Here is a 61,767-nt window from a genome sequence, read left to right as displayed (position 1 = left end):
TGAATGAAGCTCCATGAAGTTGTTTATTTTATTCTATGTTAAATTACATATCTCTACTTATTTTTTGTTTTCACTTCACTGTAACTTGGATCACTTGGAAAAACTGTGTGTACAGATGGTCAAAGGAACGAGTGAGGTGACACATTCCNTTCTCCTTCTTCTCCTTCTTCTTCTTCTTCTTCTTCTTCTCTGAGTTAACTAGCAGATCGCAAACAACTTTAAGGTGCATACCGCCACCTACTTTACAAGAATGTGCAACATCATGTCGTTTTACTCAAGCTCTTTAATTCTACCCACTGACCTAATATTATTGAAAAAAAAGTAAAGTGGAACCCCTCTTCTCTCGAGAGGAGTCCTTTCACCTTGTTGAACGCCGCTCTGTGTCTGGTTAGCTCAGCTCTGTAATCTGGGAAGATGAGGATCTGCTTTCCTTAAACTGCCTTCTGCCTGGCCAGAAGTTGGATCTGCTCCTTCTCCTGGATGTAATTAACTCGAAGGTCATTCTCCCTTTGCCGCAGCTCGATGAGCCCTATCCAGGATTGGGTGCTCCTCCAGACCATTAGAATCTCCAACTAAGTCGTACAGAGTGCGGCAATGAATTTTGTGGGATCGTGTGCCATTGTTCTCCTCTTGAATAACTTCGTTGACTGTAGCATGCTCTTGTCGACAGCATTCTTGCTAGTAGCCTCCGAGTTGCTAGCTTGTACGGCTTTATGACTCAAAATTTCAAAATAAAAAGGTCACTTAATCAGATTGTCTTAACAAATCATAACCTATTTTGGTATAAAAGTTTGGACCTCGTGGTTTACACCTCTACTCCATGACGTTCCCCCTGGTGGCCTCTGTGAAAACTCCTCTCACTTTTACTTTAAGTATCTTCAAGTACATGCACCTTGTGACTGTCATTAATCCGATTATTTCAGTAAATGTACTTCGTTACTTTCCATCACTATTACTACAGAAAATAATTAAGTCAGCTTTTTTGTAGTTTGCTTGAATATTTCAATTGCTATGTTATACACCAGTGTAAAAACGGTAACTGGTTTTATTCACTTATTCACTTCTCTCAGAAACTGAAACTGAGCACGAGTTTTCTGCCACGATGTTCCATCTTATATTTCATATCTAAGCAGAAACATATGGAAAGCCATCTAAATCAATATTAAATTAATTAATTAATTAATTAATTAAATGCAGCTATGAAATAAATCCTGAAATAAATAAATCAGGTAATACATCTAGAAATATATAAATAAAAGTGAATACAAATATATAAATTAGTAAAAAAAAATAAATTGCTATACAAATAAATGAGTGAATGCCACATTAATCTCCCAGCTGAATCTGTGAGATAACCACGCCCCCTAATTTGAATATGGACAGATGGAAATAAAAAATAAAAGCCCCCTGAAATAAATAAAAATGTCATTTTTAAAATAAAACTGTTTATTTTCTTTACCTATTCATTTATTCATTAATTCATGTATTTATTCATTTATATAGCTATTTATTTATTTATTGACTCATATATTTATATTTACGTTTATTTATATATTACTACATTTATTACCCAATTTATTTATTTCATAGCTGTATTTATTTATTTATTTAATATTGATTAATATGGCATAGAGACACATGGTGGGTGAGGTGGATCAAATACCTTGCAGCCAGAACTGTGTTGACTCAGGTTGCGGTCCTGCTGTGATCTTGTGCTACATCCCCCCTGCCACTCCTCCAGCAATGGAAGGATGCTGAGGGCGTTGTCCTGAGTGATGGGCATCCTGGCATCCTGGGCCTTTAGGTGGGTCTCTCACCAACAGCCACACCAATGCTCCCAGGCACAGGAACCAGTACCAGTGTGGGCCGACAGCCCCAAGTCCATCTCTGAGAAATTGTGTGACTCTACTCGGAGATCTCCAGATGAGCCAGGGTGGAAGGTATCAGACTGATGGCAGGTTATCTCTGCTGTGGTGTCTGCAGCACCAGCTCATCACCTGCAGACAACACAAGAACATCACAATGGAGCAGCAGATCACATGATGCATAAAAAGACCAATGAAAATATGTTTGTTCTTTTTGTTACTTTGCCTCTTTTTTATTTCTAATTGACAGCATCAAATGATATAATATCATAATCAAAGCCTTTTTTTTTTTTAGTCCTTTGAGAGCTTTACTTTCCACTTACTTTTCATTTTGACAATTGAGCTCTTGGCTTACACAAAAAAATGTTTTATTTCTCTGATTTACTGCTTCACTCCCTCTCTTCATTCACTCTCTACCTCACTCAACCACTGCTGCTCGTCCACTAATTAGAGGGTCGGTGGTTTGATCCCCGGCTCCTCCAGGCCGCATGTCGAAGTATTCTTGGGCACGATACTGAACCCCACATTGCCCCGATGGCTGTTCCATCAGTGTATGAGTGTGATGTATGAATGTGTGAGTGAATGGGTGAATATGGACACTATTGTAAAGTGCTTTGAGTGATCAGTAAGACTAGAAAAGCGCTATGTAAGTGCAAGTCCATTTACTCTCTATCATCTCTCTCGCGCTTGTTGAGCTAGGGAGGAGGGGCCAACTCTGAATGCTGTGTTTAACCATGTATTTATTATTGTAACCATGACCACAGAGATCATCTAATCACAATGACAATCACAAAAAAACTTGAATGGTCCTTACAGGGAAACTGCTTTGTTACAATTTCCCAGCACACAGTTAGAAAAGTACTTACTTTACTTACTTTACTACACATTTATACTGATAATACATTTATGGTAAGAGTATAGAAAAATGTACAAATGCAAAAGTAAAAAGTGATGTGTGAGGTGGGAACATGCGGATGAACTGTAAATTAACAGTAAGTTAACTGTAATATGTAAAAGTCACTGATTGAAAAGTGTAATGTGGGTCAACAGTAGGTGACAGGAGTTTAACAGCAGAGGACTGATGGAGACGTCCTGCAGAGCCGAATGGTTACAGGGAGGAAGGAGCTTCTGTGGTTGAACCTGACAACATCCTCCTCTCTGTGACTCCATGCAGAGGGTCCAGCTCCTCAGACTTCTGCCCCAGCAGACTACAGTGTAGAAAACGGCTCTGGCCTCCACAGACTCCTAAAACATCTGGACTGGAGCCTCCGCAGGAAAAAGAGCCGACTCTGGTCCTTCCTGTAGAGAGCTGCAGAGCTCTCTGCAGAGCTACAAAGCTGTCCACCACCCTCTCATACTCTGACGTCCTCCTCCCTGATGCTTCCAACAACTGCAGAGTCATCAGAACCTCTGTAGGAGGCAGATGTCTGTGTCGTACCTGAAGTCAGGTGTCCAGGGTGACGAAAGGGGGACAGGACAGTCTGCTGTGGAGCTCCACTACTGATCACCACTGTGTCTGACATACAGTTCCTAAAGAGCACATACTGAGGATGCCCAGTAAGGTAGGCTCTTTCTCTCCTTCACTTATTAAGTAGATGTAGTACTTAGTACTTACACCAAGGTCTCCTACTGCAATGAAGCTTTTGAGAATTCCCTCACCTGGAAGTCGCTTTGGATAAAAGCGTCTGACAGAAGAGTAAATGTAAATGTATTGATGATTTTACACCTGTAGTTCTGTTCATTTGATGCAGACGAGTTTGCATTAATCATGATAGCCTCATAGTCAACACATTGTTCAAACTACAAATAACTTAAAATAAAAGAATAAAGTCATCAAACCTAGTTTGGGCTGTTCAGAATAACCAAGAGCAACACTTTGTAGAGTAAATCAAACACCAGGTAATGTAAGACAATGACTCACAATTATGAATGTCAGCCAGAATGCCCCAGTATGTGTGTGTGTCCACAATATATCTTACAATTTACATCTTGCAGAGCATACACAGTGGATCGAACGCCATGACGAAAACTAGAAATATACTCAATATCACCTGCTGTTTACTTTTATTAGTTTATGTGAAAACACTTATGATTATTCCAGATTGCCATGACACCACTTTTTAACTGACTGTTGTGTATTTTATGCTAAATCTAAATACTTCTAGCAACAGAGTGTCTCTCTGCATGATACAAATCCATCTACAAACACCTGCTTCATTTCTATAACTGATAAAGGTCTGCTTTGTAAATGGCCGACAGTGACGTTAAGTTTGTTGTTAATGGTGAAACCAGCAGAGTCCCTCAAGGGCCCCATTCATAGTAAAGAGAGGAATCCGGGTTGACCCTCCATCTCCATGCCTAACTACAGAAAGAGAGCAGAGCTCGGCCACATCTGTGGCAGATATAGACAAAAACACAGGCTACACGAAACCACACTTAAATGAGTATGCAGAGCTCGGGCTGCAAATGAACTGTTTGGCTCTGTGGTACCATCTGTCTCTACTATTCCTGTACACTACAGGGCCGGCCCCGCTCTGGCCCGAGCACAACCATGGGCTTGGATGGGAGGTGTAGGTTTACAAGGAAGTAGTGGATGTGAGGTGATAGTAGAACCTCAGGAGGATGACACTTGATGAAGATGAAGAAAAGGGAGGAAGTCAAAAAGATGGGCGAGAGCTGGTCTGGGTGTATTCCTAAACTGGTCCTGGTTATCCATCCACAACCTGTGTGGCCCTGGAGGAGTAAGTCTGAGAAAATAACTCTGATCATCTCTTCTGGCTGGGGTGCTAATGAGATGCATTATGGGACATGTAGGATTCAGTGTTTTTTGAGCTTGACCCATAGAGAATAAAAGTCAGATTTAATTTTGACCATTTTTTAAAAATAATTTGAGGGGGGGGGGGGGTTATTGATGATTATTGATGAAGAAACAAAGGTCCCCGACTGGGGAAGTTGTGGCTCACGGTCAGCAAGAGTCCTGTAATATAATTCAGCTGTGTGTTGTCTCACTGTCTCACTGAGGAAATCTTGTAGTAAGAAGGACCTGAACAGATAAACTGCTACTAACCAGCTGGTTGAGTAAGCTCAGTGTGTTTCCACTCCAACAATAATAAACCGCCTGTTTGTGCTGTTTGTTCCCGCTGCACTGGGGGGTGGAGATCCTGATGTGGGTGTGTACAGAAAATTCAGCTGAGTGTTTAACTCTGTGCATCACCACAGAAGGCTGGCAGACTCCTCTCCTCCCTTTATTTAGACAACCCCTGGGAAAGGACACAGACTGAGCTGGAAACACACTCTGCAGTAAAAGCCAGGAGGACACATTAATATACAATCACACAATGCCTGTAAAATCACTGTAAACAAACATGTTAGGGGGATGTCCTCAAACCATCGTCTTCAGAGTTGCTGTTTCCACCACAGTCAGTTTTGTGTTTTGGTCATTTTGAGACTGGGTTTGTAAAGCTGCTGCTAGGCTGTTCCTTTCCAGGAGCGTCGCAGGTTGAACTGCACACTGTAGGCCGCAGCAGGACGGACTCCCATCATTCTCTCCGCAGAGTATGTGGTGATAAGACTGTGCTAAATATTTCACAGATTTCACAGGTAGAGCGGGTCATCCAGGGATCATCCTCCGGTCCTCGAGCCAGACACTGAATTCTGACCTAACATTGGTGTGCGAGTGTCTGAATGTGTGTGTGAATGGGTGAATGTGGGTAGCATTGTAAAGCATTTTGAGAGGTTGATAAGATTATATAAGTTTATATTCTAGGTAATAACAGACTACATCAGTATCTCTGTCAAATGAGCATCATTCATTCTCCATTCTCCATTTACCTCTCTTATGTCATTGTCTCACAACTTTACTAATGGAAACTTTACTTTGCATTATAAGGATGCTGATTTTGGAGAGGAATATTTTTCTCTTACCTCGACAAGTGACATCAGGAACAAGGACACATTTAAAGTGGTTCACATTGTTGAACCTCCCATAGTTACTCTGAACTTTACTGATGGGACTTTACTGATAGTTCCATTGAAAGTGCATCAGAGACCTCCATCCATAGCTCAGCAGCCTCAATCTATACTTCAGTGACCTCCATCCATCCTTCCTACAGCAGTTGCTCTTCTGGGTCGCAGGATACACTGATTCTTTCATCACCTGAACATGTTACCAAGCGTTCACAGCGTTGGCCTACTTCGCTTACGTCACAGAACTAGTGCTTGCTTCAGGAAATGAAGCTTTCGAGAAGGATCAAATTCAGCTCAACTTTACCACAAGCCTTCCTGACATTCTTGAGAAACTGGCTAAAAGCATCTTTCAGTATGTTGCCAACCCAACAAGCGCACAGTTGTCTGATGTTGCTGAGGCACTGATTCAGAAGCATCCTTGCCTTAAAGGTGTAATGTGTAAGATCGTGCTACTTGCTCCACCTCCATAGGGGGCGGCATTTCACCTCTTCGCCCCTGTCCAGTTAATCATGTTGTTGTTTTCCCCATGTTCTTTATAATTTATTATTTATGTGCATTTATTGTTGATAGTTAAAATTGTTGAGAGCACTGAAACAAATTATGAATACTTGTAGTACAAACAGTATGTTTTTATTTAGCTATAAAAATATGAAGACAAGGGGATACTGCATGACACATGGTTTTTACTTACAAGATATTTGGCTTGGTGTTTGGTGCAGTATACAATAAATATATTAACAGGAAATAGCAATAAAAGGGTAAAATACTGCAACATTCAAAAAGATAAATATTCATAGATACACACATTAAAAAAATAAAACTATGAAAACACTATGTACAAAAGTGTTGACAAAACTCCTGCTGAGCAGAATGTGCAATAGATCACAGTATAGACAATATGTGTTCTGTGCAGGGATAATACTCTGAGGTGTTACTGTAATGTGGTTGTTGATGGTTGATGAGGCCAGACCCAGAAGAAAAGGCAGGTGCTGGTCCATCACTGGGGAGGACTGGACTGGAATTCTGGAGCTCGGCATCAAGCCGTGTCTCTTTACCCGGAGCTGTCTCCAGTGGAGGAAAAACACACCAGCATTCACCCGTGTCTTGCTTCTTTGCACTTGAACATGGCTTCTTGTCAGAGTGGTCTTTGGGATGGAGATAAAGATCTCTTTCTAGGCGCCTCAGACATCTCTGCATTTCTGTGATGCTCATCGGCAGCTTTTTCTTTTTTTTAGTCGGGAGCTGTAGCGTAACTTCAAGTTCAAGAGGAAGCTCTTCTTCTTCATGACTTCTGACTCACACAGCATCTAGTGTCATAAAGTGGTATAACAACACGGTCCTGGACGTGGCTAGTTGGTTAGCATGCTAATTTCATATATCTCTGAAATACAATAGATGGAGGTCTTGGTCATGACATCATCACTGTTGCTCCTTCACATACTATTGATGGTGTTCGTTCATTTTTTGAACATTTTAAACTAAATTCTGGCCAAATTTGGCCAGATCTTACACATTACACCTTTAAAGAACCTTGATCATATAATGGATACTATGGATGGCAACAAAGACTAAAATATAAAATGGGCAACTTTAGATCTAAATTGAGAGGGCTTGGATGCCCTGAGGTTGATGTGAACTCTCTCAAAAAGAAGCGATCACATGAGCAAACACCTGCAAAGAACATCAAAAAGCCAAGAAAGGCAGAGATTAACGATTTACCCCCTCACCCACGAGGAGAAACAGAAGGAAGTTTGGAACAAGAAAGACTGGAGCTCCTTAATGAAATAAAGAAGAGGAAAAATAGTCACATCATCAATGAAAAAACAGCGAAAAGACATTCTCCATTCGCAGACAGGAAGTCGTCAATCAAGCACCACCAGTCAATGACCTAAAAGACCGATGGCCTACTCTTTTTGATTCAGCTCAGGTAATTATTTTTTCATAAAACAGTTCGCAGTATTTGCTATGTTAGTCAGTTGTTTACATTAACAAATTGTGCCTTTCTTATCTTTGTCTTATTTTAATACAGATAAATGAAGAATTCAGAAGAATCACCACTTTTAACCTGGAGACAACGACAGGAAAGCTATTTTCTTAATTTCTCTATTACCAAAAGCAGAACCTATAACGTCCAAGCTTATTGATACTCCAGTCTATTTAAAAATTTAGCCCAGGGGCCCGATCAATACCAGGTTTCGGTACCCATCCATTTTCTCTTCACCTCTCTAAATCACTTTGGATTTCAGCCATACTTCACCAACTGGATTAAAATACTTTATAATCCACCCACTGCTTCCGTTATAACCAATGGAGTCATATCAAAACCATTTCTATTACAGAGAAGCACTCGACAAGGCTGCCTGTTATCACCATGACTGTTTACACTTTTCATTGAAGCTTCAATTACACAATGCGACCACATCAGAGGAGTCAAATCAAAATCACTTCACCACAAAATCAGTTTATATGCCGATAACATTCTGTTATACTTCACAAACAACTCATCATCACTTCCTTCAGACCATAATCTGATCAGCAATTGCAGTTGGGAGTCTGGCAACTCCATCAACTGGTCAAAAACCGAGATTCTGCCTATAAGCAAATAGGATGCTGAGGCCGGGGACCCTATTTTCAAACAAACAAACAAAATATTTTGGAATTCATATTTCTTCAAACCTAAATGTATTATTCAAACTTAACTATACTGTCATATACCCTGTCTTAACTCAAGAACTAAGCATCAAATTATAACACTTCAGCCTGGTGGAAAGCAAATGAAATTCTCCATCACAACCTCTCACCATCCTTCCATACACCCTTATGGATCAATCCTATGTTTTTAATCAATAAGAAACCCATTCCTTTTTCAGCCTGGATTGGGAGAGGAGTAACAAGCCTGGAACAGCTACTCAATGATGGCCTGCTCTTGATATTTGACAACATCCAAAAAGAATATAACATAGCAATATAAGGTCACTGTCATTTTGAGTATATTCAGTTAAGAGAATTCATAAAGAAAACCATCAAACTCGAAGATTTTAAGAGTCACAGTCCACCCTTCTACTCAAAGTTACAATCGCTCAAACCAAAAAAATGCTTTCAAACTCATAGTATCCAACGACAGAACACTATCAATCCCCATAGACAAATGGACGACAGACATAAATAACCTTCCATCAGATTTCAATTGGACAAACATATGCAATAACATCTTCTCTATGACATGTAACCCAAAACCCAACTAATTCAGTATAAATTCCTTCACTACCCACAAACCCTACCGCATGGTCTTTAGCCAAAACAATACATGTTCACACTGCTCAACCGCAACAGACAGTTACTTCCATGCCCTCTGGCTCCGCCCCCTCATCCAAACTTCTGGTCGGAGGTCATGAGCAGGCTATCTGAGATGCTAAGCCTCAGCATCCCCATTTGCCCATCATTGCATTAATTGGTGACTTCTCCACATTACATATAACTTTCCAGCACAAACCATTTGCATTAATATCATTAACCATCGCAGAAAAAACCACACTATTAAACTGTAAAGACAGAACTAGAATATCCACAACCCACTGGCTCAATTTACTAACAAATCATTAAACCTCACAGCTTCTCTGAAAAATAACACCAAATCATATGAAAACACCTGGTCATCCTTTTTACAGTAACTCTAACGCTGATTCCTCTTGTGTCACACAACCACTCACCTATCTCATATCTCTGCCGCTTTGTTATATCTAACTGATGACAACATACAAAATGTAGATGAGTATATACAAATGATTTTGTGACCTGTGTGCATGTATATATACACACTTATATTATTATATCGTTATGCATATTATATATTTTGCATCACTTTGAACTGGGTGGGGGAGAGTTGAAAAAAATTGATTGTCCAGTTAAAAGTGATCTTCAATCTCTAATCCAATACCGATTCATAAAACCCGAGATCGATTTTTTAATATGCTTCTTTTACACTCTCCTGTGGATGTGTGAAGCTGTCCCAACAAGATCTGGTCAGGTGAGCGTAGGTCTAGAGCTGCTGGAGCTGCTGGAGCCACCTGAATGATGCTCCGCCACTTTTTTTCTCAAAGATGACATAAAATATCCAAAGCTCACAGAATCCAGTTGAAATGTATATATATTTTTAAGCGCTTGAAGATCTGATCATCACATATGTCATCTAGAAAGCTAATGAAAACAAATCAAACGGTCAAATTTTCATATTGACATTTAAGGTGTATTGATTGTTTTCCAAACGTCAATTATGCATTGAGTAACACTTCAGAAAACAACCTTAAAACTGTCTAGTAGCTGCCAGTAGCCTCTGAGCTGCTCAGTGAATTAATGCTAATTAGATGAAAAGACAACAAACATCACTCATCTGACAGTTTCTTTATCTGTGATGCTTTTACTCAGAAACATGAAAAAGTTAGTCTGTTACACTTAGACAGCTTGTGCTGCTAGCTTAGCTATGTTTTCATAGCCTAGCCTATTAGCTTCACCTGACCCTCTGCCTGCACTGCAGCTTCTCCTCTGAATGGATGTTTCCAATGCAGCTTCATTTGCTCAACACAAGTGAGTAAATGTAAGTAAACGTGCCACCGTAGAACTGTGGTTACATGACCTTTGAAATAAGCCACAACTAAACCGTGCGCGTGCCTGTCTCTCTGGAACTCTGGTGCGGACTTTCCCTCCTTCCTACATGATAAAGATTCTACCACCCTGATTATCATTATTATTATCATATTATTATTATTACTCTTATTATGCTGTCTGTGTATATAGTATACATGTACATTAATGCTAATACCACATTTTTACTATTATTATATATCATTGTATTATTATTATTGTATTGTCATTATTACATTATATCATTATAATTATTATCAATATCATTGCTATCATTACTATCTATTAAGCAGCTACAGGAGCAGCAAACATCTCATCTCACTGCGCTGCAGAACAGAGAGGTTCAGGAGATCCTTTGTTCCCAGTGCCATCAGGCTATATAACACCTCAGCCAAAGAAAGTTCACTAATCTAATTATTACTGTTTATTTATTATCAACTGTTTTTATTATTATTATTATTATTACATTTTTTATTATTATATTTATCATCATCAACAATGAGCTAATGGACACATGACTTTCCCCTAGGGGATAAATAAAGTATCTAGCTATCTATCTATTATTATTACTATTATTATTATTGTATACAATCAACTATTAGAACATCCTATAATACGCATGCGCGCGTGCCGCACACACACACGAACCCACACACACACACACACACACACACACACACACACACACACACACACACACACACACACACACACACACACACACACACACACAAGAAAAGAAACAAATAAAAGAGATTGAGACTGTTTTTGGGTCTTAAAATCACAAATATATCTTTTTATGGATCAACACTTTAAATAAAACACAAGAGAAGAAAAAAATATGGAACATTTAAAAAGCAAAAGCAAATCTTTTTAATTATGTATTAAACTTGCTAACTTGCAGATAAACTTTGTGGCTGGTGGGGAGCAACATGTTAGTCCCTTACTTTCCTTCCTCCACTGGTCGACTCGACTGAGACAGGGAGAGTATTTATTAAAAAGTGTGCAGGAACCTGATGACAGTCTCCTGTGCCTGAAACCCTGTAATGAGGGTGTGTGAATGAGGCCTTTTCATAAAGGCTTTAAAGTGTAATCTTCAGACAGACAGAGAGATGGAAACTGAATCAGTTCATCAGCTGCTGACACACATCAGTAAAATAACAACAGTATTAACATGACATTTCCAGTAATGACCTAAATCCCTCTGAATGGAGCCCCTCCCCCTCTCTACATAATCTCTGGCTCAACACTCGTAACAGAATTAAAGGCCTTAAGTCTGTGTTGATGCGGATTCATGGCAGCCCACCTTCATTCACAAACCACAGAGCTCGTTTACAAGGTGTCCATACAGGTGTAAAATAGGGGTAAATGGAGGTTGTGCCCATGGTGACAACAGCTGTTTGACAGAAGAACACGCACCCACTGCTTCAGCTTACATTACCAGCAGGGTCCAAAAGTCTGATAGACTTTCAGACTACGTCCACACTAATACAATCTCCGTCCCCGTGAGCGTTTCAGCTCCGTATCAGACATAATCTCGTTCCATACTAACACACCTGAAAATACATGCCATCACATGACCACTGATGTTCACTTGGCATTTGCGAGCCAGTGTAAACAGGAAGTTGGTTAATTGTAGAAAAGTACTACAAACAAGGCACAACAAAGACAGTTGTTGCATTAAAATACAGAATTCTTCTGAACAGCTGCTAGCAAAGACAACGAGGTCAGTAATACTTGCAATTCATTATCATGTTGTATTCACCACTGGTAGTCCAGGCTGATAACAACCAATCAGGGAGCGACCGTGGGTGTCTATGTCATCATTTCCAAAGGTCTCAGTTTCTGTCGGGTTTTCAAAATAAAACAGGTCCAGCAGTCCAGGAGTTTCTGAAAGTCTCTCTTTTAGGGCTTTGAAAACTCGTTGTGTGGACACCAGGAGCTAACGTAGCAAAAGAGATGAGTTTTAAAACTAAAATGCAGTGTGGACATTGCCTAAAAACCTATGTGAATATATAAGGTTTTATCAGATTGTCGAGATGAAAAACAGACTGACTGAACACAGCTCGGACGATCACCTGACACCAAACTATCAAGATAACAGGAGCAAAACTCTCATGATTTTATTCAGACATCAGGAATTTGTCTGCGAAGTTGCTTGAAAAGTCGTTTGGTGTGAGGTCAACATGACATCACCAGTGGGGTCCAAGTGTCTGAGACCACGTGACCATTCACTGGTGTTTACGGTTAACTCATCAGGCTCGAGTCAGGTTTGATATGACAAAAATTAGAAATGTTAATTATATGAACAAATATCAGAAAGAAAGTGAACTGATTTTTCTTACAATAAACATGTGACATGCTTGTTTAGTCTGAGTGACGACAATAACACAAATGAGGATGTGAATTAAGGAGGAGTGGACAGTAACAAAGTACATTTAATTGAGTGCTGTACTTAATGGGCTTGTTAAATACACAAAAAGAAACGGAAATTGTGAAATGAACATCAAAATGAAAATTGTTGATTCTATGTTGATTTTATGTCCATTTCTATCAGCTTTGCAACATGTTCTATAAGCTTTTTATCCTCAGTTCTACAGTCAGTCAGTCAGTCAGTCAGTCAGCAGGCTGTTGCAGTCATTAGGTTCTGTAAATGTGGAACAATACAACAATGTGTTGATATAAAGTACTTTTGAATACTTCATTATTTTTAAAAGCAAGTTGACCAAGTTTGACCAGGAGTATCAAAACTGTGACTCAGGTAATGGAGCTTTGAACATTGCCCACCTCTGGAATTACGGCTACAAGGCAAAGCAATGGAGCCATTGTGGCTCTTTCAGAATGAACCTTATCATCAGGTTGATCTGAATATGGCCAAACAGAAACCTACGTTAACCTCACCGAACCACAGTTAAACTGTCAATCACAATGGAAAACTCTGAGTGTTGTCAATGTGGCGACCTGCATGCCATCTCCTCCGTGGGTGAACACACTGTTCACAGTTCCTGTTCACGTACTACGTACCAGCATCACTCTGGTCAGTGACACTTACGGGATGCAGAAGTGCAGTTACATGTATGTAAAAGTAGGTCTCTGCTTCCTTCTCCTTCAGATATACACAACATCTTCTCAAAACGTTTGAGTTCTACACACTCAGATGGTGCTGAACAAACACGTCCACCTTCCAGTTTGACAACAAGGATTAGTTTCCCACTCTTTGTTCCGTGTTTCAGGCTGACCTACATGTCTCATTCCACCCCTCCCCCTCCACCCTGCTTCTCTAGTGGCGCCATATGGCCAAAGATTAGAAAAAGCCCCATTTCAGTTCATCCCAAATGTCACACAGTTACAGAATAAAGGAACAACGCTGTTTTGGTCCGCTGTGGTCTGGACAAGTCAATCAGTGGCTTTAAAAATCCAATTTTAAAATCCATCATAACACAACTGTCTCCTTTCTACACAGAATATCACGTTCTTCCTGTAATTATTGACAATCACGACTTAATTAGCAGCTCGTTTTTCCAATGCTGTTTGAAATGGTTTAATAAGAGTCCATTCCAGTGGTTTGTGCCCAGTTTAACATCCAGAATGTGGTGTAAAACCTGTCCAGTCTGTGAAAAGACTTTCTGCAGCTGCAGTAGTGATGGAAACCCTGTATCAACATTCTGGTTTTGGGCCAAATTTGGTCCAAAAGTTCAAGTAATTAGGCTTTTATTGTGTTATTTGAAAAAAAAAAGTGGTAAATCTTAAATATTGCCAAGCAGAGGAACTACCATGATTTCTTAACACTGTACCTTCATTAGTTTGAGCTCACAAGCTGTTTTTATTGATTGATTTTCTACATGATGTGAGCAGCTACCCTGGAAATGTGATGTTCCTGAGGTGGCAGAAGTTTGGCCTATGCTGAGGACTGAGGTAGATCTGCCCTGTTCATTTTATTTTTTAAATGCAACTACCAGTTTAGGTTTTGTTCATCTGTTGGCTGTTTTTGATCATTAAATAGATGAGAGCGGAGGAGGAGGAAGAGGAAGAAGAAGAGGAGGAGGAGGAGGTTTTCCTTACAGCGCTCTTGCTGCTGGAGGATTCAGTGTGTGTTTTCATTTTGTTAAACTGTTTATACATTAGAAAGTCTGGCTGCGATTTGCTATTTATTTTAAGTTATAAAATATTTTCCTACTTGAGAGATCTAGGCGATTGTGCCGGTTCTGCACATGTAAAAATAAGCCCCTTCTTTATATTGGTATTCCATTCTAAATACATTTTGATCTTGTCGGTTAACAGTTACTGGTCGGTTAACGAGCGTCAGCTATCGGTCAGAAAAAAGATTCAAAATGAGCATCCCTAGTTACTATAATAACGATCATGATCATGGCTTGCTTAGGTTTAAGAAAGATCGTGGTTTGGGTTAATATGAGTACTTCCTCAATATTATTATTGTTGTCATGGTTACAATAACAGCATGGTTAACTTTGTCAACTGTTATGAATAATAGAAACAACATAAACTGCTGCTTTCATATGGGAATGGAACACCGCTCTCCTGTGTCACATTCATCTATCCACCACAACCTCCTCCTGACGAGGACTTTGTCTCTCTTTACACTACGTCACCACACTTCTCCCTTTGCTCCTGTCATAATTACTACAGCCACTAGATGTCGTCTAGCAACACATCTAACTACTATAAGCTGCTGCACGGACGACCTATGGGCTCGTTTTTTTTTACAGGAGGACAGTCTCAGCAAACCACTTAAAGAATCCTGAACAGAAAAGTCTGTAACACCAAAGATGTGACACGTCTCACCCTCCCCCTAACAAGCCAATCGTGTTGTTGCACTGACACAAATGAAACTTCATGGAAGTAAGACCTTTGGAAAAAAGGTTTAAATCTTATTTTGGTGCAAAGCCATCAAACCTGCTTTTTATCAGATCTGACTGGTGAGTTACAGCTCTGCTCTTGTAAGCCCGGGGTCACCGCCAAGACGGCTTCTGAGTGGCAGGACCACCCTCTAAGGACTGTGCTACAGACCCAACTATGAAATTATTGGAGTCAATATTGATCAGATGATGTAAGACAAAGTTTAGGTAGTCCCTTAGTCAGCCTCTAGAGTCCTGCCATGATGTCACATCGAGGCCGACAGTCTGATGGTGGTTGAATAGCTCTGCAATACATTAAGAAATGAACATTTCTGAATCCCAGTTCCTTCAAGCTTTTTTTTTTTTTTTTTTTTTTATAAAATATCAAAGTAAACAAAATAAAAATATTTTTCTTATCACAGTTCCACAGCGATGGGCTGGTCATCCAAAGCCATGAATTCAATTGTCTGCTGTGTTTTTTTTTTGGCCTTAGCAAAACAAAAACACAGACAAAACAAATCTGGAAAACATCATCAATTTGACAAGAAATGAGCTGCAAATACTAGCAACACAATGGAAGCGTTTTTCAGGGGACACTAAAATGTGATGAACTAAACTTGTTCAATGCTTCTAACTTCAAAATTCACAACTGAGCATTGAGAGAGCGAGAGGGGACGACATGCAGCAAAGGGCCACGGGTAAGACTTGAACCCGGGCCGCTGCAGTCAGGACTACTCCTTCATCCCCTCACTCGCTTGTGTCCGCTGGAAACACTTCCATTGTGTTTTGAGTATTTGCAGCACATCTTGTCAAATTGATCATCTTTTCATAATTTGCAGCACATTTGTGTATTTGCCTGTGTTTTCTTAAGTAGCAGCACTTTGAGCTTTCAGGGCCACTTTACTCGCTCTCCAATTTAAAATATTTCCACACTACAGACTTTTTGCGTCCTGCCACTATCTGCGCTCTCAGTTTACGACACCTGTGTGACAGCTGATGTAAAACAAAGGATCGGGCCTAGGTTCATGCTAGAGAAAGTCGGTCAGTTAAATGCCTTGATCGGCCCTGATACCAATCTTTGACTTGAGATTGGTCCAAAAATGAGCCAAGTACAATCAGAAAACACAGCAGACAGAACAGAAACAGCGGCAGCAGCATGATGCTCCACCAGGTAACCTCACAGTACATGTCCTTCTTCCTGCTCTTCACGGCCTCTACTGAAATACTACCACCACCATTTAAGTTACTGCTCCTCAAATAAATGTAACATCACAAACTGACCACAAGTGACGGCGACTGATGGATCACATCTTATATTCACTTCACAGACCTACTCAGAGCAGTACATCACAGTGTCAGGGTATAATAATAAAATCAAGCAACAGCTCAAATCAACTGAAATCAAGAGGCAGTAAGAAACCTCACCTCATCAGCAGAGGAGAGAGTCTCTGTCGAGATGAAGTCAGGTTGAAGTTAGTTATTAATTCGAGTTTTTATCTTTGTTATACAGCATGTAAAAGAGGACATGGTTTGTTTGGAGGTGAGACTGATTCAGGGCTCTCACGCTAAACGGGGGCTGGAACATGCCGGGGATTAGAGATATTTATTGTTTCAGGCCATGGTGAGCTGTGGTCAGCAGTTTGTGAGCGGCGTGCAGACAGAGCAGAGCAGCCGGACTCTGTCCAGAGCTGGAGTCTAACAGTTTCACACACACGTGACCTCATCATAGTCTCACTTACTGCATGTGTGCATGTATATATGTGGAGTGAGTGAGTGAGTGTGTGTTTCAGGGCAGACAATACTATTTCAAAACCAGCATCTCCAGGTGCTTCCCTTCTTCTTCCGGCTCTGTTCATCAGGTCGATTCACAGTCTCTCAGACTACGGGCTTAAACTAGTTGAATCAAGTTCATATTTGAATAGAGATGAAATGGTTACCAGTTTCACAATAAGTCACAGAAGAAATGCCAGACAGTATTGGGGTTAAAATTTTAATTATCACTATAACCGTGGTAGATTACCGATTACTGTGGTTAATTAAACTCACATTAGGTTCTGTACAGCATCAACATTCTCCTAGGCATGTGCGGCAACCTACATGGGTTTGCTTTGTGTCAGTCAAAACACGGCGTAAGGCAGTGACAGCACTCCTCTGGAGATTTTACAGCCTTGTAATACCTTTTAACACCAAAGTTAACCGTTTTTTCCAAACGTGAGTAAGCCTGCTAAAAAAGGCGAAACACTCCTTTTACACTGCCAGATGAGTTTGCCTTTCTGTTCAGAGCAATGTCATCACATGCACACAGAGCACACACACAGGCACAGTCGAGAAACAGTGAGCTGCTAGCTGCCGTGCAACCTGGATAAAACCAGGTTGGTGCTCCTGTCAGTCTGGAAGCCTCCATATGAGACACTCTGATCAGTGATTGTGTGTTTTTAAAACTTATGTCAGGGCTGTAGCTCACTCTTTCCTCTCTGAGCGCAGTGTAGCCACTGCGTTTCTGCTTTAACAGCACCGTGGTGGGTAGGTGACAGGTTTGTTTACAGTGTTTGTACATTGAAAAATGTCACAGCTCGGAAAATAAATTATAATAATAGTAAATAATAATAATAACATATTTGCTATTCCCTTGTTTATAGACTTGGCATGCAGCAGGCAAACTCAGTACTGCTACTGGTCTCTTCTCATCTGAGAAACAGATGTGTTGGGCATGTTATTATTTTAATGTTTAAATTCAAACATTCACTTAGTGAATAGTGAACAGATCTATAATCATGGGAAATATTCAACAGTGTGTGGATCATTGTTCTAATTAAAGACATCAGCTCTATTTTAAAACCAGAGTGGACACATGCTGGCCTGGAACAGCAAAACGATTCCACTGATAAATATCTACTACTCCTTATTGTTTATGACTTAATTGTAAACTCTTCTGTTCCCGTCAGGATCCTGTACAAATGATGACTCAGTTTTCCCAGGTATCTGATTAGTTAGTAGTTTGGCTGTTGACATGTTTGGATCTGATCCTCTAAGTTAACCTGCATCAGGTTAGGAGTTCAATGTAAGTTACCATGGTGATAACACAGTAACAGGTGATCCACCATCATAAGACTGAAAATCCAGAGTTAAACCTGAAGTTACCTTGATAACCTCTAATCATGCTTCGTAGTACAGACCTCAGCTTGTAGAAACATGTGGGGTGGTGTGGGTGCAGCTGCCTTCAGAAATGCTTTGTGGGGGTTTTGAAAATAAATAACAGATGTATGAAGACCCAGGCTGCATGAACAGCACTTTGCATGGAGGTAAACAGAGATGTTGTGGCCACAGTCGGAACTGCAGGTCTAAAACACGGCAGAATGTTGCAAACTCAATGACTACTCTTGAATGCATGAAAGATCATTTCAGGAATATGCTTGTATCTGTTTACAAGACAAGTGTGTCATATAATAATCTGTTCAGTTCTTTGTTTACAGCACCATGTACATGTAAAAACTTGCATTCTGACAATAAGTTGGAATCAGCTGGTGTCCCACCCTCTATAAGCTCCCGGTCCTATCTGAACAAACACATTTAAAAGGAGAGCTTCAACTTTCTGTCTTAAAACAACAACCACGTGCCAACATGTCCATTGAAACAACTTTTATTAGCTGTGATCATTTCTCCGGCCTCCTAACATGATTTCAGTTTAAGTGATGGGAAACAATATCCACAGCCTGTGTTAATCTTGAAGTCAGTGTGATGACTCAGTGGTCTGAGTCAATCTAATCAAGTGGGTATTTTCCAAAGTTATAATCTTTTTACTCTGAAATTCAATCCTCGTTTCCTTGCTGAGCTGCAGCGGAGGGACGGCAACATAAAAGAGACATTTCATACTTCTAAGACTGTAACTGTGAAAGACACTTGTCTGAAGCCTCATATAATCTTCATTAGGGTGAGGACTGAGGACTTTATCTCATCCATTGGAAACATTTTAAAGAGGGGATATCTGAGGGATGGGTGAAAGGAATATACTCAACATATTGCAGCTTGCTCCACGTGAGATGTAGCAAATAACTGTGTCAGTAGACTCACCGTATTCTGGACTACCAATAAACTCACATGGTATTACAGCAAACTTGGAACTAAAGACTTGAGTGAATTTTCTTCAACGGATTCTCCTTTCTCATATGACTGTCTCTGTCTCACAAACAACACATTCCCCCCGCCCAGAAAACTCTCCTGGGTGTGTGTGTGAGTCGTAGGTGATGTGTGTGTTTTTGTATGTGTGGAGGGAACTGGTGAGCGTGCCAGAAGTGAAGCGTCAAGCAAGTTTATACGTGTTCAGAGACAGTAACTGAAGATGGAGGCGACAATCTGGTTTAGGATTAAATGTCTTTAGCACGATTCTGCTCTCTTTTGTTGCTTTGAGCTCTTGTGTTTGTACAGGGTCAAATTCAACTTGTTGTGATTTGCCCCTTTTTCCAAGGGGCAAATACTGTTCCCATAGAAACCACAAATGAATAAACAGTAAACAAGAATGTTTGAATTTAGACAAATTTTGCAGGGACTAGAATCATCAGCCTATGATTTTATGCATCAAAAATAGGTTGAAAAAAGATTAATTCTCTGATTAACATCCATCTTCATTTGAATAATCCAAAATCCCGAGATCAACCTTGATCTCTTCTTGAGATTTGTGTCTAAACTGTTGGTCATGTTAAACAGAAAGAGCATTAATGTAACTGCTTCGGGTCCATCTGTAATGTAAACATTAATGTTTTTAATAGTGCACCAGGTTAGAGGGGACATTTTCAGCTTTGGTTCTCTGAGAATCTCATTCAAGTCCAAGAAAAACTGGTATTGAAACTGAAATATCTCTGATTAAAATCAGAGATCAAAAAATTGAATCGATTCAGGAAAAATTGGAATTGAATCAATTCAGGAAGTCAGTGGCGATACCCAGCCCTAATCAAAAAGTTAAATAGCACATTTATGAAGAGCCTTAGAGGAGATTTCAGGGTGGGCGATCCGATGATCTCATATTGTGAATGATCTTACTTTGGCATATGATCTATGTAGCGCTGCTACCCTATAAAAAAGGGCAGATGATGGTGTTTGGGCGCTGGAAACTTTAAAAGGGATATTCCAAAGAAAGCAGGTCAACAGGTCGGACTAACAAAAATATTACCAAACAGAAGAAAAATGAACCTCGGGAGATTCAACAGAAAAATAACTCTGCCCATAACGTCAAAGAAATAAAATCCGCAGCCTCGCTGCAAGCTGCCACCTGCTCTGTCACTTTCTATTGACTCCTCACTGCCATCTTCTCTTCTGCTTCTCACCTGACTGGAGCCTACCACCAGCTCAGGTAAGTATGGGGGTTAGCTTATGCTACACATGTCTGTCCAAGCATACCAAACCCCACACTACCACCACATACTAACTTCTGTTACTGCTGACAATTCCCACTCTTCAATAAGCACCAGATATTATTCATAAGTGCACAAGTTCACCCCACTGTAATTTACTGCAGAACAGTTCTACCCCTCTTCCCACATACTCCTGCCCAGTCCCTCACTAACAGGACCTAATCACACAGACCTGTTTCCCCTTTCCCTGACTGAGCTGCTGATCAACCCCACTCACCTAGACAAACAACTAAAAATACACAAAGTGGGCCCACCCTTCCAACATATCAAACCTGCAAACAAAGATCAACCACATCTCACAACTAATGTATTGAATAACTGAACCTGAAAAATTAATAGAACATCCAACTACAATACTGATGAAATAACAATAATGACAAAATAATGATAATGTGGGGGATCAGAGCCTGGTGAAAAGGGAATGGAGCAGCCTTTTTCACAATCTACTTGAGGATGAATAATCTGAGGCCTGTAATACGAAACAGGATTAGAGGTTATCGCGGTAACTTCAGGATTAACTCTGGATATTCAGTCCTACGACGGTGGCTCACATGTTACTGGGGTAAATCACCCCGGTAACTCACGCTGAACTCCTAACCTGATGCAGGTTAACTTAAGAGGTTCAGATCAAAACCTGCCAACAGCTAAACTACCGACCAATCAGATACCTGAAAAATCCTGACAGGAACAAAAGAGTTTACAATAAAGTGATAAATAATAAGGAGTAGTAGATATATATCAGTGGAATCGTTTTGTTCAATCTGCATCTCATGTTCATAACAGTTTGTTCATCATCAGACTGAGAGCAAAAATACTGAGTACGAAACTTAATGATAATTCATCCATTTATTTACAACATATCTTAATCTGACTTTATTTTTTTATTCTAGTTATGTGATCATATTAGCTGGTCAGCAGAGAAACTCAAGTTTCAAATCAAAACAATTCAGCACCTGATAAATAAAGAACATAACAGCCTTGTCCAAACGAATACTCCGTATGAACTAAGCAAAAAGTGTGATTGGTTGTGACACAGTTTGTAAACAGAGGACAGCATTCTGGATGAAGAACAGTGGCGAACAGACAAACATCTGACAGAAGCAACAAAGCCGCATGAAGATACAAATCACAACATCCAGTGAGGACTTTCTCAATAAAATCAGAGCAGCGGTAGGATGCAGATCGTGATTGCGATTCTACTCAAAAAGATTGTCATGTGATCTTTTCGCCCACGCCCCAATAACCAGATATATATCTTCCACCATGATATATACTGAAAATATCATGGAATGGTTTTAAAAAGCTGTTTAAGGGTCCTGACTATTGTTTTAAGACAGACATGGTGACAGTTACAAGTTTTCAGCAGAACCCAACTTGAAGCTGATGTTTTAATATAACAGCCCTCCTCCATTTCTTTCTCAGACACACACACACACACACAAAAACCCTGAGGATAGACCAGCCTAAACCTGAAAACACATTCAGTGCACTAACAGACTTGTGCTGTTCTTGTATTCACTATTTCATGACCAAGAAATGATGCAAGAAGTTTGTCGACACCAACATCAAAAACTTAAATATTTTCACACTTAATATTTATTATTATTGTGTATTTTCTGAAACTGTCTCAGCCCTGTGCTTTAAATCCCTCCTGACCTCTCGCTATATTCATACTGACTGAAAAGACAGTGACTGAGAGATGTAACTCGCGGTGACAGATCTGCATCCATCACACTCGCATGTGATTAGATAAAGGGGAAACATATCTGGTCTGTGACACTTTGTGTGGGGATTCCTCTCAAGAAAGAAAAGAAGGTGGAAAGTGGAAATGACTGGAGCAGAAATACAAACACTGTCTACTCTGGTGGATAAGACTCAGTCCAGGTAAAGTACAACACATAGTACATCCTCAAAAGTGTAAACTATAAATCACTTGTCTGGTTCCTGAAGGTGGTAGACTGGGAATGATCAGTGCAGTCTGGATGGCAGCCTGTAGATGTAAAAGCTATCACATTATTTCATAGTGAGGTCATTTTTGAAAGCTTGAGACAAAGTGAGCAGAGTCACAGAGGAGCGAGGTTTCCTCAGCAGGAAGGCAGAAGGTAAACCAATCTACCAGCAGCTCGTTTTCATCATGACAGAGACGGAGGAGAAATCACACACTCTCGACAGGCGGATGTGCTGAAGTGGACCCGTTTACAGACATCAGAGAGGAGGGACTGGTTCATCTAATGAGATTTCTACTGTTAGAAGTCCTTTGCAGAGGTTACACAGCACACAAACACTGTTTAGTATGTGTGGGTTTAACACTGTTGCTTTTTACTTGTATTAATTATAAGCTCATTTGGTAATACAAATACTAGTCACACTGGTGGGTTTGTGTTTGGTTGGAAAATGCAGCATGTTGCGGTCAAAGGGAAAATGTCTCTGCAGACTGCCATGACAAAAATAACACAGGCTGCTGTAGTTCAAATAACTGCTCATAGTTATGATGGTGAACTCAGTCTCTCCTACATCCAGCACATTAAGGATGAATTGGATTAATTAAACTGATTAAATGTCTGGTTAGGAAAAGTGTCTACAGACAGACAGCCAGCAGCCAGCCAACAACCAGCCAGAAGCCAACCAGGCTCCATGCTCTGGGTCTAGTTGATTCGTGACTATAATTATATTGTCTCCCACCGTTAAACAACACTTTAAACACATTCTGACAGAACAATAGTGACTGTAACTGTTCTCCCTGTACTTCAACATGTCAGACTATATCAGCCTGAAGCAGCATTAAAGCAGAGAGCAGAGGAGTCCGTACCTTTATTCTACATGGTCATGAACTTCGAAGGCTCCTAGTCCCATTGAAAACATCAGGGTAGTCCATGCTGAAGGGTTTTTGGAAAATCAACTTGGTACTGAGATTAACTAGTTCTCCAAAAACTACACGCACAACTTTTAACAGCGTCTTCACGGTTCAATCCGCTCAGCTTGAAAAAAAAGTGCTTTAAATCTCCATTCAACAGAAACTCTCCGCGGGAAGACCCGTCCGAGATGCGGACGTTTAGTGGAGCTGCTCCGCTTTTCTTTATCCGTAGGTATCGGGACTTGCTGAGCTATCATGCGGCCGCCCTGTCCTCGGCTCCAAGCGGAGGGCGGAGCCACAAGGTCCAGATTTTGTTGAGACGGCTGTTTTGCCCTAAACTCCGCCTCCCAGGCTCCACTTCCTCCCACACTATGTGATGCTGGACAGTCATGGAGCCAAATCAGGGTATATAGTTTTGTAAATGAAAAACTAAAATTTCAGGGCGTCTCGGTGGCTCACCTGGTAATACGCGCACCACATGGGTTCAGTACTAACCACAGCGGCCCGGTGAATATGGTGTATATGAAGTGTTGGGTCATACTTCTCACAGTACCTACGTTTACTGAAGGCAACGTCATCGAGGAAGGTCCTCCTCAGCCTTCTTTGTTATGTTTGTTATGCTGTCACTCATGATTCCATGCCCCTCTCGGTTGATGCCACGCCCCCACCCCCACATCAGGGCCAAATGTCTGAAAGTGGAAAAAAAGATCTGAAACTGAAAAAAAATATATCTAAAAGTGAAAAAATAAGATTTGCAACTGAAAAAAATTAGATCTCAAATATCAAAATATATATGAAAGTGAAAAATGAAAACTAATAATTTATTCAAAAGAAATTCCAGAATTCAATAAAAATTTTATTTAAACTGAAAAAACTTTTCGTACATTTATTTTTAATTTGAATTCATTGTTGTTTTTTTCAAAGTTCAAGATTAAAACTTGAACTTTCAGTTTCAAATTTTATTTTTTCAATCAATTTATTCTTCTTTTTTTTAAGTTATTTTTTGGCCATTTTTGCCTTTATAGGACAGTGAAAGGAAGATAGAGGTGGGATGACATGCAACAAAGGGCCGTGGATTGGACTCGACCCCGTGTCCGCTGCGGTTAGGACTGAACTCACGTGGTGAGCACACTACCAGGTGAGCCACCAAGGCTCTGAGGCACTGAGATTTTCAATTACAAAACTTCTGGCCCTGATTTGGCTCCATAGACAGAGAGCAGTGATGTGAATTCCCACTTCTGTCCACTACGCATCAAATGTATGGAATGCCATCTTGCCAATATTAAATAGATACATACATACATACCTAAATATATACAGTTGTGAAATGAATTCTGAAATAAATAAATGAGGTAATAAATGTATGGAGTGCCATAAAAAAGAAAAAATCTGTAAAAGATTTAAGAAGAAAATAAATGTGGAAATATAAAGAAAATAGATAAAACAATAAAAATGCTTCTACCTACTGCTTTTGCTTTTTTTTTGTATTGCTTTTGCTTTTTCTATTTAAAGGAGAGGGGTCTGCTGGGAGGCTGCAATACTTTGCAGTTATCCACTTCATGTTAAACCATACAGCTGTGCCTCCCAGTCCACTGTGAAAGGGGTTTAAGCATGGCAGCCATGTTAACTAGCTGTAGCTGCGGTGTTGGACCGCTGAATAAGTTTTAAAAACATACATTTACCAACGGGAGCATCTCACTCCGAGGCTCTGGCACTAACAGGTGCACCAACCCGCTAGGCCAGCCTGCTGAATACGTTTCGAAAAACCCACATTTACCAACTAGAGCATCTCACCCCGAGGCTTCAGCACTAACAGGAGCAACACAAACTTCAATGTAGTGTGCTCAAGGAGTCGGGCTGGTGACACCAACAGACTGGATAAATTGATCAGTAAGTCTGACTCTGTAATTAGCTGCAAACCTTTGTAGTGGGGGTGGAGAGGAGGACACTGAACAAACTGCTATCAATTCAGGCTAATCCTGAACACCCTCTCTACCACCTTCTGGATAGGCACTGCTTTTTCTAACAGAGTGGGTTCAGCCCCGCTGGACCGACACGGGAAATCTCTCCTACCCACAGCAATAAACTTTGTACAACTCTTCACAACTCCCCACCTCTGTCAGTTTTACAGTTTCTGGTTCAACCAAACTCTCTGTTTGTTCTGTTTACACAACTTTGAACATTATCTACTGTATACAGAGACATTTTATTTTGTTATTTTATTCGGTATGTCAGTATGGAAGTCCATTGCATTCACCAAAGAAAAAGAAATACACCCTTTCTCATAATGGCGTCTGTATGCCATAATTATGTTTCATATATAATAATCACATTGAAATGATAAGATACTTATAATAAGACTATCAGAATACGCACACATGGTTGGTAGGAAGGAGCATGACACCGCCGGCGATCAGCCAACCTGTTGTATCTGGTAGATGTACTGAGGAGCACCAGTCCAACGACACCGGCGAATGAGAGCCTGGACAGACGGAACACTGACCTCTCTCTCCAACTCAGGAAACAAGGGTGGCTGGTAACCATAAGCATAGTGAAAGGGGGAGAGACCAGTAGCAGACAAAAAGGAATGTATTGTGAGCATACTCAGTCCAGGTGTTTGCTCCAGAGGTGAGGCTAACTGTGGCACTGAGGAGAGAGCAGAAAGCTTTCCAAAACTGGGAGGTGAACTGGGGTCCTTGGACAACATTCCAAGGAAATCCATGGATGCGGAAAACATGGGACAATGTAGTCTCTGCTGTCTCTTGGGCAATGGAATAAAGTGGACGATTTAGAAGAATCGGTCTACCATGGTGAGAATGGTGGCATTACCTGCTGATAGCAGAAGGCCTATGACCAACTGGAACTGGGAGCAGCAATCCAGGAGGGGGGCTTCAAGACGTCTTGCTCCGAGCACAAACAGAACAGGCAGACACATACTCTCCAACCTCTTTATCCACAGAAGGCCACCAGAAGCGTTGCCTTATGACGAACAGAGTCCAGTGTGTTCCTGGGTGGCAGGAAAAGAGGAAAGTGTGCGCCCAATGGATGACCTGGGAATGGTGAGACAGGAGAACAAGCAACCAGTTCGGAGGGTATCCGTCCAGAACTTGTGAGTTAGTATTAGCCTGTCTAACCCTTTCCTCAATGCCCCATTGGTGGTAGGTCTAGGGGCTGAGTTAGAGTCAAAGAGGTGGGACAGAGCATCAGGTTTGGCATTTTTATAACCAGGACAGTGGGGTAGGATCCAATGGTGAGGTGACTACAACAGGTGAGCTGGAAGCAGGAGCAGGCGTAGTTGTTGAAATGGAGGCTCCAAGGGTGTCTAGACGGCCATCAGTTGTTGCATTTGTTCACTAAGGAAACACACCTGGGTGCTGACCAGGTTGACTGGTTGACTGCCTCTCAATCATCCCTGATTCCGATGCAGACTGAGGTAAGTTGTTCCTCATGCTGTTGGATGTGTCGGCCTGGAGCCCTAATGGCAGTTTGCAGAGAATAAGAGTCGGCTGAGTCCATGGTGTGGCCAGTTCGTAATGTAACACTGGGGGACCACAAGTGATTGGACTCAACAGCACGACTCAGACACAGGCAGTTTTAAAGAGCAAACAGTTTAGAAGTTCAGTTCAGATCAGAAGAATAAATCGAAAAGGGTAAGGCAAAATCTTAGTCAAGGAGGCAAGGAAGAAGCCGACAACTACTAATACTGGGAAACTAAGGCTGGAACATGTACAGTAAGCCTGGGGAGATAAAGAACTGGCACAGAGGGAGAAGAACACAGACACTAAATACATTCTGAAGGGGAAGACAATGAGACACAGGTGAAACCACTAAGGGCAGGGCAGACAATCACAACAGCAGGAAAGGGGCAGGAAGTAAGGGATCTGAAACGAGAAGACGTGAGAAACACCAAAATAAAACACGAAATAATGAAATGTGACACAAGGAAAACATAACCTTAAGAGAGGGAGTGGGGCATGACAGTACAACTTCTCTAAACACATGCTGCCCAGAGGAAAAGAAAATCAGAAAAAAAATCTCAAAAGTGTTTTATTTATCCCTCCAAGACAACTATGAGATCTGAGAGAAATCGAAAATGATATTATAGCTTATTTCTCCTTTCTCTAAATTTTTTCTCCAGGAGAAAATGACTCACAAAATAAATAAATAAATAAATAGTTTCCATTGGGCACAATGCTTTTACTGTATGTAAGAAGAGTCTGGGTTAGTTCAAAAAGACATACACAAATATTGGATTGTTGAACCTGGTGAACATTTGCACATTTTGTCCAGTTTAATTGTGGTTTAATTTTCATTGTGATATGTTTGGAAGAGATTGACTACTAAAGTTTTGAGAAGATATACACTTTATCTGTCAAGAATAAATCACATTGTCACAATCATTTCATGGAAAGAGGTAAATATATTTTATTCCAACTTTATGAGCAACAGTATACATATATATTTATATATTATCACTACTATGACTGACAGTAACATACTTGGCTCACACACAGACACACACACACACCAATTATGTTCAAAAGTCATTTAGGTGTTGAATAAAAAGCTTCAATATCAGGTTTTTGTCATAGTCCTTATGTGAATTCTAATATTTCACTCCTTGTGTCTGAGACTAAACCATACATTTTTTTGTTTGTTGCAGAGATAACACCTACACCATTTAGCAACAGACATGTGTTACTAGTTTTTTATTAAATTTTGAATGCACCAGCTTGAAAGATACAGATATAAATGTCAAAAATGTTACGACCATCCCCAGTCTCCCCTATATCTAGATTCCACCGCTGTCTTTAACCCTGTCTGTAACCCTGATTTTTTGGTTTGTAGCATTCTCCAGGCTCTTTGGGCTGTGGGCAACATGCGGGCTATGATTTTCTTTTAGCTGTCTTCTATAATCACCACCAACAGCTGACACAACTTCACTCTGCAAACCTGTCCCTGTAAACAGGTGGGAACTAAAGGGGTTTGTAAATAAGCACCTTAAATGTTACACCCTACAAAATACATGTACTGTATAAAAAATATAAAATAATAAAGTGCTGCAACTGATAGTGGGAACAATTATATAATAGACTTAATTAAGTAATATGAATTAATAATACAATAATAGTAATAAAATAAAATAATAATATAATTCAAATAATATGAACACTTAAAGGTCACATACAGTATAAAGGTGTCTTTTTTGAATATAAAGCAGGTCTAGGTTCTATATTAATACTGTGAAAGTATCAAAGCGCTCAGTCCACAGAAAAATACACACAGCCTGTATTCAGAAATTGACCCTTAAAACGAGCCCTCAGGACTTCTGTAACTTTGTGATGTCACAACAAAGCAGTCACTGCTTGGCTCACCGAGCTGTTGTTATTAGAGCTCCAGAGTGAAGTGTGAGAGAGGAGATGTAAAACTGCATCAGGATGGTTTTTGTTCTTAAAACCACATATATATCTTCTTATTGATCAACACTTCAAATATAAAATGGGATAAGAGTAAAATATGGGACCTCTAATACACAACAGCCATTCATATGGTAAATTTATAATTAAATTAACACTAACCAAGATTATCTGAACATGTTGTGTGAACATGCTGAGTCTGAATATCAGGCCCTAATGCTGTCATGTACAATTATCATAAAATTGAGTTTTGTTTTTGCAGTAATTTGATGACTTCTGTTCCAGAGGAATGAAATAGATTCATACAAAACATGAGATAACATGGTAACATAATACAGATTAGAAGTTCTCTAGTCTACTACTGTAACTATAGTTGTGTAAAATAGCTGACGTAGCATTCAGTGTAACTTTAAGTTATTACGGTTGTCTCGGCCTCTACCTGCTGGATAACTTCGGTACCACATTTACACACGGCGCCATATTAGATAGACATTATATAGCTGCGGACGAAGTCAAGGAAGGGGAGCAGTTTCACAGATGACACGGGTGCTCGGGCTGCAGTAGTCTGTTTACACGACACTCAGGGTAACTGATATATGGTTGACAACAAGTAAGTGAAGCAAACATCTCGGGCAGCGTCGTCCGAGGCGTTCTGTTTTCGTCGTCGTTTAGCTAACTCGCCGGTAGACATGACTTCCTTGACTCAGCGGAGTTCGGGCCTCGTGCAGAGGCGGACCGAAGCCTCGCGCAACGCCGCTGACAAAGACCGTCCGTCCTGCGAGGAGGACCACGAGCCCCGGCGGGGAGACGAGCAGGAAGACGACGACACCGGAGACTCCAAAGAAACACGTCTGACCCTGATGGAAGAGGTGCTGTTGTTAGGACTGAAAGACAGAGAGGTAATGTTAGGTAATCCCGTATAATATATATATATATATATATATATTAAGGTATATCTTAACGTTAGACGATGGGACGTTACCAAAGCTAATGTTAGCTTTATTTTCCTAACCGACATAGCTTCAGTTAACGTTAGCATCCCTGTTTGCTATGATGCTAGCTGTAACTAACAACAACAATGGGCCTCATTGGACTGTTAAACATCTTCAGGAAGAAATTCGTTAATGTTGAGAAGCGAATCTTAACATTAACAGCCATGGTCGGTTAATACGGTGTTGTGCTGTGACAGACGGTGTTTAAACTGTGTTTACACTGTTGAGTCGGATATAGAGAAAACGATTTATATAGAAGAGTGTAATGCAAACACATGATTAATAATCTGTAAGTATCCAGGAGTGTTGAATAATTGGGAACCTATTAATTTGCTGCCTTGGGGTCATTCTCTAATGAGACCTGATCACTGATTAAACCACTGACAGAGAGGTACACTGCCTGTTAAACAGTACTGGCACCCTCTGTAACTTTACACTGTTTACTGTGTTGTTGTTTTTTAATCTCTATGGAGGTAATTAGCCTGTAGTTATGATTTGTTGACATCCATCCAAAAGATAAATCTGTTTCAAGCCCAAGTGAAAACCAATATTGACATATTAATCTAAATAAAGTCAAATATAAAACACATTTACATCAGACAGGTGCACCTAGTTATTTATACAAGTTTTATTATCATTTGAAAGGAGAAACCAAGGTGTGACAATTGATTTTAAATGATGTGCTTGTGTGTCTGTTTCAACAGTTGTCAAAAAAACATACACCAAGACCAAGACAAATGAACATACATAGATCGATTGTTATAACTTTTGAAATGTCAAAAATAATCCTTAAATTCTATATTTAACTACTCTAGAGATAAGACCTGGGGTTGACTGTTGCCATGTACAACCTGTTAGTTTGCCAGTATCAAGGATGAGGCTCCACATGTTAAGTTTTACAGCTTTTTAAGCCGTTTATGAATGACCATGACTTTTATATTCACTCAATCATCAGACATTGAAAGGAACACACATATAAAGGTGATGCTGTCATAATATACTGCCACCTTTAGAGATTTGATGCCACATTTTTCATGCCAAAACATGTTGCTATAAATTCTTCTGAGGGTGCTGTAAACAGGTGTTGTTTAATATTGTTTAATATTGCATGTTTACTCTGGCCAGGTTGGCTATTAGGAACTATTCTGTTGTAATTCCATAGTAACTTTTTGGTAAACCCTTTCCATGATGCAGGGCTACACCTCGTTCTGGAATGACTGCATTTCATCAGGGTTGCGAGGGTGCATGCTGATTGAACTGGCCCTGAGAGGACGCCTTCAGCTGGAGGCTTGTGGCATGAGGAGGAAAGGTCTGCTGGCCAGGAAGGTGGGACATGTGTTTCTGCTTTTACTACATAAATTGTTCAGATAAGTTATTTTATTTTCATCACCCTGCTGGTGCTCTTTTCTGTCACCACCTTAATTGGGTGGGTCACTAGCATGGGGCTTCAACCCTTTATAGTTACTATCAAAAAGACCTCTACACACCTTAACCTGTAACTCCTCCATATTCCTTCATCACTAAAGTGAAGTGGAGGGTGAAGGGAGCGAGGGAATTTGCTTTGGGGCAAAGTCATTTTCCATTTTTTTTCAGAACACATAAACAGACGATTGATCAACATGTCTTGTACTTTAATCAAGCCAAAAAAATTGCCCTGCGGCTTCTCCACTGTGACGATTTCTACTGAATATCTTTAGGTTTTGTACTGTTGGTTGAACAAAACATGTAAAGATGTCAGCCTGGGCTTCTGGGAAACTGATGTTTTCTCATTTCTTGTTTTATAGACCAAACAATTTATCTCTTCTGTTCTATAAAATGATAATTGACTTCATGGTCTGTAGTGTAGGGATTGGTATCGTTAAGATTTTAATGGTACTACTACTTTTACCGATACTGCAAATCGATTTCTGTATTTAAACTGTACTGTTATCGCTACTTTTTGGTATTTTGTAAGAGAAAAAAAAATGAACATTGCTTTATTTTACCAATTAACATTCTTAAGGAATAAACTTAAGCATTGTTTTGGGCAAATCACTATGGTAGACTGACTTTTGACTGTGCAATAGTTCACCAGCGGCCCCCACATCACTACACACACACACACACACACACACACACACACACACACACACACACACACACATACACATACACACAGAGCAAACAGCATGGCAGAGGCTGTGCCAGATACAGAACCAGGTGACGTAACGATAACTCAAGATCACTGGAGTTAAGGACAACTAGTGCAATAATCAGTAAAAGGCCAATAAGAACTTTATCAAAACACCTGTTCAACAAGCAACAAATAGAAAAGAGATAGAGAGATCATCTATTTCCTCCGCCAACTCTCTGTGTCTTTTATACAACAACATCTTGCTGGTTAATTAATTGCGAACTGTTAGGAAATGCTACAACGAAAGCTGTCTGTATGTGAGTCTAACTGATTATCTTAGTGTACCACAAATCTTAAAACGTGGTAGATTGTTGCAAACTGAGCAACTGGCTGAGACAAACCAGAACAGTCAATTCAAATCCTGTTCTGAATTTATTCTTTTTAAAAAGAAACAGTAATAGTCTCAACTGGATCAATATAAGTATGAATAAGATAAAGGTAAGATCAGCTGGTTAATGTCTGACTTTGGGAGGATGAGCACATCACAGTTCAAATCTCTTCACTCTAAGTCTTGTTTAACCAGTGTTATTTTGTGATTATAATTTTTTGTGGTGCACAGTGAGCTCAGTCACAAACGTGAAGGATTACTTCAAGTGTTGTCTGTTCATTAGTTGACAAAGCTTTTTGATATCTTTTGTCCTTGTAGCTGATAAATACTCTCATAATGTCATCTGCTGCTGCCTGAGAATTTACACTGAATAAGTGTTTGAGAAAATGTGTAGGCCTGAATCTGGGATTATTGATGCCAGAGTGTCATTTACATTTTCTGGAGGAAAATTAAATGTTTAAAATAGTCGACAGATTAATCGTTAGAAAAATAGTCGTTAGTGGCGGCCCTACACACCAAAAATACCTAGAGCAATGACAGATGAACTTGTGTTTACGCCCTAACATGCTAAAGACTTCACCACTTTGAACATTTAGTTCTCTCCATTGTCACCAAAGCCCCTTTTCCAATGGTCAAAACCCGCTAAGACCTGCTAACATTGGGCTTTTGTCTGCAATGGAAAAGGGTTCAATCGGTTTTCACACCCGGGTCAAATGACTTCAGTAGAAGTATCGGCTCCAGCTCCGATACGCTCCGATCGGCATTCATGTAAACACAACACCTGGGTGAACCCACTGCTTTTCACCCCTTTTCTGCTGTAACATCTTTCAGAACACAGACACTGTTAACACACCTGTCATCTTCCCAGCACGGTGCTGTTAAACCGGGGGTGACAGAGTAAACGCAGCCCCAAAAAAGTTTTTAAAACATACATTAACTGATGGGAAGCTCCAACATGTTTACAGGAGCACCAACCCGGAGATGAGATGTGACAGATCCGTTTTATCATTTTGCATGGTGGCCAGCAGCTCACTCCCCCCCCCCCCCCCCCGTGTCTGTGTGTGCGCTCTGCTCCCTGCATTTGTGTGTTTCCTCTGTAAGAACAGAAAGGCAAACTCAAATGTAAGTGGAATAGGGGTCATTTGGCTCTTAATAGCGGGTTTACCTGCGTTTGAAAAACCTGCTTATACTTGCTAATTTTGGTGGAAAAAGGGTATGAGAGCAGAGTCTGTGTGTGTGCTGCACAGTGCTCCAGTATGAGACACAGTGCTGCCCCCGCCCCTCAGAGAGGTCAGAGCGAGAGATGCATATGAACTTCTGCGTTGGAAAAGCGAAAATGCATCAATGCATCACGAAGTCTAAATCAGAAACGTGTAGGATAAAATGTGCGTGAAAACCTTTATGTTGCAATAACAAACAGGAAATGTCTTAATTTCTCTTCTTTTAATTTCCCCAGAACTGAGAGCAGAACCGATAACGTCGGAGCTCATCGATACTACGGTCTTTACAAATTTAGCCCCGGGGCCCATTTAATACAGGGTTTCGGTACCCATCCCTTCTGATGTGATGCTGTATCTCAGTCAGTGATGTGAGCAGGGCCTTGATACATTATTTTCAGCAGCTGTTGTCTGATAACCACACATTGTAACTACCCATCGTCATTCTGATGAACTCCGCAGGTCATTTGTAAGTCAGATGCTCCAACAGGTGACGTGCTGCTAGACGAAGCCCTGAAACACATCAAAGACACCCAGCCGCCAGAGACGGTGCAGAGCTGGATCGAACTGCTCAGTGGTGAGTTCATCTGCTTTATCGGCTCATAGCCTCGATCTGGTGGTAACCCTGTGAGGAGATTTATAACAGAACAGATCCACACTGCTTCCTTATGCTTGTACCCAGCTTAACTTTGAGCTTTACATCAAATGTGAATGTGTGAAAATGCAGACTGATTGTGTATGTCTGCAGTCATAGCATGGATAGACTGTGAGTTGTATTTGTGAGAATTGTGCGATTAAAAGTATGAAGGTTTGTTTTGAATCTCATACACAAACCGTTAAACAGCAGCTGATGTGTCAATGATTTTTGATTATGCTGACACATCCTGCTTTAGAATGGTAATCTGTGTCAGTATGCCATTGGACTTTAAGACCAAATGATACAGGAACTAAAAAACCCTTCTGTTCGCATTTCCACTGAATCAGAAGAAACATAAAGATTAGTCACATTAGCCAGATAAAGGGTTAAAAACATCAGCTTTGTTTGAGATGCAGTAAATAAACAGGATTCATGCAGTCAGCTTGGACAGGAGACTGAAGGAAAAGCTGAAGATACTGTTTTCTGTAGGTTTCTACTTGTTTAACAGGTGTTTTGATAAATTTCTCTAACTGTTTTTTTTATTCACAAAGGTTATATTGTATGTACAGTAACAACCAGATCTGGAGTAATATGTTTCACCAGGGGTGGGTGATCTGATTTATATCTTGGATGATCTTAGATATTGAACTTTAAAAGTTCAGTCTCTGCTAATCAGCCTGTTATTAACTGTTAAACAGCTAACCTGCTAATTGCAGATGGAGACAGCAGTCCTTGTTCTGCTCTGCAGCCTCGTGGCTTTGGTGTAGCTCCACATGAACCAGTTCTCCATCTGTGCAGAACAAGAACCACTGTCACCAGCTGCAGTCCAAGACGGTGGAGTTACAGTCTGTCTATGGGACCAGAGACCTGCTGCAGGCAGGGAGACAAGAAGAGGGACGAGCCGGAGCAGAGACTGAATTTTCTAATGAAAACACATATATCACCTCATAAATTAATAAATAACAGCGTTGTCAAAATTAATACTCCATACGAACTAAGCAGAAAGTGCGATTGGTTGTGACACAGTTTGTAAACCGAAGACAAGATTATGGGTGAAGATAAGCAGCAGGCAGACAAACATCTGAAAGAAGAGTGAAAGTGGCGGAAACATACAAATCATAACTTTCTGTCAGGACTTTCAGAATAAATCAGTGCGCTAACAGGATGCAGGTCATGATTCATGATTCGTGGATTGTGATTCTACCCAAAGAGATTGTCATATGATATTTTTGCCAGATCATCCATCCCTACATTTCACTTCACCCATTGTCATGTCCTCCTCCGTGACCTCTGCCCTGCTGTCTGCTCTGTGTGGAGGAGCTATGTCCCACCTCAGTCAAACACCAACACAGAGCAGAGACAGACAGCGAGGAGAAGCTGCTGCACCGTGAACAATCTTACTGATCTCTCCAAGTACAGATAAAATGCTCCCTGCCCTTATGGATTTTGAACCAGCTTCTCTAGTAACTATAGGAAATAATATTTCACATTTACACACTCATATGTGAGTGAAAAGCTCTCACAGTAGAACCCTACTGGTACTACCCTGTTCTTTCTATTTCTATCTATATTAATGCAGATGAGCATGTCACCTGTTTGTGATGCACTAACTGTCTTATGTTCTATCGGTTTGTCTTTTAGGAGAGACATGGAACCCCCTGAAACTTCATTATCAGCTGAGGAACGTCCGTGAACGGCTGGCCAAAAACCTGGTGGAAAAAGGCGTCCTCACCACTGAGAAGCAGAACTTCCTGCTCTTTGACATGACTACACATCCTCTGACCAACAACAACATCAAGCAGCGTCTCATCAAGAAGGTCCAGGAGGCTGTACTGGACAAGTGGGTGAATGACCCTCATCGAATGGACAAGCGGCTGCTCGCGCTCATCTTCTTAGCCCATTCCTCCGACGTCCTGGAAAATGCCTTTGCCCCGCTGCTAGATGACCAATACGACCTGGCCATGAAGAGAGTGCGGCAGCTGCTGGAACTGGAGCCCGAGGGAGAGAGCATGAAAGCCAACGCTAATGAGCTGTTATGGGCTGTGGTGGCCGCCTTCACCAAATGAGGCTACCACAAAGAGGACACCAAGCAGTTATGGCATTCAAGTGGCATTGTACGTTGGGGTGGGAATCACAGTATTGACCCCCCAATCTGGTGACTTGACTGACTTACAGTTAACCCCTGCCTGGACTTTGGAATGGGCTGCCTCTTTCATTGCCCCACCCCCCCACCCCACCCCCACCCCCACCTCATCCTCCTTCCCTCCCAGATAACGGTCCTTGTTGATCCTCCATGCCCCCCCCCCTTCTGTCATTTGTGTGTTCACTTTTGCTAAAAAAAAAAAATTATAATAATATGGAACTTAGAATGAAGTGGTTGGTGATGATGTGGGTGGAGCTGAAATCAAGATATTGATTCATATCCTCTTTTTTTCTATTTGTTAAATCTTTTTATCTTTAACAGTTAGAGGTACAGCATGTATGGCACAGGTTACTCGAGGTACCATCCTGACACACCTCAGAATACAATAACCAATGTGATGTAGATGTGTACAGATGTGCAGACGTGTACATGTACAGGACAGTGATGCTGACAAGTCTTTACATGGTTATTCTACCAAATTTGAAGTGTAAGGATGTGATCTATTCGTTGACTAGAGGACAGATCCAAGTATGAGTCTAGACCTAGAACTACTCTGTTGATGCCTCTGAATCCATCCCATCCATCCATCACCTATACCTGCTCATCCAGGGACAACCCCCCCACCCACCCCCCCACCCACACACAGTTCATGTGTAAAACGGGACAAAAAGTCTAAACATGAATGGAAGCTATAATCAGGTCCAGGAAGATGGAGTTCTGACTTGTATTACTTTTATTATTGGTTACTTAGACTCATCTCCATTTGTTGTTTAAAATGAGTAGAACTGGTGAACATCATGAGACACACAAACATATACACTTGATAGTTATGATGGTGGAAAGAAAAATGAATGATACTAAATATACAATTACAGTATGAAACCCCTAGGAATCTAGCACTAGCATGAGACTCAAGGGCAAACTACTCTGCTCCTCCCCTCCCTCCCTCCCTCACGCTCCCTGCTCCGTTAGGCCCCGCCCAGTCCTCCACCTACATTCTGGTCACGTTTGCTGTTTCAGCTGATGCAGGAATCAGGACCTAGCCAGCCTGTGAGTCAGACACAGTGACATCTTCCAATGCTAGCTTTGGCATTCTCTGATTGGTTAGAAAGAAGAGGCTTGCTCAGAACACTTTAGGAGGGAATATCTCGGCGCTGCTGCCAGGCTGTTCAATGAGTCTGCAGCACCTCAACAAACTAACATAGTTTTTGGAGCAAATTTCAACTAAAAATATAATTTTTGAAGTTACATGCTATAGCTTTAATGAAACTTTCTGACATAATGAATTGAAAACAGGTCATACTGTCTCAAAAATCCTCTGACTTTTTATTCATAGTGAAACATTTTGCTGTAGGACCCAAGCTGGGATTGTATCACTTCTAGATACACTGTCTAAATGTGCTCATATAAACCAGGTTAGCCTGTAATATCTGTCTGATTTGCAGTAACATCAGCTGACACATTGTTAACTGACTCTGACAAGGGGAAAATGCATCTTTGTGTGCTTGGCTGTTGAGGATTAACCTGAAATATTTTAGCAGCGGGAACAAACTCAGGAAAGCAGAGCCAATCGATGCCAGCTACCTTTGTTAGCAAAATTCAAATAGACAAAGTTTTCACCTTCTCAAAATAAACCCACTATATCTACGGAACTTTGAAAGAATCCAAAAGTGTGATCAGAAGAATCAGAAGACGGGCTCACATTCCAGATGTTGATGTATATACTTGTGTATTTGTATCAGGCACAAATTCACACTGTCACTTTTCCAGAACCGTGGCTCAGCTGCACTGTCTTTCACTTGTTGGACATTGTGCTCAAACATTCAACAAAGCCTTGTCACAATGAACGTTGCTCTTAATTTCATATTGCCTCAATTTTTTGAATTTTATTTTCACATTTGTTCAACTGTTCTTTGCTTTAACACAGATTTTTGCTAACGAAGCTCATGGATCTTGTGAAAGACTTTGCTGAGTGGAGATCGCCTCCTTCGGGGTGCTGTATGTAGCAGAGAGCTGAGAGTAATTAGACAGAGACTGTGGGGGAAGAGGAGAGGTGGGCAACAGGTTTATGCGTCTGAGAATCACCTCGTATTGTGGATTGAATATGAGAGATTATATGTTATCTAAATAAAGGGACCTCTAATCTGTGTACTTTCTTTGACCCTAGAAAATAAACCAAGAGCTTGGAAGTGCCTCATCATACAACTGATTTTAATATTTATTTGAAACTCATGGCAACGCAACATTTTTGTCCCATGTGAAGCCTCGGGTTAGTTTATTGATGTATGAGGGCATAAATCACAGTCTGTGTGTTTCCTGTAGTTCACCAGTTGCAAATCAACCACTGCTCACCCTGGCACATGAGGTGATGAGTTTCCCGCAACTCCAGACTTTGTTTCAGTTTAGCTCTTTTATAACACGTCAAATCTCTATGGACATAAATTGATTTTTTTTTTTTTTTCAAACTGACCATTAATTTAATGATGGCTCTAAAACACAAGATAAGTGACTGCGTGTTCACCAGCTTCACTCTGACACAACCATTTAAATGGAGTTCATGTAATTGAGTGGTTCTCAACCTTTTGAGCCACATAATGTTACTTTGCGTTAGCCCACCTTCACAGATCTGATATCGGTCTCATCTTGAGCTGGCAGACTTTCCACTACATATTCAGACACTGTACAGTAGGTGGTTAACATTTAGCACCTGCCACTGTGCTGTGCCACGTTCAGTCTGCTGCTCCGGCTGGAGGAGACGACTTCTCCCGCCCAGATTCTCACACACTCATTTCACTCACTTGCTCAAATCTGTTGCATAAGGACATTATAACATTGGTGTGGGAGATTTAATAGAAAAGTCATATTCAAAAGTATTTATTATTTATTTATTTTGAAAAAAACATCCCGCTACCCCCAAAATAATCTCACGACCACCGGGTTGAGAACCACTGAATTAAGGGTGAGAGGAGTGAGTTTCAGTTTATGCTGTGTGTCTGGAGGGTCAAGCACCTGTTTTGGTCAGCTTCACTATGGACTCAATAACTAGCTCTGATCAACAAAATCTGCTCAGATTTGTTTGTGAATTTAATTACAAAATACAAAATTAAACCTAAATAACTTCACATGGAAGAATACACAGGTGAAGCCCATGAGATCTCAGTCACTCTCAGGGTCCTGGCTCTTATTATCTAATTACTGAGGATACAACAAATACAGGAATATATGATTACAAGTGATTTCCCTATTTTTTTTGTGAACAAATTTTATGGCATGTTGACAGAATGAATATCAGCAGGAGAAAATTTTTAAAGAAAAGAGCATGTATGCATATACATATATGCTTCTGAATTAAATAAACTTAGAACTTATTCATGGTATATTGTAGCCATCTATAAAATTAACAACTGTACAAATAAAGATAATATACAAGCATACTTGACATATACCTTAACTTGTAGCATAAATACAGGTTAATATATACCTCCATTGTCTTAATTCATATCCTTATGTTCGTATGTGCTAATCCTGTTCATATACACCCACGTGCACATGCCTGCACATACATATAAACATATACACAACTAAATGTCAACAATTAAGAATAATCACCCCTCATTTCCCTCCCTAGTGAGTGATCAACAAATCTGCAGTGTTTTCATGACAATGTGTGTGGTGGTGGTTTCCACCGTACAACCAGGATTTTCTTTGTAGCAGTTAGGCCATATCCTTTTTTTCATAGACAGACATGGGGACCTGGGAACGGTCACTTAGCAGACATAATAAGGGGCAACATGGACTTTCCTGAGAATTTTGAGAATTGAGAATTTTTGATAATGATTTAGTGACTTCTAACCAAAAGGACTGCACCTCAGGGTACTCCCTGAACCTTGTGGACAGAATTAACATAGAGGAGATGGAGCAGATTTAAACCGATGTCTGATTATAGGTGTTAAGTAGGTTATGTGCACAAATCTTAGAGGAATAGTTTGGTGGTTAGGATTTTTTGATGTGTATCTGATGTTCTTTCAGATAGTTTCCCAAGCTACTTCAGTAGAACTGTAGTCATTTTACCAGGTTGCTTGTAATGGGAATACATTGTAGATACAGTCCCACTGGTCCTGCTGATGTTATACAGTTGCCCTGTGAGCTCATGCTTAGAGTTCAGAAGCCTCAGAACCCCTAATGCTGTTAAGGTAGACCGAAGCTGCAAGTGTATATATATATATATAAAGAAATAACAGGTAAGTTATACTGTTGCTGTAATTCTTACCCCCCCCCCCAGTGGGTCTGTGTTTTTCTCTGCTCACGCATCCTTCTCACCTTTTTCACCTCTGACCAGTGTGTATGCCTGTATTAAAAACTGTAGTGTAGTTATTAATGACAGTAATTTCTAGAGATGGAAAGATATCCACCCCAAGGTATTTAAATTGAATTTAGTCAAGAATATAATCAGTTCTTGAGAATGATTTATGTCTGTCAGAAAAAAAGTTATATTCTTTGGCTGCTGGATTATAAAATCTCCATATATCCAACAGGCTGAGGTCTGACATACACTGCTGCAAAGCCTTAGAACAGGACAGCTGAAATGGGCTAGCCATTTGGTTCAATTTATCTAATATTGGATTTATTATTGTATTCATATCTGCACCAATAATATAATAATGAATGAATCATTGCCAGAATCGATAATGTTTATATCTAGTGAACGTTCGATTACAATTAAAACACCTCGTTTTTATCATCTTCTGAGGATGAGGAATCATCAACCTCATATTTAGTTACTGAAGCTGTTCAGACTCCTTAGTAAGGTGCGACTCTTTAATTAATCCAATATCAATATTTTTGCTATCTATAAACTCCAAACATGCAGTTCTCTTGGTTACCCTGTTCAAACCCTGCACATTCCCTGTCAAAACAGAAAGACTTGTCATTAGTGTCAAAGGGAAATATAAGACATTTAACAATAGTCAAAAAATTCGAAGTTCTGTCTGCAAAGTTCAGATCTCTCCCTGTAGTGTTTCAGTGAAAGACGCCGATGTCTCACTGACAATGGTCTGAATAATCTCAGCAATGTCTTCAGGTTTCATCCCAGCACTGCCTGAGCGCGACATTGTGCTCAGCAAACAATTAACACGCGGACGGAGTGTTTGCTGAGAGGGGAATCAATCTCAGGATCGGTTGTTAATCATGAAAAAGCAGCAGCCTCTAGTCCCAGCAACTTAAAGTCTATATCCCATCTTCTCGTTTCACTTTTCAAAGCATAGTTGTATATCAAGAATTATTGGCTGTTTGGAAGAGTTGAGGCACTCAGTGGCATGCGGCCATTGTCATCCTACAATCAATTGGAAGAGCAATGTTCCTGTTTTTATTATGAGAGGAACATTGCCCAGGCCTTCAAAGAAGGAATACACAAACTGTCTCTGTATAGAAAATAACACTAATAATAAATTATAATGTATAAATAAATATATCAAATATATAAAACATACAACATTCAAATACTTATGACTATTGATGTATAATCACTAATATAAATAAATTAAAAGGGAAAAGAGAAAAATTATATAAAGAACCTAAAGGAAAATTTTATAAGAAAAATAGAAATTTGGGCGGGGAGGGAGGTAAGGTGGGGGGATGGGGAGGGGTAATCTACGAAAGAGGTCCATTTATGAAAACATTTTGCTGCGGTGCCTTTCACAGAATATATTATCTTTTCCTACTTAATAAAATACATGACATCCTTAAGCCACAGAGAAATAGAGCCTTAAGAGATTTCCATAAAAGTAAAAATACGTCGTCTTGCCAAAAGAAAGGTAAAGGGTCCCGGCTCTTTCTACACATCATGCTTTCACCACAACCACTGTTTAGCTGCCGTGCATGGACATAGTACAAATAAGTAGTTTTGAAAACGAGACTGTAACTGCTGTCAGAGGCACCTCGACTGCTGAACCCAGACAAAACAACCAAGTCAATTTTTCTATCAAACATTTTGAATTTTCAATTTCAAATGTAAGTATTTTTCTGTTAGTGAGCAGTGCAGAAACTCAACATGGTGATTACATTATGTGCATATACAGGCTGGTGGTACAGGTACATCTCCTTTAAATGTCTAATTGAAAGTAATTCATAGATGGGAAGGGTTTAATCCTGTGACCCAAATGAATGGACCTGCAGAATCATTAAACTGAGTATTTTATTTTGAAATTCTACAGCACACTTCAATGTCCATGTGTCAGATTGTGCAGAGCTGGACTGAGGGAAAGCTGAAGGAAGCCTCAAGTAACAATGACGCTAAGAACCAGAATCTCTGATTGGCTGCCATGCTCCCAGACCTGCTCCTCCTCCTGTCAGAGGGCAGGTGAGAGATACGGGCACATGAAAACATGTCATGTTGCGGATGATAGCGACCAACTTTCCTGACCATGACAGACAAAACATGATAACCCTCGTTCCTGAAGCACTTAAGTTTAGTTTCTGACACCAAGGCCACTGGCAGCATAGCTGGAGACAGGAGGAGAGAACCCGGGTGGGCGACTTGATGCAGTGAGTGGAGCAACTGTGGAAACTCAGCTGAGCTCACCTGGGTTTCAGGTAAGGTGTATATGCTCCTCTTATCATACAGTGGTAATTAAACCCCCCAGACCTGACAACAAATCATTTTACCAGTGCTACATGAGCTGTGAATATTGGATACACAAGCTACTACAAATGCAAAATAGACACTATATATCAAGATAACCCAGTTAGCATCACCAGCAAAATAAGTTGTTTACACATCATGAAGTTTAACATTCAAAAGGTCAATAGGAATCGATTGTTCATTTACAAATATAAACTTTTCTATATTTAGTGAAAATAAATATAAAAGAACAAGTCAATAAAAAATAATCCAAGAAGGATGAAGAATGATAGTAGAAAACAGTTGAAACTATGGTTGACTAACGTGTCATTATTTATGACATATCAAATTACATTAATGAAGCCTCTTTGTGGTCAATCTGTGTCATAATCTCTAACATCTAATTTTAATTTTACAATCAGAGAAGATGTTTGTAAAGATAGTAGTGTAACTTCATACATCATCGTAGTACATTTATTTGTTGACTCATTCAATCCCCTTGGCTTTCAGTTCGTCTTGAACTCGGCTCATATAGCCAGGGTCTGGATATCCATAACTGCAAACACAATGACAGAGATTAAGTGACTTCATATGGACAGTTTTATAGTCAGTACTCATACAGTCGAGTCGAGTCTTCTCCTGTGAACCCAGATGAGACTTCGGTACTGGTGATTATATTTAGGACACATGAATACGTTTCTCTTATCATAAATATGTAGATGTTAAAAACTAATCACTGCATGAGGAAATAAAGGAAATATTTTGTGGCAGCAGGATATGAAATGTCACACAGCCTGCTCAGTGCAACAGTATGTTCCTGCAATACTGCAACAATTTCATTTCTAGGACCCTAGATCGTAGATGTTATTTACTACTTATTTGTCTGAGTACTCCAACCAAATACTACTTTCTGTCTTATGGTTGCTAAGAGTTGCATGTTGGGTAGTTTGCGCATTTAACATAATTAGACAATTATCAGATAAAATAAAGGTGGAATCATATGCTATGGCCTTTGCAGTCACTAGATCTTGATCAGATATTGACGTGACCCTTCAATACTCATTATTCATTACTCACAACATTAATGCTGTCATGCCTCGCCTCGGCACTAGGTCATGTTTTAGTTTTTTCTCACTTTTTCAGTTCTGTTTCCTGTTTTATTTTGGTGTCCAACTCTCCTCTCATTTCAGATCCACTTCCTGCCCTTGTGTGTTTCCCGCCTTTGTGATTGTCGGCCCCGCCCCGATTGTGTTGCACCTGTGTCTCATTGTCTCCCCTCCCTGGTGAGTATATGGTCTGTTTGCTTTCTCCCCTCTGTGCCAGCTCGTCTTGTTCCCTTGTGACCGGCCGCGTACCAGCAATTCTTGTGTTTCCCTAGTGAGCGCTTAGTGTTTTTTACCCAGTTCCTGTCTTTGACCCTGCTTTTGCCTACCAATTTTGTACCTTTGCCGTCGTTGATTGAACTCCCATTTACCGAACCTGTTTTGTATTAAAGGACCTGATTTTTGGAAACCTGACAGTGTTTGAGTTGTGCGTTTGGGTCTTTTCCTGGTGTGTCTGAAAACCTGACAAATACAGATTTCCCTGCTGCTATAATTTAGTAGTTTAATGTTGCTAATATAAAATCGGGCAATATTACGTTCCTGCAGCCGCCTATAGAAGGCTGCAGTACAGGACCACGGTTGTATATTATTAATAATAATATATAATTTTATTATTATAAATGTGGTAGATTAGTTGACTACTCTTAATATAGTCATAAGAGTTGTCATACTCGCTCTTTGATTGTTATCCATCTTCTTAACTGAAATGCAGTCTTGTCATCCACTTCCTTAGGTGGCAGTGTTGCTAAAAACTAGGGTCCTACAACTTGTGGTCCTGAAACTGCAGCCTCTGGTTCTGCAGGAACACCCTACTCGCTCAGTGGCTTATCTGACTAATGGTTGGATTACATGAAAGGCACAACAATAGGGTAATGTAATGTTGCCAGATAAAGAGTCCTTACTGTGTTGGTCCTCCGTGTGTGGAGGTTTTGTGGTGAATATCATTCCATGTGACTGTGTTGTTCCTGCCGCTGGTGGTGGACTGACCAACAGTGAAGATGAGCTTCTGATCAAAGGCTCGTCTCAGCAGTTTGACGATCATCCTGCCCTCCGAGGAGTCTGGGAGATAGGCTGTACGGGACACACCTTCATATGGCTGACCAGGGTTAGGATGCGCCTCCTGCAAACACATAGTCAAGCTTTCTCTGCTTTATGATGTTCTGCCAGCTGGAAGTTATGATTCTGGGACCAGAGACTAGACAACAATAGCTTTTTACAAGCTGCAACAGCTGTGTGTGTGTGTGTGTGTGTGTGTCAGCATTTTGTCATTTTAACAACATTTTCTTTGCCGTCAATGAGCTTTTAAAAAATCTCAAATGTGCGCTGACAAAAATCTTTTGTTGCTTCTTTGTTTGAATAAAAAGTTTTAAATGAAGATATATTGGTATCTGATTACAAGCTCAGCAGCTATTTAGAGTAGAATGATCATAATAATTAGCTTGGAATATGGATAGGAGACCCCAGTGTCAAGTTTCAACTTGTAAAATAGATAGTTAGATAATCAGATGTAAACAGATGTATAATTTATTGACCAGTCCTCACAGTCAGTTGTCATCATGTGAACTGAGAGTCATCTTTTACATTTCCCACTCATGATAACGGGGTGGTATGTGGGTGGAGATGGTTATGGAGCCAAAGGAGTGGCATAGAAATAAATAAATCTGTAACCTAGTAAGAAAATAATAATGTGGAAATATAAAGAGAAATAAATAATGGAATAAATAAGTTAATTAAAAGATGTGGAAATATAAAGAGAAATTTCTAAGTGAATAAAGCTGGGCAGGAGAGCTCACCCAAAGTCAGTTGATTGACAGCTTGGTCCTTCAAGGAATAGCAAAAGCAATAGGGTAAAAGCAAAAACATTGGGGAAAAACAAAAGCAAAAGCTAAAAGCAAAGGTAATATGTAAAAGCAAAAACAGTAGGGAAAAGCATTTTTTAATTCTTATATATATTTTTGATTTACTTATTTAATTCCTTTATTTATTCCTCTTTATATTTCCATTATTTTCTCATTCTTTTACAAATTTATTCTTTTTTATGGCACTCCTATGACTTCATAGATGGTAACCTCAAAAATGTGGAAATGTAAATTGTTCAGTGTTGTACCTGTAGCCTTACCTTCTGGATGCCACTTGGAATGTAGTACTGGATGATTATTGTTCCATATTTGTTGTATCCAGGCAGAGATGAAGAGTTTTTGGTGACAGTCATTCTGCCTCCATCTGGCTGTGTCCCTGTCAACGTGCCATATAACCGTCCACAGGTTGGGCACACAGGCTTGTAGTCGAAAGCTCTTTTCAGACAGTCTCTGCAGAAGGAGTGTTTGCACCGCAGCGTCTCCTTTTCTGTTGTGACTATTGTTTCCATACAGATTAGACATGGTTCATCCTCAGGATCTTTGCTGTGTGTAGGTTGAGGACCTGAGGTTCTGCTGCTTGGACTTCTGCTGCTTGCTGCACCTTTGCTGACTGGACTCTTGCTTGGACTTGGTGTATTTTTTAAAAGGAAATCTTTCAATTGAGCAATGTGCATAAAAGGCCCGCTCACTTTTGCTTCATCTTTGATGAAGCTGGGTGTAATGAGGAGTTGTGGAAATCTCCTCTGCAGGTCTTTGTGGCTTTGTGAACTCACAGGGACCAATGTGGACTCCAAGTCAGAGGCTGTTCTCTGGTAGAATGTGATGAATCTCTGTCTGACATAGTCAGCATGAACAGGCCGTACGGAGGTATGCTGTGGTCTAAAAGTCACCTGTACTGTGACACCGGGGTTACTGTGTGCTGTTCTGAGGTCAGGCTGTATTTCAATGACAAAATTGTTCCCTTGAATTTTGTCAAGTTCTTTTGCACATTTTTGCTGAATGTAGCTCATAACTACCGAGGACACGACCACTGATTTCACACTGGCTGGAGCAGGATCTTGCCGAAGGGTTCGTCCGTGTGTGGCAGGACTGAAGTGATGTTTCATTGCTGACAGTTTGTTTGAAAGACGCTCCACTTCCTCATAGCTTCCTCTCACGATGTAGCAGGAACTTTTTCTCTCAGGACTGTAAGGCTGAAGAATCTTTATTAATCTCTCCTTGTCTTTGTAACCGGCTCCATCAATGACGGCAGTGACGTCTGTGATGAACTGCAAAAAGACATGACAGGTAACGTTAGCTATTAGCTACATACTTCCATCTAAATGCAGTGTGAAGGTGATGCAGTAATGTGTTACTGGGCACTGTGTTCATTACAACAGGGCTGAAAGGATTACTCCAGAACAATCACAATTACTCTAGATTCAAATTAAAGTTATAATCTGTAACTCTTTCACATTAAAATGTTGAGTTGTGTTCTTAAATTATCCCAAATATCTCCATCAATTCTAAAACCAGAGAAAACCGTGATTTTAATCATCGTAATGTTACATTTCATTTAGTCATCTGTCAGTGACATCATATCCTCTATGTACATGTGTCAGTGTGTTTGTCTGCCAGAAGCTAAACATGGACTTTTATCTAGTTTTAAGCCACATACACTTTAAACACCTTGGTGGTTTTCAGCTCTATATTTGAACCAGATGAAGGATTTTAGTCGTCGGACGTCTGGATCTGAAGTTGTCACAGAAACAAGCTGAGGAAATGTTAGACAGCTCAGCTCCCAGCTGCTGGAGACGTCCTGATTTTCAAACTGCATTATTCATTCACCAGTTTTAATCCCCTGGTCTGTTTGTTATGGAGAGGAGGATCATTGTGGATAATTCAGCTGCTGGTACAAACCATAGACTGTAAATAAAGATGTCATGTGTCATTTTTGTGTTATACTAACGTAGGTAGATGTTTCATAAGCTGTTGCAGCTGTTTAATCATAAACCAACGTATGCTTTGTGTATTAGCCAAAGCTAACGTTAGACAACATTGGGTGTAAGCAACATCTGCTATGCTAGTAGACAGTGTAGCTAACTTTATGATTACACATAATGTTGTCTTGTATGTAATCTGTGTAGCCCATATGTTTGGCGATGTCTGCACTGTAGTTGTGAGTAGATGTGGCTTGATAGTATTTATCTTATGTCTGTCATGGCTGCGAATGGGACTTTGTGTTTTTTAGTTGTGAGAGACTCCACAACTTCCAAACCTTTAAAACAGGGATTGATGAGACCACCACCCCCGCTCCACCTCCACCACTTCGTCAGTTTGTCTCCCACCGGTGAGTGCAACTTCATGTGATAGAAACGTAGCTTAGCTCTTCAAACCTCAGAAAATCAGGTCGTTGGCGACGCGTTTACAAACGTACAAAGTTTTTAAGAACTTGTTATGAAGGTGTAATTGCTTAGACCACTGTTATTCATATAAATGCATCCTTCTCTATGTGTAGCTCGCTTTACATACTACACGCTTTGTGTAGCATACAAAGAGATTTTAAATGAAACGACTTCATTGTTTATGCTGTAAGAGTAAGGAAAAGGCATGTATCATTTTAAAGATTTTATTCAACAGTCAGAACAGATTGTGCATATAAATAAGAAAGCAAAATAATAAAATACAAATTTAAATATTTACACAAGTAATGTATAAAGAGAAAAAAAATATTACTTGGTATTGTTACATCCTCCTGGGAAAAAGGACAGCAAAATACTTGATGTATAGAGTGATAATGCACAGATTATTGCCTGTCAGTGCTATTGCAGTTTACTCTACTAGGGATGAAACCTTGATACTGTCCATGTGGATCTGGTCCTGGTCACATATTTTTCCAGACACAGCAACTAGGGATAACAACTGTAACCGTGCACTAGTGCTCTGTTGTTGTTACACATCAAACTGTCTGTAAACTGCATAGCTGAACTTCTGGTTGATCTCCCCTGGATCTGGATAATCAGCCACTGTCCAGGTGTCATTCCAGATGTGTCTGGCAATGTGCAGGACCCCCTTCTGCAAAATACAATACCAGTCTGAAGTTTGGACACACTTTCCCGAACTTTTGACTGGTACTGTATATGATTCCATGTGTGGCAGCATGGAAGCACAGGAGTTGTGATGTTGTAGTGTCCTTTACATATCTGTAGACATTTCTGGCTGATGCAGCAGGTAGGATGACCTGTTACCGAAGGTTCTGGTTGAGGAGAATCTGCTGATGTCATTTGTAACATATGAAACATCAGTCTTGGGTCACAGAGCTCAGACAGAGCTCCAGCAGGTGATGCGACTGTTCCAAGTCCAGTACTCGAATTCTGGTCTGTGCAGCAACAGATAACAAACACAATTAGATATTGTTATAGAACAGAACTTTATTGAATTTGTATTAGTGGTGCTGGTCAGAAAAAACAGAAATAATTTGCTACTATAGATACCTGCTCATCTGCACCTGCTCTCCCTTTCCCATGACCTCCTCTGCCTCACCTGAGCCCCCTCACCTGAGCCTGGCCTCTGTAATATGAGGCGAAATTAGAGCTAGCAATGCGCTTATCCTGGAAGCTCTAACATGCAAAACAACATAATATGTGTGATAGTAATAGAAAAAACTTCAGTGTAGCTACGTAGGTGCTACAGTTTTTTCATAGACATGCAACAGAAAATTCAAGATAACAGTTCAAAAGAAACGTTAGCTGTACTAGTAGTATAGCTAACTTAGCATTAGTGGTGTAGCTAACTTTGTTAGTGTTTCTAGCTTTGTCTGATATACAACCTTACGGCAGGGGGCTACTAGCTAGCCAGCGATAAGTTATTGCATTTAACTGTATTTCCAACAATAAATCACCCAGCTTGACAGCTTTGAGTACGAGCAAGTCATTACATTCATTATGGTAATTTTAGATGTTTTCTTACTTGTGAATGAGCCATTCCTTATTGGGATATCACAACGACAATCCCCGCTCCGCTCTCTCTCTCTCTCGTCCACTCGGGCAGTGCGCGTGTGTTTTAGGGGAGTGGCCTTGGAGGGACGCCTCCAGCTTTAATGTGAAACTGCTTCATTCAGTGTTTTTAACAGTGGAATCGCCAAGTCTGTTTGATTTCCTGAACCACTGACACTGAAGGAATCCAAACCAGAAGCTTATGGTAATGTTGGTGAAGACAAGAACTTGCATGATTCCACACGATTTCATGACGTCATCCAACACTGTCTCTTGTTATTGTTTTGAATGAGAGACCCTTAGAGGCAGAAGTTACAGACTGTGTGTTTAAAAAGGGGTCAAACTCTCTGCGTCAAAGATTTGGAACAGGGAATTATATACACGGGGCTGTCCCCCTGTCATTGACTTGATGCATCATTGGAGAAGACCCTTAGCTGACTCACATCTCAAGACATTTTCTTTCTTCACAGTAAACAGAACAATGCAGGGACAGTGTGACAGGCTGTAAACTAGCAGGGGAGCGGAGCTATATGACCAAGACACCAACTTTTACTTTTTCCGACTGTGATGAAATCTGATGTATTCACATGCCAGATGGACTAAGACATTGAAATGATCGTCCTGAGGTAAAACATGGAGCTGCAGCAGCTGATCTAGAAATAAAGACAACTTGAAAGGGGCGAAAGCAAAATGAGGAGATGAGCAGTAGAAATGGAAGCAGTTTAATTTGAAAGTGGCTTGCACCAGTGTTGGAGAGCTGGTCGACACCAAACAGTTCAAATAGAGCCACAAACCCAGCTAATCATCAGAAAAGTAGCCCGATATTTTAAACACATTCAGGAGTTTTTTTTTGGCCCAACATGTATGAAATTTGGTGTTTTATTAAAATAATACATTGCTTGGTTAGAAACACGCCTGCCCCCAGACATTAGTCAGACTGGATTTCATTTTGAGGTGCTTATATGTTTTTAACTCAAAGTGATCATGAAATTGAAAGTGTAAATTTCAACAGGAAATTAACAGTTTGTTCTTAGCATTATTACAGTATGCAAAGAATACATATGAAATATCCAGTCAGAGGTAGCATGGCTAAATAAAAACTTTGTTAATGTTACTCTCACGTTAGACTCAATATCTTACTTTAGAAAAGATGTTTATTCAGAAAGAATACATGAGAAATAAAAGGGATGAGTTGGCTCGGTGGCTGTACGGGACTAATGAAGATAACATGTTGTGCTGTAAACAGCTGGACTGAATGATTACAATAAACTCAATAAAACAAACGACACAGTTATCTCTCAGGTTGGAGGGGTATGAACTGTCTATTAAGAGTGTAGAAAAAAATCCAGCACCATGCTTTCTTTCCCTCAGCATGAAGGTTTACTGTCGACATGGCAACAGGTGCCGGTTTAGTAGCAAATGATCAACACCAATAACCGTCAAAGACCAGCCACTTATACTAGTTTACAACCGTTAATGTAGTGAACGGTACTTGTCGCCCAACTTTTGAAAAAAAAAAGAAAAGAAAAGAAAAAACAACTCAAAGATGACTGTGCTCTTAATTTGAAAAGAGGAAATTACTTCCCCGCGAACGCTCGCGGGATTTTCGGAAGTAGTCCAGCGAAATAGAAAAATGTTTTCACAAATAACAGTTTGAAAGTTGTAAATGTCAGGAAGCTATTCACAAGTGCTTTTCTCATATTTGTAAATACATTCAATGTATTCACCGATATGTTTTTTATTTGTGGAATTTGTTTGAGTTTTTGCAAATCGGTTTTATAATTGAGATCTGTTTTGTGAGTATTTTTTGTATGTCTGGAAGGTGATTTATTTTTTTAAAGATTACACATTTACAAACTGATCGATCTGTTGACACAAATAATAACGAGACTAATCTCATCCCACACATGATGGACAACATCAAAATGTACCAGAGTGACAGTGGAACTCGGGTGTAGGCATTTGAATCGACGCGCTTTTATTTTGAAGGCTAGACGCCCAAAGCGGAAATCTATTTCATAGTTATCTGGCCAACGCAACGCACTTCTTTCTGCGAAAAATCGAACGTTACAGTACTTCACAGTCCTGCTTCAGTGACTGAATCAAGTAGAGAGAGGTCACAACACACGTCTCATCCAGAGAAACACCAGCTGCAGTTTAACAGGTTAACTGGGTAAAAAAAACACCGACTGTAAACTCTACCCGCTCTCACAGCTCTCCTTCCTTCAGCCTGTTCAACTATTGTAAACGTAAATAGATGAAACTCACCTCCATGACGCAGAGTTCTCCTCCACCTGCAGCGATACTTTCCAGCTCCTCAGGACTCACTGAAGACCTTTCTGGTTTCACTTTCAACTTCAGGGTGTCCGGTGTCTTCAGTGTTCATCACGTGTCGTCTAGCGACCCCTTGTGGTAATCAAGGAAACAGCAGCCAACATGGAAAACACTGTAGGCTACATTCCTAACCCACGGTTCTGCACAGTGGTTGAAACTAGCTAATGTACTGAAGAATTTACTTTCCAGGACACTTTATATTTCTGTGTCGTGCTCTACTTCACTACATGAAGCTGACAGCTTCCTGTCTCTGGTTTTGAAAACATGAAGTTAAGGCAATTCAAAGTGCTTTACAGAGGCATGGAAATACATTAAAAATAGAACATTAAGATGATATTAAATTAGCATTTTAAAACGATTAAAAGAAATTTGAATAAATAAAAAGAAATATTCAAACAAATAAGATAGGGTTGGAAACTTAGGACACCCTTTTAAAAGGGGTGCTGTGGTGATAAAAAAAAAAACATTAACAACAAGCAAATGCACAAGGTTAAAAAAGATGACATGTATGTGATTCATTATGGCATGCCATTTCAATCATTATTAATTAAAAAAAACTCAGCTATGAAATAAATCCTGAAATAAATAGATTAGGTAATACATGTAGAAATATATAGATAAAAGTATAATATAAATATATATGAGTAAATAAATAAATATCTATAGAAATAAGTTAATACACCGAAATGTTTTTATTTATTTCAGGGGACTTTTATTTTGTAATTCCACATTTATTTATATCTGGAGACTTTATATTTTCTAATGCCACATTTACTTCCCAGCTCTTTCTATTTCCATTGTTATAGTCAAATCAAGGGTCTCTGAACAACAAGTGCGTCCCAGCCAGATTAATCGCTTTTTCCTTTTCAAGCTATCTTTTACCTTAATTCTGATGGCCAGAGAGAGAGGCAAAGATATGCAGCAAAGGGCCACAGGCTGGATTCGAACCTGAGCCACTGCGGTTATTGTACGCGCTCTACCGGGTTTGTGTATTTGGTTGTGTTTTGACTATTTACAGCACATGTCAAACCCATGAAGATGTTTTCTGAATGTGTTTGTGTTTTTTTATATTTGCAGTGCTTTGATCTCTCAGGGCCACCGTACAGATAGCAAAATGAAACTTCTGGCCCAACATAAGGCTGGGTCCTCGGACCGATTTGCCCACAGTTTGATGTCATTTGGACATTTGGACATAATTCATGCGTTTTTCACAGTACTGCCACAGAAGTATTTATGGGGTTTTTTTTTTTACATGAAAAACAAACTAACTGGCCTTTACTTCAGCGCCAGTCGTGGTCTGTTCTGAATAACGTGTCATCCGTAGGAAGCCTAACGACTCTGCACGGATCTAGTAAAGAAAATAATGCATCATTAACGGTGAAGGTGAAGTTTCCAACAGAGCGTGAAGCAGCTCTTATTGCAGTGTCAGTGTTTCTCCAGCAGAGGTCAGTGGAGCTCCACACACTGATCACAGAACAGTGACGCTGCTGGCCACCGTGTAACAGTCCTGACACACCAGCAGCTGGTTTTTAACCAAACTCAGTCTGTTTTATCACACAGTGTCTTTTTATTAGTCCGACTCTGAGTTGGCAGAGTGTAGCTTCAGAAGAGCCGACTGCCGGTCCTGGTCCTGGTCCTCTCTCCTCCTCCGCACTCTACCACAGGCGACTTCTCATCAGTGGTTTCAAGTGAAGCTGGTCCAGCCGATACAGACCAGACTGATCCCGGTCTCATCACAGTGTGTGCGGTCAGAGGATAGCAGGCTCTCACGGCAGAGGACTGGATCAGGAAATGAAGCTTCAGGACTGTTGTTCTCCTCTCTTGCTGTTTGTAGCCTGCAGGCCTGTTTACTGTTGACTATATGCTGCTGTGTGTCCTGTATGGAGAGCTTGGATTGACATGTGTGAGGTGACATTATTATATATTATAGCAGTCAGTGAAGAGCGGGAAAATCAACAACAATAATAAAAATAATAATAATAATAAAAGAAAATATACCCACATAAATGCAAATAGAACATCCCTGACATTTTTATTCTAGTTTATTGGTTTAATGTTTAATTATTATTATTGTTATTATTATTATTATCATTATTATTATTATTAGTAGTAGTAGTACTATTGTTGTTATTATTATATGTATATTACATATTATAATATAATGTTATATTACAATAGCCTACATAAGAATTTAAAGAGAAAAATAAATGGCAATTTGTTTATTTGCAGTTTGTTGTCAATAATAATAATAATTAATAATAATAATAATAATATAATTAACATTATACTGTTTAAATTTTAAAAATGCTTATTTAATTGAATTTTCCGCAGAGAAAAATGTAGGCTATGACCCGAATTTATGGTCCTTGTGCATCACCCTGTTTCGCGCCCTCAGTCTTTAGATAATATCCAGAGGAGAGCGCCTGAGCAGCACTACAGAGTGTCACGCTGGTGGGATTGACGAGGTTTAGACATCTGTCAAATTCAGCCAATAGAATATACATTAGTAATATTGGAAAAGGCGCAGTGTGAGCGGGGATTAAGTCCAGTTTCTAATCTCATAACAGGAGTCAGATGGACGCAGGACGACGCCTCCAAAGTGTCATGGATAGCAGGAAAAAATATCAGATTGTGACGCAGTTTCAGTTACAGGGAAACTGTTTGTTATTTGATCACATCTGAATTAAAACTTCTTGAATTTGGTGAAGTAGTGTAGTTAATATATGGGTGATACTGTGTCACAGCTTCCTGCCAAACATCATCATCCTCTGATTTCTGGTCATAGGAAAATCAGAACTCCTGTATGTGAATTTTCTCAAACCTGCCACTTACATGAACCCCTCTGAAAAATCAGTCATCAAGCTAGACAAGACTGTCCTCAGGCTACTGTCTACGTCATGAAAAACATTTCATGTTGGAGTTTATTTCTCCACACAGCAGCAGCAGAATCAGCTGTGCTACAAACGGCCCCTCAAATATCTCATAATGATATAATATAATATAATATGATATAATATTATATCATATTATATAATATAATATGATATAATATAATATATAACATCTTAAAATATATGGTTTATAGTTTTTGGGTAAAAATAAATAAGTGACAATTAAACAGAATTTGTCAGTGTTCACAGTCAGAGAATGTTTAAATTATAATTTTTTAATTTACACAAATATAGTTTTACTATTTAAAACAGACGTGAATTTAACTATTGCCACCGTGATTTGGAACAGTTTCTTTTCATGTCAATGCCAATAATTATTGTAATATTAATATTATCCATTTCGCCCACCAAGTACTCTAAAGCAGAGCTCAGCGTGTCAGAGCATCTCTGTCAGTTCTCTGAACACCACCAAATGATATTCTACAATAGTATACAATATTATATAGTATATTATATAATAATACATAGGCCTATTGTTAACAATTATTTTCATATTTACACAATATTTACAATTTGATATGCTATTTTCATCCTCCTCCTTTTACCTCAGGTGGTTGTATTGTCTCTCAGGTTGGGCTCCTGCTGAGTAGAACTTAGTTAAAACCTATTTAACTCATTACATCGCTGCTTATGTTGAAATACATTGCATTCAGAAAGTATTCAGACCCTCCACTTTCTTCACATGGTGTTGTGTTGAAACCTAATGTTAAAATTATTGAAATTCCTTTTTTTTTATTATTAATCTACACTCAATACCTCATAATGACAAAGAGAAAACATAATTTAAGAAATATTTAACAAATTTATCAAAAAGGAAAAACAGATATATCACATTGACATAAATATTCAGACACCTCACTTAGAACTAACTACTAACACATTTAGCAGCAATTACAGCACCGACTCTTCTTGGGCCTAACATGACAAATTCTATACATCTGGATTTGTGGGTTTCCTGTCGTTCTTCTCTGCAGATCCTCTCAGACTCTCACAGGTTGATAGGGACGTCGGTGGACAGACATGCTCAGCTCTCTCCAAATGTTGGATTGGATTGAAGTCAGGGCTCTGGGACTGGGCCACTCAAGGACATTCACAGAGTTGTCCCTGAGACACTCCTGTGTTGTGCTGAGGGTCATTGTCCTGTTGGAAGGGGTCTGAATACTCTCTGAATGCACTGCATATATGTCATTTACAATTTGCTGTGTGTTTTTTGTTTTCTTTTGTCTTGTAGTTTGACCATGTTGTAGTTGTCATTAGTGTATTGTCATTGGAGCGTCCTAAATTTTGATCAAGTCATTGTTTCCCTCAAGATAATCAAAGCTCAGATGATATTAATGTGTAACAGAGAATTCATAAACAACTTAAACTGGTGAATTAAGTGAATTAAATGTAATTATTATGCAATTGTTAAAAAAATGCATGACTTTTTTTTGGCCATGGCATAACAACCATAACACATTACAAAATGGCCACATATGGAAAATAATGGGTCTGCTAAAGGAGATGCCACAACATATATCACTGTTATTTGCTTAAATTGTGACAGAGCTCCACTCATATTAAAATGTATAACCTTAGTGACACTGCACATAATCCAGTTATTTTCAACAACATTTTATTATCCTATGATGTGTTTCTCTTACCGTAAAGGGACATACCTACCGCTAACCTTTCATTTTGTTTACCATGGCAGTGCCTGCAGATATAACAGCGTCTAATGGACCAAATATTTCTGGTGTTTTTGTCGTATAACAAGTCTTCAACTGTCAAAAATGCACAACTTTTATGCAGTGAAACTCAACTACAGCTCTCAGGACCCTCTGATGGCAGAGTAAGAACGAAGGACAATTCAGTGCGAAGCTTCAGTACAGCAGATCTTTCTGCTGTGGTCAGTATGGGATGCCACTGCCATACACGTATATACGTCAGAAGCACTTCCATATGACGGTGAGATCACGTAGCAATCCTTGAGTTGATGCCTACGACAGGAGTAAGGCAATACAGTTGCATGTTTTATGGAGCCAAAACTGAGGACGGAGAGGAACTGACTCAGAAGATGTCACCATGGCCGACCTTGACAAATATGAGTTTAACTGACATAACAGATGAAAAGTTATGATGTGTTCAGGTGCTTACTTTGCAAACCCAAGAGTAAGAGACTCTCAACGTCCAAGACATCTAACTAATTTAAGATCACTCATTAAGGTAATAAGGTAACACAGCTACCATGCTAATCAACAGCAACGTGTCAATAGCTAACTACTAACTAACCTCATAAAATATATAACCATAACTGTAACCGGAAACCTGGATTTTGAGTAATTATAAGTTATCAGACAGTGACAGTGGCATTGAAACCAACCAGTGACTGTGAAACCACACCCCTCTGAGGGAGACACCGGAAAACTACCAAATCCTGATCTTCACAGTGGGTCCCGTTTTTGGTCTCATATTGGATGAAGGGTTTAAAACATCGGACACTTGGATTTTAACTGAGCTGAGAAATAAGCTGAGCACTCTCTCAAGTAGCCGTATGCCAACCATGAACTGTGCAAACTATGTTCTACTCCAGAAAGAAAACAAAAAGATTGCTGACCTTCAAGAGGATATTTGACAACTTTTTGATGAACTTCAGAAGAAAGACTGTCTTTTGCCCAGTTTCATGGACATGGCCTCTGGGCAGTCAAAACAGATTATCTATGTCAGTGCAACCATCTAGGACACAGTTGTCCACAGCCACTCGTTCATGGCCATTCTCCTGCTTGACACCCAATCATAAGCCATCCTGGTCTGAGGTGGAGGTCCATGGTTGCAGGGGTTGCTCGTACAGGGCTGCCTCACTACCTAACCTAAGCCAATCAAACTGCTAACCCAGTTAATGCTCCTGCGGTTCCAATTCATCCTAATGCTGTTTCACTTTAGAAAATGGCCCCTGCTGACACTGTGGCTTCCCTTTCCCCTTCCCCCTATGGTGGCTAACAGTGTTCGTGTGGCTCCCCAGTCCACTGTGAAGCCAAGGAAACAACCTTCCTCCCATCTGGTGATCTCCTCCTCCTGCTGTAGGCTCCTGAAAGAGGAAGTGGTCAGATACTCTGGAGGTTTTCCCTCCACTGAGCTGGCAGAGAAATCCTCTCTTGGCTCTGATGTTGGTGCCTCAATGCAACACGTGTCTGGTGGGACACCTCATACTGTTTCCCTGGAGCCACAGCCCCGTTTCTCCTCCTCCGTTTGTTTGGCTGGACTGCTGGTCCAGAAGGGGAAAAGTTATTCCAAAACAAATGTAAATTGTGTAAAACCTACATTGTGAGATGTGCAGGATGACTGGGGCTGGATTCTGCTTGAATGCTCTTCACATAGCAGTGTGGAAATAGGACCAGAGAACCAACTTTCCACTACTACTTAAAAAAAGATAATTAAAATCCTTTTGGGCGTCTCTTGGCACCTGTACTGATTCTGCTTCTACCTCTCAGATAGGAGTTTTCTGTATTGTTTGGTCCCCGCATGTCTGAAACTGTTGCTCTTCTCTGTGCCTCAGGGTTCTATCTTTGGTCTTCTAGTATTATTTCTACATATGCTTCCCTTAAAACATATCATTACCAAATTTAAAGGTATCCCTTACCTTTGTTATGCTGGCGATATGCAGCTCTATGTCCTTTATGTCTGATGAGACTTATAGACTGTCTGTTTTGCACAATAATTGTCTGACTGCTATAAAGGACAGGATAGCTAAAAGGTTATGTTACCATGCCAAGAAGACACCCTGGTCCCCTCACACAAGGCAGTGTAGCACAGTATTTCAGAGGTGGTACCTCCAACATAACCCGAGAACAATGTGACAAGTTGATCCTTCATTATTCAAGGACTGTATCCCCTTCACACTGGGGGGAGATGAGAGTACAGGAATTTATTCAGAGACTTTACATTGGGAAGAAAGCCTGAGGATGATAATTTATCAATGAAAAACAGGATATCTAAAACTAGGTCCAAACATGATGTTGTGTCAAACCTGAAAACAGAAGTAAATCAGCTACAGATTTGATGCAGACAAATGGCAAGGACGCAACTGATGACAGTGATTGGACTGGATACCAGCGATGCTCACAAGTCATTAAGTCCAAGTCAAGTCTCAAGTCTTTGGTCACAAGATCAAGTCAAGTCTCAAGTCTTTGAGCTCAAGTCCAACTCAAGTCTGTTATGGTTACAATAAGCGTTCTGTCCCCTCCTGCTGCCATATGGTCTGCTTAGAACACTGCATCACCATATCCTATGAATTCAAAGCATGTACTACATCATCACTCGCTTATTTATAAAGTTATACATGATACCAAGGGAGAGAACAGGGATGGGAATAATAAATAATAAAATTGGCCCAGACTTTTGACTTGGACTGACCCACCAGAAACCGTCTGGAGACACTGTCACATATGGCCTGTGTCACACTTTACAAGAATCATGTAACAAACAGAGGAGAACAACACATCAAAAAGAACAACCAGCACATTAAACTGTAGTTCTTTTTGTCACTTTCCTCTGTATGAATTAGGAGCTATAGAGAATATGAGGTTAGAGTTCAGACTGGACAGCACAGCAGTAAATACAACACCAGACATCTCTTGATTTCAGCAGTTTTTCTCCTTCTCATGAAGCTCAGAGTGAGCTGCTCCACCGTCGCCATTTTGGCAGTGCCTGACTGTCCCCATCTCCCAGTTAATCCAAAAATGGGCAAGAGGTGGAGCATGGGTGGAGCCATTTTGTGGCAAGCATACGCTCGCCCACATGTCACTTAAAGAAGCCATGGCCTCAATTTTACAGAACTTTAAGCCTTAATAAAATTTAAACAGATGAGTTACATAAAAATTCACCCCCCGTACAGGTGTCATGAAGGAGGAAATTAGCTAAAGAGACCAAAACCATTTTTGTAACAGGCTGTAAACATGTTTATTTATGCTGTAAACTTTTGGAGCCAGACATTAGTGGTCATTAGAGGAACTGCAGTTTTTAGTACTTCAGTGTTGGCACTGGAGTTAGCTGCTTGGTTGACTCCCTGTGTATTAAATGCTGTCAGTCAGTTGTAGCAGGTTGTCTTAAGTTGCAGTCATGACACTGTTCCTTTAAATGTTTCTTTTGTGTGTGACTCCACCTAAACACATTCAGTGGTGTAGTCCATTGGTTATTTATATTTTCAGAAAGAGAATAATGTCCATAATTCGCATGTAATCCTTATATGTCTTCCTCATGTCCAACTCAAACACGCAGCTGTTTCATATTAACTGTCAGACAATACTGTGTGTAGCAATGTTCACCGTCATACTAGCAGTTATGTAACAACAGTGTTTTGTGAGTAGCAGCAGAAACAGGGTGACTAACAGGCTGTTGTTTGTTGCTGCAGACAGCAGCCATTATTCTGAAGTGTGGCTGTGCTCTTTCACTCAGAGCTGCTCATTAACTCATATTCATTGAGCACTAATTGATGTTGTATGGGTATTTGTTTGCAGTGTGAGCCACATGAGTGCTGTACATGTTTTTCAAACTTGGTGCCCCCTCACCAAACCACACGGTGCTGCTGGAAATCACAATTCAGACGGTGACACCTTTATGAGAGAGGCTGATTCCAGCACAGCTGTTCTGACGTGAAGCTCACCTCCTCTTGGACTGCAACACTGAGAGGCATGTATGTGTTCCTTGTAGAGAGATACAATCATCTAATTGGTTTGATCCTGATGTTGATGCTAAACTGATGTCACTGGTACAATTGAATGGTTTTAGACATTTACTAGATTTGAAGCTGAAATCACATTTAGTTCTTACTGTCAAAAATAATATTTAGAAATTATTGTTATTTGTTTTTATTATTAAAAGGATGAAAAAATATTTTTTGGGGGAAATTAATATAGATATTATATTAATTTCCCCAAAAAACATTTTTTCCCTTTGCTCTCAGCAGCTGTGTTTAAAACCAGTGTGATGTTAGCAGTGGTTGAGCAGTGAGCTGAGGATGTTTGATCATTTCTTCCCCTCTTGCTACTGTACATAGCTAACATTAGCATCATTTACTTACTAGTCCAGAGAAAACGTGAGCTGCACAGAGGACTTATTATAACATGTATATAACCTTGTATTATAAAGATAACAGTGGCTGAAGCTCTTCAAGCAACAATCACCACCACATCCGCCTGACAAGAACCCACATTCAACAGCAGGAAAAACTTACAAATGTCCCCTATAAGGGGATGACTTCTGAAATAAAGAAATGTTTTTTATTAACTTACTGTGGTAATTGTGTTGATGCTACATGTGTAATTTTACAGTAAATAAACAAATCTCTACTGACTCGTTTGTATGTTGTATCATGACAGAATCAGAAAAAATAAACAAAAGACAATAAATGTGTTTAAATGAAAATGCAAAACCATTATTAACACTAACAGGG

The 61,767-nt window shown here is 40.0% G+C and overlaps 3 protein-coding genes across 3 annotated transcripts in view; 1 reads left to right on the top strand and 2 right to left on the bottom strand.

Moving 5' to 3' along the window:
• The window catches only part of pdzd2 (PDZ domain containing 2), a 76,247-nt gene extending 74,464 nt beyond the window's left edge, over nucleotides 1-1,783 (bottom strand). The window contains 2 exon segments of the mRNA XM_022753008.1: nucleotides 144-175; nucleotides 1,720-1,783. Coding sequence (XP_022608729.1) covers nucleotides 144-175; nucleotides 1,720-1,783 — 96 coding nt within the window.
• Nucleotides 1,784-29,483: 27,700 nt separating this feature from the next.
• golph3 (golgi phosphoprotein 3) lies at nucleotides 29,484-36,569 on the top strand. Its single transcript, XM_022751833.1, has 4 exons — nucleotides 29,484-29,906; nucleotides 31,194-31,325; nucleotides 34,180-34,294; nucleotides 35,996-36,569. The coding sequence occupies exons 1-4, from the start codon at nucleotides 29,697-29,699 to the stop codon at nucleotides 36,418-36,420; spliced, it is 882 nt and encodes a 293-aa protein (XP_022607554.1). The 5' UTR covers nucleotides 29,484-29,696; the 3' UTR covers nucleotides 36,421-36,569.
• A 6,463-nt stretch (nucleotides 36,570-43,032) lies between these two features.
• On the bottom strand, nucleotides 43,033-52,394 carry LOC111226587 (E3 ubiquitin-protein ligase DTX3L-like). The gene is made up of 4 exons (XM_022751821.1): nucleotides 52,321-52,394; nucleotides 46,339-47,346; nucleotides 45,122-45,339; nucleotides 43,033-43,672 (listed from the first exon to the last, which is right to left on the bottom strand). Exons 1-4 carry the CDS (start codon nucleotides 52,324-52,326, stop codon nucleotides 43,603-43,605), a joined length of 1,302 nt encoding a protein of 433 aa, XP_022607542.1. The 5' UTR covers nucleotides 52,327-52,394; the 3' UTR covers nucleotides 43,033-43,602.
• Between the last annotated feature and the right edge of the window lie 9,373 nt (nucleotides 52,395-61,767).

Source organism: Seriola dumerili, unplaced genomic scaffold (genome assembly GCF_002260705.1).
Source record: "Seriola dumerili isolate Sdu_G_001 unplaced genomic scaffold, Sdu_1.0 BDQW01000017.1, whole genome shotgun sequence".
NCBI classification, from domain to species: Eukaryota; Metazoa; Chordata; class Actinopteri; order Carangiformes; family Carangidae; genus Seriola; species Seriola dumerili.
This window is presented reverse-complemented; position numbering and strand designations above follow the sequence as displayed.

Bases quoted from the DNA above. Each gene is read 5' to 3' on its own strand.
- golph3 (XM_022751833.1), top strand. From the start codon at position 29,697: ATGACTTCCTTGACTCAGCGGAGTTCGGGCCTCGTGCAGAGGCGGACC. The intron at 31,326-34,179 runs GTGGGACATGTG...TGAACTCCGCAG, and splicing joins AAGGTCTGCTGGCCAGGAAG to GTCATTTGTAAGTCAGATGC. The intron at 34,295-35,995 runs GTGAGTTCATCT...TTTGTCTTTTAG, and splicing joins CTGGATCGAACTGCTCAGTG to GAGAGACATGGAACCCCCTG.
- LOC111226587 (XM_022751821.1), bottom strand. The intron at 45,340-46,338 runs GTAAGGCTACAG...ATGTGTTTGCAG, and splicing joins TTCCAAGTGGCATCCAGAAG to GAGGCGCATCCTAACCCTGG. The intron at 43,673-45,121 runs GTAAGGACTCTT...TTGTGTTTGCAG, and splicing joins ACACACGGAGGACCAACACA to TTATGGATATCCAGACCCTG.